Genomic DNA, 51,207 nt, shown 5'->3' on the forward strand with positions numbered 1-51,207 from the left:
CTTATAAGAGAGAAACAATGCGGTAAGACGTGCATCCAAATGAGAAAGAGAGAGACCGCTAAGCTAGACGTTTCTTCTTATATTAACTAACGTACTCTACGATTAGCTCAGTGAATAATAAAAAAAAAAAAACATAGACCCGGCTAGAGCAAGCGGAGTGATACAAAACTGTGAAAGGGCATTCCAGTAGCGATACCAGTACAATATTTCACGGTTCTCAACCAATCCGATTTGAGAACCAGAACGAATTGTTGTATAAATATATATATATATATATATATATATATATATATATATATATATATATATATATATATATTTTGCGATCGTGCAGATATTTGAAAAAAAAAACAGAACTCTTGTTTGTGTGATAGGCTAAGTCATATATCATAGGCATAGCTATGTTATAAAAACAGAAACTAATTAAATTCCAAATTTTTTTTTTTTTTTTTTTTTTTTTTTTTTTTTTTTTTTAATAATTTTGATATTTCTTCCCCACTATATGTAATGGCAGTAAGACGAGAGAGAGCGCTCAAAACTCATCAGATGATCGCATAATTTAGTGGAACATTAATATAGTAATATAGAATCATCCTCTGTAAAGAAATTAGATGTGAACATTTGAGAAATTATCATTGTCTTTCTAAATGTGCGCTCTTTGGGGCTAAAGGCTTAATGGAGCTGTTTAAAGTAGCCATGTGATAACAAACCAATCGGTGCAGACACGATTCAATACGTGTGTCCTTCTATGTGAAATAATCATAAATACCAGTTTATGCTGTTTGATTGTGGCCTCGAAGTTCGTAGTTGTAAGCTGTAGCCCCGGCTGGCCCATTTAGATCTTGCGTGCGCAGTGGAAATGTGGCTAATAATTTCTGAATTCTGACTGGCATATAACGATCAAATCAAACAAACGTAAACGGGAAAAAGGCGGGCCCCCCCTACAAGGCTGCAGCCCACTCAAGCTTGAAGTGCAGTGTTAAGTTTCCACAGTCTGTGATGATTTGGGGTGCAATGTCATCTGCTGGTGTTGGTCCATTGTGTTTTTTGAAAACCAACGTCACTGCACCCGTTTACCAAGACATTTTGGAGCACTTCATGCTTCCTTCTGCTGACCAGCTTTTTGAAGATGCTGATTTCATTTTTCCAGCAGGATTTGGCACCTGCCCACACTGCCAAAAGCACCAAAAGTTGGTTAAATGACCATGGTGTTGGTGTGCTTGACTGGCCAGCAAACTCACCAGACCTGAACCCCATAGAGAATCTATGGGGTATTGTCAAGAGGAAAATGAGAAACAAGAGACCAAAAAATGCAGATGAGCTGAAGGCCTCTGTCAAAGAAACCTGGGCTTCCATACCACCTCAGCAGTGCCACAAACTGATCACCTTCATGCCATGCCAAATTGAGGCAGTAATTAAAGCAAAAGGAGCCTCTACCAAGTATTGAGTGCATGTACAGTAAATGAACATACTTTCCAGAAGGCCAACAATTCACTAAAAAAATTTTTTTATTGGTCTTATGAAGTATTCTAATTTGTTGAGATAGTGAATTGGTGGGTTTTTGTTAAATGTGAGACAAAATCATCACAATTAAAAGAACCAAAGACTTAAACTACTTCAGTCTGTGTGCACTGAATTTATTTAATACACGAGTTTCACAATTTGAGTTGAATTACAGAAATAAATGAACTTTTCCATGACATTCTAATTTATTGAGATGCACCTGTTCATTTGCGATCGTGCAGATATTTGAAAAAAAAAACAGAACTCTTGTTTGTGTGATAGGCTAAGTCATATATCATAGGCATAGCTATGTTATAAAAACAGAAACTAATTAAATTCCAAATTTTTTATTTATTTTTTAATAATTTTGATATTTCTTCCCCACTATATGTAATGGCAGTAAGACGAGAGAGAGCGCTCAAAACTCATCAGATGATCGCATAATTTAGTGGAACATTAATATAGTAATATAGAATCATCCTCTGTAAAGAAATTAGATGTGAACATTTGAGAAATTATCATTGTCTTTCTAAATGTGCGCTCTTTGGGGCTAAAGGCTTAATGGAGCTGTTTAAAGTAGCCATGTGATAACAAACCAATCGGTGCAGACACGATTCAATACGTGTGTCCTTCTATGTGAAATAATCATAAATACCAGTTTATGCTGTTTGATTGTGGCCTCGAAGTTCGTAGTTGTAAGCTGTAGCCCCGGCTGGCCCATTTAGATCTTGCGTGCGCAGTGGAAATGTGGCTAATAATTTCTGAATTCTGACTGGCATATAACGATCAAATCAAACAAACGTAAACGGGAAAAAGGCGGGCCCCCCCTACAAGGCTGCAGCCCACTCAAACCCAATGGTAAGTCCGGCCATGTGTGTATATATATATATATATATATATATATATATATATATATAATAATATATTTCCGGCCATGTGTGTATATATATATATATATATATATATATATATATATAAATTAAATTAAATTTATGCATTTAGCAGACGCTTTTATCCAAAGCGACTTACAGTGCATTCAGGCTATACATTTTTTATCAGTATGCATGTTCCCTGGGAATTGAACCCACGACCTTTGCGCTGCTACTATATATAATAATATAGTATTTCTTAAATTAATATTGGTGTACATTTACTCAGAATTGTATATACAGAGAGGAAATATGCACTCTGAAATTCTAATTTTGTGTGGTGCTCAATATTGGCAGTGTCGGTGTATTTTTCCATGTCCATATAGTGTCAGTTTTTCTGAGAGCCAAATTTTTTATTTTTTTTTTCTTGTTAGGTATTGTTTGTGTTTCGTGTTCTTCATAAAACATGTTGCTCCTTGTACTTATATTTGATCTCCATATAAATCACATTTGAACAATGAAAGCAACCGTTTCGATGGAAATCTTTAGTTAAGTTAAGTTTTCCTAGAGTATTGGATTCCACACGGGAAAACTTGGGTTACACAGTTTAGGCTCAGATTATTTATAAGTGATGACTAAATTAAATAATAGAGTGAAGTGGATATTTATGAGTAGTAATGTAATCTCAAAGGCTTTAAGACAGTCAATGGAGATGATATGTAAGAAAAAAAAACTATTATAAATGCAAATATAAAGATGTTTGACTTGAGATAAGGGAACACTTTAATGTGTCTTTATTTGTTGACTCTCTCATTCAGTCGTTTGTTCTTGTTTTTATTGGAACAGATGTCAAGCAGTATGAAGAACAGCTGCAGGACAGCTGAGTGTGTCGTGACGTCAAACCATAGTGTGTCTTGGAGAGTCTAAGATGTCTTAACGTATGCATTAACGTTTCATTTCAATTAGCCGATTAAAGTGAAGGATGCTTAGTTTAATAAGTTATTATAACCCAAGTAATACAAGTGAGTGATCGTATAATTCTAATCAGATTTGGGTTCCATTCTGTCTAAATTAATTACCATAATTTTAATTTAGCAGACATTTTTTATCCAAAGCGACTTGCAAATGAGGAAAATAAATGTGTTCTCCTCTGGGTGTAAATTAGATTTTCTGACAATCTAGTATATACTAATTCTCATTGGTCTTCTGGGTGGTTGCTAGGGCATTCCGAGTTGTTCCTATTGTGGTTGCTAGGATATGGGTTGTTGCTCGTGATTGTTACAGTTTTTTGGTAGTTGCTAAGGTGTTCTGGAATGTTTTTAAGTGTTTGTTAAGGCATTATGGTGGTTGCTAGGGTATGTGGGCTGTTGCTGGTGTTTAAGGTGTTCTGGGTGGTTGGTTGGGTGTTTAGTTTGTTGCTAGGGCATTGTGGGTGATTGATATGGTGTTCTGGATGGTTACTTGGGTGTTTTGGGTTCTTGCTAGGTTGTTGTTATGGTGTTTTAAGTGGTTGCAATGGTGTTATGGATTGTTACAGTTTTCGGGTAGTTGCTAGGGTGTTCTGGAATGTTTTAGGTGTTTAAGATGTTCTGGGTGGTTGCTAAGGTGTTCTAAGTTGTTGCTGATGCATTCAGGGTGATTGATAGAGTGTTCTGGTTGGTTATTTGAGGTGTTCTGGGTTGTTGCTACAGTGTTTTAGGTGGTTGCTAGGTTGTTCTGGAATATTTTTAGGTGTTTTGGGAGGTTGCTAAAAATTCATTCAATTTCATGTGATTGAAAGGGTGTTCTGGATGGTTGGAAAGGTGTTTAGTTTGTTGTTTGGGCATTCTGGGTGGCTGATACGGTGTTCTGGGTGATCGATAGGATGTTTTGGGCGGTTACTTGGGTGTTCTGGGTTCTAGCTAGGTTGTTGCTATGGTGTTGTAGGTGTTATGCTGCAGTGTTTGGGTGGTTGCTATGTTGTTCTGGACCATTACGATGTTTTGGGTTGTTGCTAGGGTGTTCTGGGTGGTTGCTAAGGTGTTCTAAATTGTTACTAATGCATTCAGGGTGATTGAAAGGGTGTTTTGAGTGGTGGCTAGGACGCTCTGAGTGATTGATGGGGGTTCTGGGTGGTTGGTAGGGTGATTAGTTTGTTGCTAGGTGATTTATAGGACATTCTGGGTGATTGATATGATGTTGTAGGAGGCTGCTAAGGTGTAAAGTGGTAGGTAATTTATAGCGCGTTCTTAATGGTTACCTAGGTGTGCTGGGTTGTTATTACAGTGTTTTGGATGGTTGCTAAGATGTTGTTGGTTGTTGGGGTGTTCAGAGTGTTCAGAACCACCCATTATTCACTGATTTATTTGATCACATTTACTGATTGTATGTTCTTTGTTTCTCTCTTCATTCTATGCATGTCTTCTTTCACTATTTCTTTCTCACTGTCTCCGATAATGAATTTTTTATCAGTCCATTGTGAGGTCTGTCTGTCTTTCTGGCCTCTCTGTCTCACAAATCAAATGGAATTAGTCTTGCCTGTGTTGGATTTGGTGTTACTACTTCCTGCCTGCTGCTGAACTTTACAGATGCATTACTGGAAAATCAATTTTCCTATCTAATGCACACATAGTCAAGGCTCCATATTATGTTTACTTCCTGTTAAGTGGTCCATCTTTTCTATCCCACTGATCGTAATGTTACAAACAGGAAAGTGTGTCTGTTCAGACCACAATCTAATCAGTCAAGACCACTGAAAACATGGCCGTTGAACTCAGAAAACGTCATTATCCAACATGAGATCAATGCTGGAGGGATGAATCTCACCAAATGTCAAAAATATGCATGGCTTGTTTCAACTCGAAATTTATTACATAAAATGACAAAAAATTAATTGCAATAAATTGTGTGTATCAATATTAAGCACAAAATCCCCCAGAAATAAAGACATTACATCACTATGGGAGATGACAAAAATCATTAAATAGTAGGGATGTAACGATTAACTGCGAGCCGGTTGAAAATTGATACATGTGACGATTCAAATCGCTTGAGATGCTTAACAAATTGCGATTCATTTAGGGGTAGGAGTTTATATGATTGTATGTCTGAGGGGAACTTACTGTCTTTAGAAAAGTTTAGATGGTATTTTTTCTTTTCATCTTGCCTCTGTATAACGCATATTAAAGTTCATAAGTGCAGCGCTGCTTTGTTTACAGCGGAAACCAAAGAAACGATTTATCTGCGTCTCGTTCAGCTCGTCTGCTGTTTCATGCAGATATTTTTTATGTATAGTTTCACAAAACTGAAGTCAAACCATTCATGTCCAAGCAATAATAACAGGACACATTTAATTTATAATTTGTCTTAAATCTCATTTTGTTAAAAAAATAATAATAATCGTGAATCGAATCAAATCGTGAGTTGAGTGAATCGTTACATCCCTATTAAATAGATAATAAAGTTCAAAATAGTTTAATAATTTAAAATTATATATATTAAACATTTTCCTCAATTTCTTTTAAAAAACTATATTAAAACAATACATTATTTTGTATTGTATTGGAAGTAAATTTGAGGTCTTTTACACTATTTGTATGTCTAATATGTCAAAAATGTCATTCTCTCCTCGTCACATGCGGTTAAGAATTACATGAATCACGCAAATGCTAATATATTTTCAATTCAAAATGTCCAAATTTGAGAAAAAAACATATAAAACAAGTAGTTTGCATCATTTGCATCGTAAAAAAAACAGTTGTCAAATATTAAATGTTTCTCTAATTCCGTCTTACCTCGTTCTCTTTCAACTTTAAACTGACGCCTCGTGATGGAATTCGCGCTCTGCTTCTGTGAACGGTAAACCATACCTACTTTGATTTGATTGGCCACCTCAATCATTTTGAGCTCCATAAGATGAGGCAGGTTACATTGGAGCATTCTCTTGCCATTTACTGTTGCTGTCAGGAACTATTTTTTTGGTGGAAGAACAGCATTTAACCCCCGAGGCAGATCAGCCTAAAAATGTCAACTTTTAAACAAAGTTTAAGCGTAGAGCGCTGCGTAATGGAGTGCAGCAGTGCAAGAATGTCAAATATTGGTGCCGACAATTTGCTCAGAATGAATCAATGTCTATGGCGGTTTCGGCACTGCATTGTTGTAGTACTTTTTGATTTATAGTGAATTAAATAAATGAACAATGAGAATTTTGGTAAAATAATTTCACAGCTTAATGGCCTTAAAAGTAACATTTTCTGTATGGAAAATGTAATTTCTTATTTTTGATGTAGATATTTCTTCACCGTGTGATCCTGATGGTATGCTGCTGCGTCTTTGCTATAGTTTAAAATGTGTATTATGTATCTGGTATCTGAATAAGCTGTCTGAAATATGATGATGATTGATCACGTCACATGCCCGTCTCATGGTTTTTCTGTAAATGTGAAAAACTTTTACAGCGACTGACTAATTATACTCTTATTCTTTTTAGAAACAACAAAAGGGATAAATGGGTTAACCGCTAATTAGAGTGACTAAACCAGTTCTAAACATGCCGAGTGTGTTTATGATATTCTGTACCTTCTTTTCACCTTCCTGGCAGCCAATCGCATAGAAAATGAAAAAAAGAGAAGCTTTCAGCAGGATAAGCCTATCGCCAGAGGAGCATCCAACTTCCTGTAACAGCATCCAAGTTTCTTATCGCGGTCAGGCCAACGGAGACGGTCGTGGGCCTGCGGAACAAAGCTGAGGATTGTGGTTTCGGAGGGCCTTTCAGCCCCTGCAACAGAGCGCCTCTGTAACACAACACACTTGGGCAATAATCACAACAAGTACTTTCATTATCCCACAACCTTCCAAACGCCTGGCACTCTGCTCCTGCTTTGTTTCTCTTGAACCACGACCACCCTCGCTCAGAGGAAGCAGATAGATGTAAAAACATAGAAGGGTGAAGGTGTTTTCAGTGTCACGCATGTGATTTGATGCCGTTTTATTGTTGACGCCGCTTTTGTGTACGTTTTAGTCATAAAACTTAATATTGGCCTGTTTTGCATGAGTGTGCTGTGTAAAATAGACCTGCTAGAGGAAACTAATACAGGTAAAAGTAAAAACTGAGCTAACATATTGATGTTTATACCTATTGTTTGTGATTTTAGGTTTGGTTTATGCTTCGAAATCACAAATTGTGAATATGTTTGTACATTAAATGATACAGTTTATACAAAACTGTTCTGTTGTGTCATACTACAAAATATAACAAAAAAAGGTAATTTAAAAATCTATAAAACAAGCCTTTTATGTATATTGGTTATATAAAACATTATTTTTTTTAATATAATATTTTGCAGAAGATGAGAAGTCCTACTGTGTGTCATGTCTTTTCCTAGTCAGCCTGAACATCTGCGCAAATGAAGCCCAACAGTGCTGAAATCTCAAGTGAACTTACGTCTGTAATGCTTCTATTTCAGGTTCGTTAATCCTCTTTCTTTTATTTGTTCTCTTATTTCACATACCTTCCTTATCTGTTTGTCTCAAATATCTGTTTGTGAGGCGTGAGTTCCAGAAGTACTTGGAAAAGCATTTGAATAAATGGTAAATGAATGTAATGAAGATATGTCTATAAAACAAGCCTTTTATGTATATTGGTTATATAAAACATAATTTTTTTTAATATAATATTTTGCAGAAGATGAGAAGTCCTACTGTGTGTCATGTCTTTTCCTAGTCAGCCTGAACATCTGCGCAAATGAAGCCCAACAGTGCTGAAATCTCAAGTGAACTTACGTCTGTAATGCTTCTATTTCAGGTTCGTTAATCCTCTTTCTTTTATTTGTTCTCTTATTTCACATACCTTCCTTATCTGTTTGTCTCAAATATCTGTTTGTGAGGCGTGAGTTCCAGAAGTACTTGGAAAAGCATTTGAATAAATGGTAAATGAATGTAATGAAGATATGACGGTACTAATAATAACTGGCTTGTTTGAGTATAAGATCAAAGGTCAATAATGACAAAGAGTATAATTTCCTGAATAAAATGTGTGATTGTGTAAAATTCATGGTTCATATGTTGGGTTATAAAACATGCAAAAAGTCCAACTGGCCATGAACCATGACATGGGCCAATAAGCAACTGCATAAAAATGTACAACCAGCCAAAACACTTATTATCACCCACCAGCCCTAACAACAGTATTGCATTGTGCAAAAATGGATAAACACATTATAACATCAACCTAGCAATGCCCTCGCAACCACTATCAGCCACTAAGCAATAGCACAGTAACCATTCAGAACACCTTAGCAAACACCTAGAAACCATAAACATTACTTACACTATGAGAAAAAAAAACAATTCTATTTTTAGATATATTTTTACATTAACAATATAATCAATGTTGTATTTATTAAAGCCATGTATGAATCTCATTAAGTTTGTGTTTTTAAGCATTTTACATTTATTCCAAAATAATAACTCAAGGCAGTAACAATTTAAACAATATAAAAAAAATTTGTAAACTTATATTTTATAACATATTTTATTTGTGAACAGCTATACTTTTTAATAGTTAACTTTTAATAGTTAACTATTTTTGAATTTTTCAAATCATCAGTCATCAAAGCTCTGCAAATATTAGTCGCGGAAGCGGAGATTTACTTTAAATTTCACCAAGCTAAAAACTCCCACAGATCATGTTTTCATGCTATTTAAGTCTTATATTGACGTAACAAAGTGGTTATATTTAAGGCCCTGTGCGTTTTAGTGTTTACACTAAAACCCTCGTCTACACTGACATTTTCACTGCATTTCAGAAACGATTTCCATCCACACGACACAACCAGAAATGCATGTCACATGACCAATCATGCAGGTACAACTATAGATATGTATAGGTAGATTACTTATTATTTAGATGGCAGATGCGTCACATGGGGCATCTACCTATACATATCTATGGGTACAACAATGAGCATGATGTTATTGTTTACACGGTCGTCAAGGATACGCAAAGCGAATGATGGCAGCCATGCCATCATTTTCAAAAATCTCAGTTTTGGTCCGTTTACACCAGAACGCAACCCCGGAGTTTTCAACCTAAAACGTCTCCATTTTCGAAGGTTGAAAATGCTGGCGTAGTGTAAAAGACAGGCATAACCGTAGCAAGAGTTATGCGCTTTAAAACTAAAATGCACTAGTGTAAATGTAGCCTAAGTGTGTGAGTTGTTTACTTTTTATTAATCTTCCCATTAACACCATTAAATTGTTTTTGGGATTTATCGCATGAACCAATCACAGCCGAACATAACCAGTCATATCGCGATGAAAACATTGACTCCTCTCACTTTCCCCCATTCAAGTTATGCGCTTTAAAACTAAAATGCACTAGTGTAAATGTAAGTGTGTGAGTTGTTTACTTTTTATTAATCTTCCCATTAACACCATTAAATTGTTTTTGGGATTTATCGCATGAACCAATCACAGCCGAACATAACCAGTCATATCGCGATGAAAACATTGACTCCTCTCACTTTCCCCCATTCATTCTCAATTACCCCCTACTAAACTCACCGCACGCTTTAAGGGGGTCTTAAAACTCAATGGGCTCAGGGGAGGCGAATGAGCTGTTGACTCCCGCTGAAACTTTACCTGCTGGTGCCACTGTTGGACAATATTTCTTTAGAAAAATGAGTGATTTATACACTTTTTAATTGATATATTTTGTAATGTTGGCGTTGTTTTATTTTTGAACTACTTTTTTTGCACTGCCTCCCTTGCCTCCTCAGAGGAAACACCCCTGCTGCATAGCAATGTTATAACAACCATCCAGAACACCCTAACAATGCCCTACCAACAGTATCCCAACATTAGCAACCACCCAGAAGACCCTAGCAACTGCAATGCAGTGCCCTGACAACCACCAGCTACACCCATCGTGGCAGTGCATTTCAAAGTAAAGCCCACTCGCATTTTCTCCAGTAAATGTAGTTTAACTAAAGTGACTAATGTGTTTTATTTGGCTCTGACGACAGCACTGTTTCTCCAGCTTCCTGGATGGTGCACTACAACAACGGGACACAAAAACAGCCCTGCAAAATAGGAATTATTTAATCTAACTTCAGCTGCATCCCACAGTCCTCTCTTCCTTTCGTTCTCTCTCCATATCCTGCTTTATTCTAGCTGTCATGGTCTGTCCATGTGCATCCTGTGCTTCAGGGGGATTTTTCCTGTCCCCCCCACCCTTGGCCTGAAAGTGGACCATATTTGCACCATAAGTCCCTCTGTTTCTGTCGCCTAAAACAACACCTCCTTTGCAACCAGCTCTTGGCAGACGTAAGTGTGCCCTACAGATTATGTCGTCCAATCGGCCCCTTGGGAATGAGGAAGTCCAAAGGAAACCATCAAAGAGCAAGTTATTTGTTGTTAACGATGGATAAAGCTGGGCTTGTCTTAGCAGATCCCAAAGCAAGGTTGCAGAGTTACTAGATCCGGAGATTTCGAGTTAGTTAAAGCATGGCAGTGTCCTTCTAGCGGAAACGGTCCTGCTTACGGAACGCTGTGCTCTTTGGAACAGAATTCCTGGTGAGGTTAGACGTGTCCACGGGGGACGAGCTCTCGGGACATGTTTTTATGTCTCAAGCTGAGCTGTTTTGAGCTCGGTATGATGGAGTACCAAACATCTGAATCCTCAGCTGTGTTGTACCTTGCATTTGCAGATTTCCTGCAGGCCTTGGCATTGTGACAACCCTGCGGACAAGCACTCAAAAAACGAAGTAGATGAATCCATGTTCAACCTTTAGTTCAGAGCGTTTATGTAAAACTTTATATAACTATTAATGTCACCTCATATCAGATTCATTTAAAAAAATCATCTTATACTAAGAGTGGAATCGCACCTTGTGTTGTTTACCCAGTAGTTTCGGGCCTTGATATTTAATGCTCAATAAAGCATTTCAGTCATATTAAAATACACAGTACAGCAATAGCTATCATGTGAAACTCATATTACTTGTTTTATACACGGTTTGTATATTTGTGGTTAAAAAGTATATACATTTTTTTTTTCTTAGAAAATGATCAATCGTTTCGCAACATAAGACCCTTATTCCTCAGCTGGGATCATGTAGAGCCCTTTGAAGCTGCATTGAAACTGCAATTTGGACCTTCAACCCGTTGGTCCCTGCTGAAGTCCACTATATGGAGAAAAATCCTGGAATGTTTTCCTTAATTTCTTTTTGACTGAAGAAAGAAAGACATTGACATCTTGGATGACATCGGGGTGAGTAAATTACCAGGAAATTTTTATTCTGGAAGTGAACTAATCCTTTAATATGCAACCAAAGTATACTTCCTGTGTCCGTGTTCCGCTCCACCTTAGCCTGTGTAATGCAAATTCTCACATCAACACACAGGGGGCCTGTCCAAATACCAACTCTTGTGGTCTCGGGCACTTAAGAGCGTCCTCAACAGGAAGTGCGTGCACAAAATTGTCCCAGGTTTAAAAAAATGCCAAAACGCCACAACTCAGGACCCTTAACACACACTGGATCCACACTTCGGACCAGTATCCGAGGCTAAGCGTATACTATCATGCATCATGTTCAGGCACTCACATGCCCTGAAATCGCAAGGTGTCAAGGAAACATTCCATTGTATGTAAATTCGATATTCCATATAATTTGGTAGCAAAATGCAAAGTGTTCTAGTTTTGTAGTGTTTTATTGGTGCAAAGGTGAGTATGTTTATTTTGAACACCATTTACAACTGCTTTTTATCAGTTAATTAGAAGCACCACAATTACTAAATTGTGTTGTCTGTTATTGGGACTACTGAATAGACATTTAGAAGTTTTTGGAAAGTGCAAATTAGAAAATGTGTAAATAAAGCTCTGTGTTTACTTACATTTTTACAACACTATATTGTAAGTGTGTCCCATTAGATAGATGTTCTACACATACACGGCTTGCGGTCTTCACATCCACTTGAACACTTGAGCTAACTACAGGAAATATGTCAAGTAAGCAGTCAAATGCTCAAGAGCAAAGACCACAAGTGTGGGTTTTGAGACCGGCAGTATCAAATAAAGCTCTGTGTTTCAAATAAAGCTCTGAATAGACACAAATAAAGCTCTGTGTTTACTTACATTTTTACAACACTATATTGTAAGTGTGTCCCATTAGATAGATGTTCTACACATACACGGCTTGCGGTCTTCACATCCACTTGAACACTTGAGCTAACTACAGGAAATATGTCAAGTAAGCAGTCAAATGCTCAAGAGCAAAGACCACAAGTGTGGGTTTTGAGACCGGCAGTTCGTTGAATGCGTCAGTTCACTCTCACGGTCGAATGGTTTACACCAAGGATCTCCAGCCCTGCTCCTGGAGATCTACCTTCCTACAGACTTCAGTTCCAACCCTGCTGAAGCACTGAAAGCTCCAGGACTAGGTTTCCAGGAGCAGTGTTGTAGACCCCATGGTTTACGCACTAAACTGTAAACTTCCCATGTCCATGTTCCACTCAGGCTCAGTCAGTCTAAAGCAGGGGTGTCAAACTCAATTCCTGGAGGGCCGGAGCCCTGCAGAGTTTAGATTCAACCCCAATTAAACACACCTGATCCAGCTAATTAAGTCCTTCAGGCTTATTTGAAAACTACATGGTATGCATGTTGGAGCAGAGTTGGAACTAAACTCTGCAGGGCTCCGGCCCTCCAGGAATTGCGTTTGATACCCCTGGTCTAATGCAAATTTTGGCATCAAGAAAGTCCCCAGATGTCAGTGCACAATGTCTGCATGAAGCCTGAATTTTGTATCCTCATGGACAACAGTGCATGCACAGGTGGTTTGAATGTTGAAAGGTCAACTGGATAATGCACATGTGCCAAATATTTCAGCCTGCACTCAAGTTTCTCATGTTCGTCTTCCATTCCAACTAGCAGACAGTCCACATGATTCAATTTTATCATCATCACAGTCGGTTGATGTCCATGCACAACGTTTGCATGCATCCCTATTTTTACTTGCATACATGAATATTTTGAGTGTTGGCAAACAAAGGTCCACGAGGTAGTGTGCACATGCAAAACATGTCAATTGTGCATTGTATGAAGTGAAACAGAAAATTTGCAAAAATATACTTCCCATGTCTACTCCAGCTCATAGACGGTTCTTGCGGCACAAATTCTGTCATCAGTACAGTCCACTGATGTCCTGAATTTGGTATGGTCGCAGACAAGAGCACGAGTGAGTGACTTGAGTGTTTGAAAACATAAGGGCGTATGCGCTGAATGCATCAGTCTTCTCTCATGATCAGTGGACTGTACTTTGCTTGCATACTTAGCTGTGCACTACATGTAGTGGAACATGAAAAACATACAAATGTTTACTTCCTATGTTCGTGTTCCATTCTGGCTGATTTCCATGCACACCGTAGCCCATATTTTCGGTCCTCTCGGACAACAGTGCATGCACAGGTGATTTGAGTGTTCGAAAGCTCAGCTAGGTGGAGCACTTGCAACAAATGCATCGGTCTGCACTCACGGTCAGTGGAGGGTGCTTTGAATGGCTTGCACACTTGACTGTGCACTAAATTGAGCAGAACACAGAAAATGAAGTGTACCTGCACCATGAGGCAGCACTTAAACTGAAACTGATTTGGAGCATTTTAGATGACTCTTTATGTCATAAAAACAGTGCTCCTTACATGAAGTGGCTTGACTCCAATTGGGTTTATTGTTAGCATATTGCTAATCTAACAAGAAGGTACTAACAGGAACATAAAATAAATATTATAACTGATACATTCTGGTGTTCAATCAAACTTTTCTTGAAAATTTTCTCTCAGCTCAACAATTTTCAGGGGGTTAATCACAGTGTATTCTGGGAAATAAATGCAATTCTGCTTTAGATTTTGCAGAAAACAATTTAGGCTTAATGCTGCTTCCTAACATGACATCTCTCTAAAAATGTGTGTGTGTGTTTATATGCTTACGTCAGCCAGAGACCGCTCAGGAAGGACCAGAGGAAAGCAACCATGTTGTATTTGCGCAAAAGCCAAATATGTTATCTTCTTCCTTTGTGGAACACAGACCAAAGGCAACTAGGTAGCCCAGATGTGCTCACAAAACTTGACTGTGTATGCAATTTGTCCACAGATTCTCTCTTAGAAGATGGTCACCTCTGCATCTGTATGATTGAAGAAAGTTTAACAGTTAACTTGAAAGCCAGTCATATACAGTAATGCCTCCAACACACCCTCAATTGGCAATTTGTAACTCTTACATTTTGGTGAATTTGTAAATTTTTATACAATGTGCTTATGCCCTGTTGACGGTTAGGTTTAGGGGTGGGACTTCATGTCTACTTTTTCTTACGTTTTCATTCAAATCACATCATATAAATTCATAAGAAATTTTGATATTTTTTGAACAAAATGGATGACTACGTCGGGGCACTGATAGCCTAGTGGGCAGTGCACCGACATATAACGCTATTGCATTACGGGCGTTCCGAGTTTGAATCCAGATCCCACCCCCGCTCTCTCCCACTTCACTTCCTGTCTGCTATACACTGTCCTGTCCTAATAAAAGGTAAAAACACCAAAGATTAAAAAAAAAAAGACTACTTTGTCTTGCTAGGAATAATTTCATACCATTCTGTCTACCATAAATGCACAATTAAATAATATTTTCACACTTTAATGGACATCATATAACAACAAGTAAACATACAAATCATCCGAGGGCCATTAAAGCACCCAAAGAAGCACTCATAAATCACGCATCTCTTCCAGAAAGTGGATCTATGTTGGGACAGCAGGATACGGGAAGTGCTGGCTCTACATGGCAGCATCTGTTATCAGTAAAGCACACCGCCGTCTCCAGATAAACACGGCTGATGGAGTGTCCGCGAGCCCATTGACATTGAGGGCCCTTCACTGAGACATGATCTCAAACTTGCCTCTGTACTTCAAAAGCTACACTTCAATGAAAACACAATGACTTTTGATATATAAATGGATTAAAAACAGATTATTGCTGCATGTTGTGCTCTGCTGCTGACTCTCACTGGTCTTGATTGTCTTCATGACACTTGTTTCTAGTCCTCGTTTCTTTCCGCTACCATGCCAGGCAACTCTAAGACCACCTGGACAGTGACTCATTATGTCACGTGCAGCTGGTTTCCTCATACTGTCCTTTGACTTCATGTCTGTGACGGGTGAATCAGTGAGCAACACAGCTAAACACACTCGATGCACTAGGGAGGGAAATATTTCTTGCATAAGCCAAGCTATTAGATGCACCTTAGCTTTTTACAATTACTGATGTTTGCAAGCATTACTATAAGGATAGCTACTATAAAAGGCACATTTAGGAAAATTTTGATTTTTTTTTTTTGTTAAAATATTTGATGATCAAAAAATTTATTTGTGACCCTGCAGCACAAAAGCAGTCTTAAGTCGCTGGGGTATATTTGTAGCAATAGCCAAAAATACATTGTATGGGTCAAAATTAAAGATTTTTCTTACCGTAAATATATCAAAACTTCATTTTTGATTAGTAATATGCATTGCTAAGAACTTCATTTGGACAACTTTAAAGGTGATTTTCTCAATATTCAGATTTTTTTGCACCCTCAGATTCCAGATTTTCAAATAGTTGTATCTCGGCCAATTATTGTCCTATCCTAACAAAGCTTATTTATTTATTCAGTTTTCAAATGATGTATACATCTCAATTTAAAAAAAAATATCCTTATGACTGGTTTTGTGGTCCAGGGTCACATATGTATGTATTTTATATAACAATACGTTTTTTCATAAAATATATAAATAATAATAAAATCCTGTTTTACTTTACTTTATTATAAGGTAAATCTAAACCTGAAAATGTACCATGAAATGACGCAGGTTTTTGCATCAGAGTAAGTCGATCCTAATTCTTTGTGTTGATTCAAACATTTGCAACTGCAGGCACAATAAAGTATGCTTACACAATCCACTGGAGGAGGAGTGTTTGACGCACAAACTCTTGGTAATTGATCGACATATGTCAATTCATAAATCCTGGCCAAAGTATACTGGATTTTAGAGAAATGTTCATAGTTTTAAATCAGACCACTGAAGTCAAATTTGCATAGGTTTGGATTAAATAGCATAAACAAATATTATATTAAAAATAATATTTAGCAATAAGTATTAGTTATTATTTTAGCATTACTAAATTTTAGATGAAACACACACACATGTATATAATCTATCTATCAATCTATATGTAGATCGATAGATAGACACAGACAGACAGATAGATAGACACAGACAGACAGACAGACAGACACAGATAGATAGACAGACACAGACAGATAGACAGAAAGATATAGACAGATAGACAGACAGATAGATAGACAGACACAGACAGATAGATAGACACAGACAGACAGACAGACAGACACAGATAGATAGACAGACACAGACAGATAGATAGACACAGATAGACAGACACAGACAGATAGATAGACACAGACAGACAGACAGACACAGACAGATAGATAGACAGACAGATAGACAGACACAGACAGATAGACACAGACAGATAGACAGACACAGACAGATAGACAGACACAGACAGATAGATAGACACAGACAGATAGACAGATATAGACACAGATAGACAGACAGACAGATAGATGATAGATAGATAGACAGAGATAGATAGACACAGACAGATAGATAGACAGACAGATAGATAGACACAGACAGATAGATAGATAGACAGACACAGATAGATAGACACAGACAGACAGATATAGATAGACAGACAGACAGACAGATATAGACACAGATAGATAGATAGACAGATAGACAGACAGATAGATAGACACAGACAGATAGATGATAGATAGATAGATAGATAGATAGATAGATAGATAGATAGATAGATAGATAGATAGACACAGACAGATAGATAGACAGACAGACAGATAGATAGACAGACAGATAGACAGACAGATATAGATAGACAGACAGATAGAAAGACAGATAGACAGATATAGACACAGATAGATAGATAGACAGACAGATAGATAGACAGACAGACAGATAGACAGACACAGACAGATAGACAGACAGACAGACAGATATATAGACAGACAGACAGATAGATAGATAGACAGACACAGACAGATAGATATAGATAGACAGATAGATATAGACACAGATAGATAAATAGACAGACAGATAGATAGACACAGGCAGACAGATAGATAGATAGATAGACACAGGCAGACAGATAGATAGATAGATAGATAGATAGATAGATAGATAGATAGATAGATAGATAGATAGATAGATAGATAGACAGACACAGGCAGACAGATAGATAGACAGACAGACAGATAGATAGATAGATAATGCTATTACATATACCTATAATATTGTTATTATCATTGTATAAAATTAAGCTCTATGGTTCCATTATGCCAGTTCAGTTGTGGCTGCTGTGAAAGCTGTATTTTAAATGTTAAATGTAACATCTTGTAAAACACATTGGGTGTTAGAATGTGCGTGCGGTGGGCGGGGTCATCACGCTTATTTGCATACGAGTCACGCACACTTTAAAAGAAGCTGACGGACGTTTCTGGGATGTCTTATTTTCACATCTTCAAGAGAACTCCGTGCTTCGGGGGTTTTATCGTCTTTTGTCGCGTTTCTGTTCATATTTTTTTTCTGGTGCAGTTACGCATAGGATTGTCTAAAGAGATCCTTTCATTCATTTGAAGAGCAGAAGACTGGTTTCACAACTTATTTCAAATAAAACAGACAAGGCACTCTCTCAAAATGTGAGTATGAGTTTTGTGCTTGTTTGGTTATGTTCTATTTTCTAGAGAAAGTTCTTCTAGAAATCTATATATTTTGACGATTTTATTAGTCTTTATATTACCTAAAACAAGCTTGGAGACTGTTCACAATTTAAAAAAATAAATAATAATAATTATATATAACAATATTAATATTTAAAAAAACTAATGTACCGGAATAGACTAAGGGTTAGCAACAGCATCTGTGGTTTTGTAATATTTAAATCCTCAGCTCATTCAGTTGTAAAATAATATAACAGGCCACATAAGTGCACTTCATAATGCTCTCATGTTAATTTAACTTAATAATTGATAGGCCTAATAATAATATTCTTAATAATAATAATAATATTCAAATAACTGCTTCGTATGTAAACATATAATGTTACATCGACTATACAAATACGTAGCCTAATACTTTTTTTATTAAACTTTGGATTCATCATGTTTTGAGCATTTTTATAATCACAAAATAGTCACATTTTACCACAAACTTTGGAATACTTTTAGTGATATTTTGACAACTGAATAGACAAAAATTATGTGGTCAGATCAAATGTATTTGTAGTACGAATGCAACCCGTTAAAATGTAATAGTATTTGTAGTGCTTTAAAAAAAAACAACTTTGAAATCAAACAAAATTCTGCTATAATGCAGCCCATTTGATTATCCAAAGTTTTTTGGCAAATATGAGATACAAAACTTCGGCAAATAAAACCACATTTGAATGGAGTTCATTACGATTTGTTTCAAGGTTTTGGTCACACTTTAGTTTGGCGACCAGTTCTCACTATTAACTATTAATTTTCCCTCAAACTCCTAATTTGCTGCTTATTAATAATAAGGTAGTAGTTAAGTTCAGGTATAAAATAGGATTAAGGGATCTAAAATATGGTCATGCAGAATAAGGCATTAATATGCGCTTCATTAGTACTAATTAACAGCCGATATCTTAGTAATATGCTTGCTAATAAGCAACTAGTTTATAGTGAGAATTGGCCTCTAAACTAAAGTGTTGCCAAGGTTAATTAATAAATTAATTTAGCTGAAGTTCACATTTGTGACCCTGGACCACAAAATCCGTCATAAGGGTCAATTTCTCGAAATTGAGATTTATACATAACTAAATATTGAGAAAATCAGCTTTAAAGTTGTCCAAATGAAGTTCTTAACCATGCATATTACTAATCAAAAATTTAGTTTTGATATATTTACAATAGGACATTTACAAAATATCTTCATGGAACATGATCTTTACTTAATATCCTAATGATTTTTGGCATAAAAGAAAAATCTATAATTTTGACCCATACAATGTATTGTTGGCTATTGCTACAAATATACCCCAGCGACTTAAGACTGCTTTTGTGCTCCAGGGTCACATTTCTCGCTTCTCTCGTTTTTTGCCTATAGGATGACCGCCAGAGAACGATGGCGAGTTTACAAGCGCATCAGCTTCATGTTCTTCCTGGCTGTAGTCACGCTTACTGTGGTCCAGAGAGGAAACATCATGTCGATGCAAGACTTCCAGAGCGGCAGAACCGAGAGACAGCCACGGATGGAGCTCATGGCGGAAGGTGACAAAAAAGACTCGATTAGCGTCAACTTCTGGAAGAGCGTTCAAAGAGTGGAGTCCACCACAGAAGGGGCGAGATTAACCCAAAAGCAAGGCCCCACGACGTGGGACATCACCAGCTCAAACTGCAGCGTCAACCTCAACTTCTCTTCCTTGGAGTGGTTCACGGGTCTGGAAGCCAACTTCAAGCAATTCCTGCTCTACAGGCACTGCAGATACTTCCCCATCCTCATGAATCACCCAGAGAAGTGCGCCGGAGATGTAGACTTACTGATGGTCATCAAGTCGGTAATAACACAGTACGATCGAAGGGAGGTCATACGGCAAACCTGGGGCAAAGAACAAGTGATCGACGGGAAAAGAATCAAGACCCTTTTCCTTCTCGGAACGTCTTCCAATGAGGAAGAGCGGGCGAACCATCAGAAGCTTCTGGAATATGAGGATTACATCTACGGAGACATCCTGCAATGGGACTTCATGGATAGCTTCTTCAACCTGACCCTCAAGGAGATCCACTTCCTCAAATGGTTCTCCATCTACTGTGGAAACACCCGCTACATCTTCAAAGGCGACGACGACGTGTTCGTCAGCGTTCCCAACATCTTGGAGTATCTGGAAGTCAGCAAAGACTTGAAGGACCTCTTTGTCGGCGACGTTCTCTTCAAAGCCAAGCCCATTCGCAAAAAGCAGAACAAGTATTACATCCCACAAGCCTTGTATAACAAGACCCTCTACCCGCCGTACGCCGGCGGAGGCGGTTTCCTGATGGATGGACCTCTGGCTCAGAAACTCTACGGAGCTTGCGAAACTCTCAAACTCTACCCCATCGACGATGTGTTTTTGGGAATGTGTCTGGAGGTGCTTCAGGTGACCCCAATAAGGCACAACGCTTTCAAAACCTTTGGGCTGGTGAAGAATAAAACCAGTCGACTCAACAGGGAGCCGTGTTTCTTTAAGAGCATGCTAGTGGTACATAAACTGCTCCCGCCGGATTTGATAGAAATGTGGAAACTGGTCAACAGTGACTTGATCTGTTCACAGAAAATGGACTTCTTATAGTCCCAGACTTTCTGAATCTGAAAGAGGTCAGAATTTGTTCGTAAATGACGCAAACGAAATGAAGGGTAACTTTGAGAATGAACTTTGAGAACTTGCTCGAAGACAATACGTTCTCCTTTTTTGAGGAGATTTCTGGACAATGTTTCAACTTAATTTATGTACCAAATGACATGGTATGCAATTTGGATAATGTGAATAATATGTAAAGGGTTCATTTTTCACTAGTTTTTGATTTTATTTTGAACATCAAGGCTACAAAACAAAAAATATCACCCCCAAATGAAAATAATTGAATCCTCATCATGTTGTTCTATGAATTTCTTTCTTCTGTGGAAGCATTTTATTTATTTATTTTGGTCAATGCAGTAAAAGTCAAAGTGGTCTTGTTTTGGACCCCATTGACTTCAACTGTATAGACAAAAAAGTTTGCAAAAGACATGTTTAAATTATGGCAGAATTTTTATTTTTGAGTGAACTATGACTGTCCCAAACAGAAGGAAATGAGTCTCTACCTCACCATTTTTGTTTTAGTCTGCCCCTTTGTGGACAAATATTACCTTAACAGGTTTTCAAAGTAGATTCATTAAACAAGACCGTGTTATTTCTGCTGCAATGATGTACATTTCTGAAATTACAGTATATATTTGAATGATTGTAGCTCATCGAGATGCTTCATCCCTTAAGAGCTTTTATTTTTTGATTTGCCCATAGACTTGAGATGCATTTGGTAGAGAGTTTACTTTAAACTGTGAAACAGCACAGTCTGGTACATTTTGAATTAATTTATGAAATACCTCCTGGGATCAGAGGAGGCGGAGTCTGGTGTAGGATATTTAATTCTACTTGAAGGTTACGCAAAACACGGGCATTTGCAAACTGCACGGTCTGATTGTGTAAAAAAATAACTGGAATGAACAAACTAAAGTGAAAATGGATTAGTATTTGTAAATAAATGTTTCTTCAAAAAGACCAAAGCGTTTGATTATTCCTTTATATCCTTAAAAAAAACTTCCATTTGTAGTCTGCTAACAAGAATTCAAGTAAAAGATCAAAAAGAGAGATAAAAAACATTGTATTGCATTTCTACAGCTCTATTTTCAAAGTTTCACAATGTATATATTTTAACATATACTTCAAATATAATATATAACAGGTTTATACAATATTGAATATAAAATACACAAAAAAAATTCTAAATTTGACACTGTATATCAATACATTAGCACATAACTGATGTCTCAGGAATGTCCCGCGTAATGTATATATTTTATTAATTCAAATATACATATACACACACATATACATATATATATATATATAATATGCAACAAGTTTGTATAATATTCCAGACAAAATATACAGTATTTTATTACAGGTTTGATTTTTTTTTTTTAAAGTTTAAATTTAATGTATAAATGTATGCATATATATATATATATATATATATATGCATAAACAAAATATATATTAGAAACATGTTAAGTAGACATGTAATTCACATATAAAATACTTTGTCTCGGCTTTGATTTTGTGAATTTCAAAGTATATATATTTCAATGATTCAAATATCTTTGAAATATATTAATATATGACATATATGATGTCAAATATATTTAATATGTATACAAAACACTTGCACCTTCTGAAACAAATCACACAATCTTCCGTGTTATTCATTTGCATTTTTTTTTTCTTCTTTTATATTTCAATAGGCATTCATGGCTGCACTAAACCAAGTAACTAAATAGCACAGTGTTAAAGTAGATTCAAATCAAATACTGTTGTCTTGAATATATGTTAATATCATATACACTGTCTTGAGTACTAAGAGCCCTGATAATGTATGTGTATGCGTTTGTGATACAAACGGTAGGCTATATGATTTCTTGTCCATTGTACTTTCTTTGTTTAAAGTAAAAATGCTGCTGAAAAACAAACGCGCAAACAGGGTAAATTAAACAACAGGAACAAACCAGTGTGAACTGTTATTCTAAAAACTGCAATAGAGAAAGATAGGCATCTTGACATTTGACACCAGGGTTCAGCAATCCTTTATTTGACTACAGTAGACTTGTATATAGCCTCTATGAATGGCAGTTCCGTAAACAGAGATCAAGTTATGCACGACAGCTTCAAACCACATGTCCACGTGACTGTGCATTCATAAGCACATTGAATGAAGCCGTGCAAGTTTATCAGTTAGCCTAGATCTCAAGAGATATAATCAGCCGTGCTACTCTACTGTAAAGCTAATTATCAGGTCTAGTCTAGAAAATTCATGTTTAAATGGCCGTGACATTCTTGAGAAACATGCTTTCACATTTCTGTCAACATTTTGAAGAGGGCCCAAAGTGATGCTCATTAAAAAATACAAATTTGGAAAAAAAAAAATTTAAAGGAATTATTAGCTTGCACGAAAAACTCAGACCTTAACATTCTTGAGATGACTTACAAGTTCCAACATGTAGTCGAAAACCTTTCCAAAATCCAAGATGCTGTTAAGAAGGAGCATTTGCTTATTATTACTGATGGTTTTGAAATTATTTAATAAAATATGGGTGTGGGCTTCACATACTTTTGGCCATATGTGCCGAAATATGCAGACTTGACATTTTGATGAGTCCGAGTAGGAAAAAAAATTAAATAAATGCAAGCCTTATACAACACAAAGCAAACAGAAAACCAAGTCTGTAAATATCTGATGTCCAAAAAAGTCCCTGTATTATTATTATTAGTAGTATTATTACCAATGAAAAGATTACAGAATCAATGGCTGCTCCGTTTTTGATAGAGACATCTATATTATTTTTTTATTTTATTTTGTATTTATTTATTTTTAATTATTTTATTTTGCAGTCCATTTCTATTAATCTGATTCATCTTTTTTTAATTCATATATTTATTCATATAGTTCAATTAAACTTACCGATCACCCTGAGTGATGTTGAGTGGTGAGCGAATTGTGATTTACACAAACTAAGCAAAACTATAGAAACAAAAATCATATATTATAAAACTTTATATATTATTACAATTTAAAATAAGTTTTCTATGTGAATATATGTTAAACTGTAATTTATTCCTGTGATCAAAGCTGAATTTTCAGCATCATTACGGCAGTCTTCAGTGTCACATGATCTTCAGAAATCATTCTAATATGCTGATTTGCTGCTCAAGAAACATTTATATCATTATCAAATATTGTGCTACTTAATTTGTAGTTTTTTTTGTGGAAACCATGACAAAATTCATTTCATATGACTTCATGAGAACAGCATTTATTTGAAACTGAAAGCTTTTGTAATGTTTAATGTCTTTACTGTCACTTTTGATCTATTCAATGCACCCTTGCTGATTTAAAGTAGGCTATTATTTCTTTAAAAACATCTTACTGATTCTAAACTTTTGAACCGTACTATATCTTTTATTTATCAGATAGCCTATTTCACATCGTTAATTTTAATGACTGTGTGAAGCAGATTTTTGAAGCTACAACAGTCAGCAAGAAAGATCTGGATGGATCTTGTGTTGAAAAAAAAAACAGCAGTTCAAAGGCTTTGATACCCAGCTGTGATCACCGAATGTTTATTATTGAGAGCAAATGAAGAGAGCTGGGGCCCGTTCTTCGTACCTCGCTTAATACATCTGAGATGATTTGAAAGATGCCAGATCTTCTAATCGTGATAACTGATCTCTGGCTAATTAGGTTCTTCAAAAGAATTTGCGGATTTGATTCAAATATCTGGATTAAGTTGTCTGAGATTACTGCGCATTCTCGGGTTTCCCGTAAAGGGCAGATGCATCGATACTTGAAACCTCGGTCAGCAATGCAGCGATTGGCTGGCGGCAAGACAGCAATGTAATAACTTCATATAATTAACCCTCTATTGCTCCTCATTTGGGAGTCACACTTGTGATCTTCACGGTCAAAAGACCGGACACCTGAAATGTAACGTTTTGTCACCCCAGTAAAATCAATGTAATATATTTTTGTTCAATAATATTTTTTTCTTTTGTATTTTGAGATAATTTCATGGCACTAATTAATATTTATGCAATAATTATGATGAATTTCTGCCCATTGAAAAAAATATATATATATATATATATATATATATATATATATATATATATATATATATATATATATATATATATATATATATATATATATATATATATATATATATATATATATATATATATATATATATATATATATATATATATATATATATATATATATATATATATATATATATATATATATATATATATATATATGTTTATATTATTTTTCAATGAATGCAGTATTTCATGTTAAAATAGAGTCAATGCCTTTAAAATCCCATTTTTGAAGCCAGATTAGTGCCATCTGGTGGGATTAAAAGAAGAAAAACATCTGCAATTCCATGGTTTAGCCCATAGATTCCTATATAGCTCTATATAAAAGGCCTATAAATTCTCTAATTGTTTTTAGACATAAACACTTATTTTTAAGTTGTGGGTTTGGATATATATTTAGACATTCTCAAAGACAACTTTTTGTAAAGGTTTAGATTTTTTTTCTTTTTTTTTTTTAAATGTTGATTTGAAGCGTCAGTTTTTGAATTATTATTGGTCAAACCTAAACACAAAGAAAACATTTTGTTACACAAAACATAAAAATTCTATAAAAATGTAACAAAAATGAACAGAAATGTTTTATCAGAGCTTAATCCTCCTGGGTTTGATCTGATTTCAACCTCTTATTTCAGTTTTCTGACTCGTTTTGGCTATATGTTAATAGCCATACCGATTCATTTGAGTGTGTATAATTATGTATGTTTGTGTGTGTGTCTGTGAGTGTGTGTTTGAGAGAGTGTGTCTGTTTTGCACTCTTGATGTTTTAGAGTGTAACCCCTTCCTTGCTGTCCACTTTTTTACTGCATTGTTGAATTATTGCATGTGTTTTACATATTTGCTGTTACAGTCACACCAGTTCATAGTGTGTGTGTACGCGTGTGTGTGTGTGTGTGTGTGTGTGTGGATGTGTTGGTTTTGCACTCTTGACATTTCAGAGTTTCACCCTGTCATTGCCGTGTGCTTTTTTTCTGCATTGTGTCAGATTTGTAGATTGTACACACAAAAATTCTCAGAATACGACCACTAAGTCTGCTCGAATCATGCCCTCAATTTTTATTTGTGTGCTCACATTTCCAAATGCCATAAAAGTCACTAAGTTTCGCACCATTCCGATGAAGCTGTGATTTAAAAAAATTCAAAACAGAAACTTTTTCAGTCAAAAGTGACCGAAGAGCACCAGAGGGTTAAAAAAAAAAAAACACCTGACGGAAAAAAAAAACTTGACATATTTCTGGACATTTATAAGGAAACAGCCAAGTGAACAAAACTACGTAAATGTTATAATAGATCAATGAAATGTGCATTAAGTAAAGTTTCTTAAGGGTCAAGATCAAGTTATCTGCGTCTCCTGCGCTCCATCAAGCCACTCCCAGAATATCTGTCAGCACTCAAATTAATGCACGACTCTACATTAACTGTACAGCATGTGTGTACTCCAATACAATTATAAAGTTATTATTTTACCACAAAAAAATATTTCAGTGAGTAAAACTGGCTGTGTCTATAGTATTTTAGATTACACAACATTATAATATTATTTTCAATTACATTTTTTAATTTTAATTTATAATGATTATCCCCGGATTAGTAGGGTACTCTTGTAATAGAGTAGCAGTGGCTAGGACAGATTTTAAATAAAATGTCCACTTAAAAGATGCAATCGAATTCTGTTTACATGAAATAAGCCGCTCCCGAGCAGGTTTAAGTTTATGGACCTGTTGCCATGACAGCAAGTCCAGGATGAGCTTCGAAGATACTCAGACACTTGAGAAGGTTTGAACGCTATTGTTTTTGATTAAAAAGTATAAAATATGTATTTATTTAAAGAAAATTGGCACCATCTCACAAGTGTTCAGTGTTTAAAAACTCTAGCATCGTTTTTCTTTATTTGAGGATGCCACATGCAACATCACAACGGTTTGTTTGGGTTAATAAACGTGTAAGCTGTGTGGAAATCAGTTCCTTTACCTTTCAGACCACGTGCTGAGATCGTAACAAGCCCTCTTTATCTTACACGTGTTGTTTTTGACTCAGGAGGCACTCCAGTCTTCTTTCTTGAGGAGTCTGCCATCATCCGTTCATCTACTGACATTACCGCAGGTGCTTATGGGTAAGAAGACCATTACAATCTTACTAAGACACCGCAGTTATCTTCTGGTTGTCATGTTTCATCTTATTACTCAGAGCAACAAAATAAAAAAAATAAATAAACTAAAGAAAAGTGCTAGCATAATGCTGATATCCTTCCGTGCTTCGATCAACAGAAGCATTAGCGCCATCTGTCAGGATGTATACAGTATAGTGAGTACACCCCTCACTTTTCAGCAACCATTTTAGTATATCTTCTCAAGAGACAATACTATAGAAATGAAACGCGGATATACTTTAGAGTAGTCAATGTGCGGCTTGTATAGCAGTACAGGTTTACTGTCTTCTAAAAATAACTCAACATACAGCCATTGTTGTCTAAATAACTGGCAACAAAAGTAAGTACACCCCTAAGTGATAACTATGTCGTTTAACCATGCAAAGCCACGTCCTATTCATCATGTTCATGTTTTTGTCTGCTTGACAGGACCATACAAATTTGTGTATCTTGTAATAGAGCAGTTAAAATTTGGTACCTCGTGGCTAAGAACTCTGAGGATTTGATCTCCACAAACCCTGTTGAAAAAAACAGCATTTGCTGGTTAGGTATGGTTTGACGCTGGGATGCTGGTTTAACATCCTGCAGCTCCGTGATGACATTATGGCGGAGTGGAAGAGGATCCCAGCAACAACCTGTGCAGCTCTGGTCAACTCCATGTCCAGGAGGATTAATGCAGTGCTAGATAACAATGGTGCACACAAAATATTGACACTTCGGACACAGTTTCGACATTCACTTAGGGGTGTACTCACTTTTGTTGCCAGTTTAGACAATAATGGTTGTATGTGGAGTTATTTTTAGATGACCGAAAATCTGTACTGCTATACAAGCTGCACAGACTACTCTAAAGTATATCCAATTTTCATTTCTATAGTATCGTCTCTTGACAACATAAAACAATTGCTGAAATGTGAGGGGCGTACTCACGTTTGTGAGATACTGTATATATATATAATTTAGCTAAATAAAAATGTAATTCTGAAGCTCGCTTTTGTCATTCACAGTCGACACTGAATATCCTATAGCCATAAATTAGCCTACAATTTAATCAGCTACTTTAAACCCACATTAACTAGCAAACATTAACTTATTTAAGCTTTATCTAGGTGACGCCATCGGTCAATGATATCAGGGTCCACGATGAAGAAATGGGAAAATCATTTTAACAAGTCACACAATAATAAAAAAAAAAAATTAATTGCATTGCTCTTACAAATTGTACTGTATGGTTTCATTACATTTTTAGCCAAAGTTTGAATTCATTGACTTAATTTGATGAATACATTTCATGTGGTGTAAACAAGTAAAAAGTTATTTCCTGGTTTAATAAAGTTTGTACTTTTTTTTTCTTAGACTTGGTTTTAGTTTAGCCTTTAGGCGAAGTCACAATCTTAATTTAAAATGAGAAATCCGTACGACTGGGAATTAAACCAAAACAGCTGAAAGAAAACGACCACAAATGGCGATATAATTTTTAATTTCCCCCACAATATCTATTTCATCTTCTACATCACGTGTGGAGCTCCACCAAACAACTTTAGACACCACACTGCTCTGGCTACTGCGGTGATAGAGGAGTTGACCGTTACTTTAACTGGAATGAATCCATGAATTAGTAAAAGATTCTACTCAATTTAGGAAAAGCGATTAAACGTCTAAGGAGTTTAACGAAAAAAAGATTTAAAATGTTGCACTTGAATAAAATTAGATTCAAGCCATTTAAGTAATACTACAGGTATATCAAATAGATTTAGACTATATAGACTTCGATAAATGTTAATAAACCGATAAAAAAATAATTTAGATGGCAAAATAAGCGTTACTTTTATAGAAAACAAAAGTTCAAGTAGCCATACAGTAATAATAAATTACATAGTTAAAATATTAGATATTATAGAAATAGAATTGTATTTTTTGTATGTCTATTTGAATCTTATTTAGATTTACTTAGGACTTCTCAAATTCCTACATAGATTTAGTTGTCAATAAAATTAGGTGACAAATCTGAATAGACAATACAATACCAAAATATTTAGATTCAAGTAGATGTACAATAAATACATTTCTACCATTACTATTAATACTACTAAAAATTACAGTACAGTATTGTGCGCTAGTATTCGATCATGTACTTGGTCTACAAATGCATCACTAGATTGATTGACACCCACCGCCTCTTCCTCCTCTGAAGCCGCCGCCGCCTCTTCCTCCTCGTCCTCCCCTGAAGCCACCGCCCCTGCCGCCCCCTCGGCCGCCGAAACCACCTCGTCCACCACCGCGTCCTCCGAAACCTCCTCCGAAACCTCCCCCGAAGCCACCTCTGCCGCCCCCTCGGCCACCCTCGCCTTTGGGCTTCGCGTGAACTAAAGTTCGGTTTTGTTTTTTTACAATAAACATTTTAAATCTTGATTCAACAACAGGCATTTAGGACAAATGTTACAAAATGTATTTTATTAGCAACAGTAATGTGTAGAATCTAATTTTTATGTAGAAAAGAGGTGCATGTGTGTGTGTGTGTATATATATATATATATATACACACACACACACACACACACACACACACACACACGTACTCTTAATAAATGTGCCATTATTCTTCTCTAGTCTTGTATGAAATTGACCAACAACTTAAGCAATTGTGTGATTTAGTCGCAAATTCAAAGCACTGACTTTACACACCCACAAAAAAATATATATAATTTAGCCATTTTATTATTTCAAAAAATAAAAGCATAAATGACTAAGCCTACAAGTGCTCCTCTGCTGCCATCTACAGGTTATGGTGATTTGATGTATTTATTATTTTTTTACATTTTACACAAGCGTTTGTTCACCAGTCTATTTTGGTCATCCCATTAAAAACAACAACTCAAATTGGATCATTTGAGCTTTAAAGTGCTGGAAACAGTTGTGTCAAATGCTTGCAAGTAATTGAAAATTGCTTGAATTCCTCTCAAAATGCTGTACAAACCCGGAAACGAATAATGTAATAACATTCGACTTTCTGCCACAACAACATGGTTACAGTTGGCGTTAACACAACTGGTTTTCTGCGTCAGCGCTGTTTGATCCGTTTATAACAGAATTCTGTGCAGAATTTGAAAGCTTCTCAGATCTCACAGCAACCTTTATTCATTCTGCGGCGAATTAAAACCCTTCTCACTGGATCACGCGGCTCAAACGAGTAGCGGAATTTTATGCTTTCGTTTGATGTTTTTTAAAAATTCCCACACCAGCAGAAAAAAAAAAAAAAGCTTGCAGGCTGGAGCCCTGTATTAAATTATCAAATTAATAAAAACCTAATAAACAATTCATGTCTACACATCTTTAAATGCACTGAATCAACTGCTGTACCCCTTTGGTCTGCCGTTGTTCTGTGGTACTCTGATGGACACGGCCTTCTCAAACACACTCTGGAGGGAGTCTTCATTTGCAGTGAACGCTAGGTTGTTTACAACCAGTACTTTGCTTGCAACAGCTAAAAGGAGTAGAAAACAAGAGCGCGGTTAACATTCATCTACACCAGATCTAATCCAGAGCCAAACCGGACCTAGACAGCACTGTTTACACACCTCTGCCACCCTTCTGACTCTTTTCTCCTGTGAAGTCTATGATGATAGACCGGCCCTGAACATCTGACCCTTGCGCCTCCTCCATTGCCTTCTCGGCGATTGCCTCCGACTTGAACTCGAGGTAGGCGATTCTGTACCCCAAGAGGAGGATGTCAGTCAAGGATTCGCTTAAAAGATGCATTTTTAATAACGTGAACAGCCGTGGCTTAGTCTTACCCTCTGCTAGAACCGCTGTCGCCCATCGGTATCCTGATATCAACAGCCTGGTCAAAGATTTCCCTCAGTTCCTCCTGCGTTACGGAGTACGGCAGGTTCTTTACGAACAAAGTGCGTGAATCTCTCTCTGAGGAAAAGAAAAGTGCTAAAACGTTAGCGTCTGCGAGCAATGTTTGATGTACCACATTAGCAATGGTTCGAGATCAGCACTTGACTATCTTAAGCCCACACGAGAGTTCAGGAAAGTGAAAAAGTGTCATCATTTCTGGTTGGATTTACACTCAAAGCGGCAGCTGCGGGAATTTTACCTTTTTTGTTTTCCTGGGAGTTTTCTTTGCTTCTGGCTTTGTCGAGTTTCACCGGTTGGCCCATCAGCTTCTTGCCATTGAGCCCCAAAGCCTTCTGCTGCTCTTCCTCTGACGCGAAGTCAACGTAGCCAAATTTCCTTCAAAGCAAATTATGACGCCCGATTTAGAAGCTAACTCCTTTGCAAAGACAATTTACTTGAATAGGATATCCAACAACAACTTTCTCCTTACTTGGTCCCGCCAATTCGGACGTCCTGAATTTCAAGGCCTTCCTTTGAGAAGAACTTCGCGATAGCGGACTTGATTTCATCAAAGTCTTTATTGTGGTTTAAGTTGCCCAAGTAGAGACTAAAACCTGAGAATTCAAAGCAAATTTAGTCCACCATACCAAAACAAAGAAACGGACTTCTCCCCCTTACACCAGCATCAGAATTAATATAAAAGGTGACATCACATTTCAGTATTAAGTCCCTTTTAATCATCATATGTAGTTTAATGCACACAAACTGAAGTGTATTGAATTTAAGTCTCACCTTCACCATCAGTTTTAGCTTTCTTAGCCGGCGGCGTTCCCTTCTCTTTTTTGGTCTCAGCTTTCCTTTTTGCTTGAGTGACCGGGGTTTCTTAAGAGCAAATCCAAGACAAAGTGAATAAGAGAAACTATTTGGAAGTGACCAATGCGGTCAAGCGTTAATACATAAATAAAAAAGTAACGATCATAAATCGGGAAAACACCACATTGTGCTGAGAACAGTATAATGCTATATCTCGTAAATGTATTAAATGTAGCATGAAACGTGGGCACTGATAGCCCTGTAAGCAGTGCACCGACATGTAGCACCATTGCGCTGCGGGCGTCCCGAGTTCGAATCCCAGCTGGACTTTTCCCGATCCCGCCCCCCTCTCTCTCCCACTACACTATCTAAATAGAAGATGAAAATGCCAAGGAAAAGAAAAAACCTGTAGCATGAAAGAAAAGCATTACTTTACATTAGTATTGGCTTACTTGGAGCATGGAAGATGTGGGTGGGTGGGTATGTGTATGTATGCATGCATGTATACACACACATACATACACACACACACTAAAGAACTGACATTTTGGGACTTAAATATTAATTTCTAACAAATTCAGAGTGTATTTTATCAGTACCTGTATATCTAAACTACAATTGCCTTCACATCAAATGTACAGCTATCATTATATTGCAATTTTTTCTCTCTATTTCTCACTTTATAAAACATTTTCTTATCTCTGATAAAGCGTTTCTAAATCTGAACGCTTTTCACATTCTGGGTCTGTTTGGAGCTGAAGAATCAGTCACCAACTTAATATTTTTAACAAACCAAATGCATCCGATCAGCAGAACATCAAAACAATCTAAAAAGAACTTCACTATCACACCTTCATCATCATCATCATCATCATCCTCTTCGTCGTCATCCTCATCCTCTTCAGATTCCTCCTTTGCCTTCACCATTCCTGCCTTTTTGGGCACTGGAGTCGTGTCCATTTCCTCTTCTTCTGAATCAGGACAAAATATTTAAAAAAGCAAACACTTTCAGTATTAAATCCCTTATGCATCACATGTGCAGCTCTTAGAGCGCAATAAAATGTGAAAAATGCAACTTTTCTAAATGACAGTGCGACTTTTTCAGAAAATATGATAAGTTAATGTCATGGAATTGTTTTAATTTCAATATTTTACACAAATTTTTTTTTTTAAACACTATTGCAGTCATTCCATTAAAAAGCAAACAGAATTAAACCTCTAAGCGCCAAAGTCTCAATTGCGACAAGACGTCATACTTAATCAAATAGACTGTAGTTCCTAATATGGTGTAATATCTCATTTGTATTCCCTAACACTAGATGGCAGACATGTAGTACTTCGATTCTAGACCAAAATTCGAATGGGTTGTTCAGTTTATTATATCATTACGGAGCGCAATAAAATGTGAAAAATGCAACTTTTCTAAATGACAGTGCGACTTTTTCAGAAAATATGATAAGTTAGTGTCATGGAATTGTTTTAATTTCAATATTTTACACATACATTTTTTTTTTTTAAACACTATTGCAGTCATTCCATTAAAAAGCAAACAGAATTAACCCTCTAAGCGCCAAAGTCTCAATTGCGACAAGACGTCATATTTAATCAAATAGACTGTAGTTCCTAATATGGTGTAATATCTCATTTGTATTCCCTAACACTAGATGGCAGACATGTAGTACTTCGATTCTAGACCAAAATTACGTCACGTTCCTATTCAAAGTGTTCGAGCTAATAGCAGAGCAATTGAGCTATCGTGTCATTGATGCAGAAGCAGTTCGGTTCATAGCGTGCGAGCAAGCTGAGAGAGAAATTGCCAAATGGCTAATAAAAAAAAAAAAGTTGTACCGTACGGATGTTGCAAATGTTATTTGCCGATTCTGACTCTGAAGGGGAATATTTGCCTTTAGGAAATGACGGTCAGTTGTGTAATAATCGTGCTTCTCCCGGTACATCTTTGAAGCACAATGGTGCCGCCATGCAAGGCGCGAGTGTTCACGAAGCACAAACAAGTGATAATTTCGACCCTTTGCCCAACGGGGATCGGGGTGGCAGGGCAATATCTATTATTATTTTCATCATTTCTGATAAACTGATCAAAAAGTACTGTTCACATGCGTTTTACTGCTATATAGTATAGCAATAATTTAGTACTTTTTCCTGTTTTATTGTCGTTTCCTCTTTTCTGATCATTTGGAATGAGGATAAAAAGACAAAACATGCAAATAAGTTCAAACGTCAATTCAATATCTATTATTTCCTGAATATTATGACATTCAGGAGGGCCGCCCCCGATGACGACATACTATGCAAATTAGATGAGAATATTTACACCCACTGGCGATGGTGGATGGCAAATAAATACAAAGTGTGACATGTCTCGTTTTAAAGTAGCCTACAAGTAAATCTCTGAAACAATAACTCTAAAAGTTACTGATGTCGTGAAAATAGTATCAAATATGACCCATTATCTTATCTAGATTGAGAATAGGACATGTAGCATTAAAGGGGTCATATGATGTGATTTCAAGTTTTCCTTTCTCTTTGGAGTGTTACAAGCTTATGTATAGTGTATGAAAGGGAAAGACATCAGATGTTCCAAGAACTGGAACTGATAGGAATTACCGTAATAGTATATCTCTAAAGACACTATTAGGTTATGGGCTAATGCAATCAAGAATATATGGAGAATTGTTTAAGTGTTTAAAAAAGACAAGATTAATGGAAAGAGTTTCAAGTTTTGAGTTTTGTATTTATGTAAAAAATTTTGGTTTATTTTATTATTATTATTATTATTTATTTTTTAAAAATCTATAACAGTTGAATAATTCATAGCTGAACCGTGTACGTTTCACACTCCAGACCAGTAGGTGGCGGACATGCACCTTTAATGTTGGTTTGCCAATCCGCCAAAAAACTCGAGAGAAGAAGAAGAAATATGACCCATCCCATGATATATTTTTCTTTTCTTTTTAAAATGTTCTGTCCTCCTGCTGAGCCGGTTCAATTGAGTGAATAATAAAAAAATAAACAAAAACATACAGTACAACCAGGGGTGCAACAGCACATTTGCCGAGGGGTATGCAAGATCAGTGTCGGTGCCCCCTGTATTCTAGTAGCCTCTAACACTAACTTGCGCAGAAGTTGACTCTGCAAGTCAATGGCCAAAAGCCCATTACTAGCTTGTGCATGGAAGGATACAAACTCATCAGGAGTGAAGGAGTGACAAAGGTTCGAACCCCCTTCCTCCTTTTTTTAATACCATAGGGAAAAAAAATGAAAAGTAAAAACAAGAAAAGAAAAAAAAAAGAAAAGTGTGTCACGTAACATCCCCTTTAACTCCTGATGGCAGACCCCAGACAGTAGAACACATTTTTTTATTCATTTTTATTTTCGAACACATGTACTATTGCACACTTTTTAGTTACGTAATTTGAATATATTTATAATTTGCCTCAAAATATATATTTATATAATATATATAAATATTTGTGCACATTTTTATATAGTAAAATATATTTTAATGAACATGTGAATTTTTTTTTTCTTTTTCCATTTTTACTTATAGAGATAATTCATGGAAAATGTGCCATGCTAAGTGAAAGATTTCTGCCAAGATTTCACCTGGTAGAAAAACTAATACTATTAAAATGAATGTCATGATTCCCACTATGGCCACTAATGGCAGCAGAGGATCATTTATTGTCTCCTTTACCATTTCCACTCTGTAATATAGTTCTTTTCACATGTTTTGCTAATGGATTTATATTTAGACATTATAAAATCACTATTATAACATTTAAAAATCTCTTTTTTTGTCAAAGTTCAGCATTGTTTTGTATTGAAGTATGAAGTAGCAAGAGTTTCCAACTCATTGAATCTACTTGAATTACACAGACGGCCTATTTTTAATTTACAACGACAATTAGCAGTGAAAAGTGGCTAGTTTATATCCTTGTTTACAATCTTAGTTTGTCTCAAATGTAAATCAAATGCCCATTCACAAACATATGTTTCCACCATTGCACCATTGCTTGTTCTCCATCATTTCATAGGCCCACTCATGATTGAGACATGCAGATAAGTATAGTCAACCTTCACTGAATTTTATAGTCAATGAACTCTGAAAAAGTTATCAGTCAGTGTTTAACATTGTATTAGTTGTCAAAATGAATTCATTGCAGCACTTTTGTCATAGCTAAATCGAGCTCTGAACAAAGGAAAATAATGTAAGGATGTAAAATAAGTTTTTTTTCATGCATTTAAATATGGTTTCATTTTTTTTTCATTTTCGTACTTTACAAATTAATTAAAAATTAGCGCATATTTTCTAGTACATTTAACTGCACTGTGCTCACATTTGGTCTACGTGTGCATTAAATTATAAATAAAATTAAAAAAATACATAGCCTATCATCTTGCGCACTATTGTGATCTCGAATTGCAGAATATTTCAGTAGGCTGTATGCATCTGAGAGACATTCTTAAATTTAATGCACATACATGCATGCACAGTTTTGCCGTTTTAATCACCATTTTGGTAATTTCGTGACTTAACTGACGATGTATGCTCGCAGTTTCTAGTGCGGTTTATTTATTACTGTAATCATAAATACCGTACATACCGTAACCGTGAGGTAATATTTATAAGTGCTCCTCATTTTCACCTACAGTTGAAGAGAGTAAAACGGCTGACAGGACAGGAAAGTTTTTTTACTGTCATATAACAATATCTCATCAGACTGCAGTTCCCTGTTGTTCTACTGAAGCTCATTTGGCACATGTACCTTTTCCGAACTCGTTTGACTCGCTCGCTGAGGGCAAGCTAGCTGGAAGTTTCCCGTTTGTTGTGGTCGCAAAGAGATACGGCGGTTCCGCATCTTAAAGGGGTCATATGATGTTGCTAAAAATAACATTATTTTGTGTATTTGGTGTAATGAAATGTACATATGCGTTTTAAGGTTCAAAAAACACATTATTTTCCCCATACTGTACATTATTGTTTCTTCTGTATGCCGCACCTTTCTGAAATGCGTCAATTTTTACAAAGCTCATCGGTCTGTAAAAGCGAGGTGTGCTCTGATTGGCCAGCTATCCAGTGCGTTGTGATTGGCTGAATACCTCAAGCGTGTGACGGAAATGTTACGCCCCTCACATACTGTGATGATGCCCTGTCCGGCCGGAGCGACGACACAAACATTAATACCCATTACAAATGAGGCATTTGTTGCATCCAGTGGGGACATAATTACTGATTATAATGACTTACACTGTCTTTTTACGCATTGCGTTGCATCGCGCCGCGTAAACATAAAACCCTGTCTGCGTTTGTGATCGGAGAAATGACAAACAACAAGTGCTACTCTACACTGCCCAAAACTCAAGTTTGAATCATCAGTTGCAAATCTATTAAATGAAAATGTACTTACAGTCTGTGAGTCAGAACTGCCAGCATTGTAGTCTACTCTCCCAGGATCAGGAAACAGTTCTCCATAAAATGTGCTGCACACATCTGAATTTTTGGGTTGAACAGTGTTGTCAATACAACTTAACCACTGATTTGTATTCGTGTCCTCTTTTGGAAGGCCAAACAAAGTAGTTTCGCTTTCACAACGAAAAGCGGCCTAGCGTGAGCAGAGGCAGCGGGGTCGAGAACGGCGCGGCCGGCGGATCCGACGAAGGAGCGGCAACCACAACGCCTTCTTTCTTTGCGTGAACATTTGGACAGCGTTATGCAAATCTTCCCACATAGTGAGGTAGATATGTGGGGTCGTGTTAGAACGAGCCGTTTTAGGTAGGCGTGGCTGACTCTTAACTTTTATAAAGAATATCTCTTTGGTTTTGAGACTTTAGTCTTTGCAACTTTACAGATCTTCTTTATGCACCAAGAGCTTGTAACACTCCAAAGAGAAAGGAAAAATTGAAATCGCATCAAATGACCCCTTTTAATAAGTTTTTAATAAATACGTTTTTAAACTCATTAAAACGCTAAAAAACATTTAATAAAAAATGTTGCATTAATTATTTTTAATAACTAAGCTTTTGATTATTTATAAAGTTTTATTAAAGAAGATTTTCACAGAATGATTTTGGCAAAATGGCGCCCCTATGCACTGCATATACAGCACACCCTGTTTTTGCGCCACTGCAACAATCAACTCCTCTGAACTGGATCTTTGTGCTGAATCAAAATATTTATGAATCATTTTGAATGATTACTGAATACGGACTTATTCGTCAGATGAAAATGAATTACGAATGAAAATGAACTACGAAGATGTTTCATGTTGTGCCTATGATTGATCGAAACACTGTTGTCCCAATTACAATTTTAACCATGCTTTGTTGTTTATTTAGCACAAATCATCATAAAAAGTGTGTGTCCCGTACTTTTCCCCGCTATTTAGAATATTCAGTTTCAGTTTCCTTTTTAAAATTGTAAATCAGTATTGCCAAAACACAGTAAAAAAAAAAAATGAATGTTTGAATATGAATTAGCAATGGCCAATTGGAAAATTATTTATTTAATGAATTTTATGCTTTATTGTTAAATTATTATTATTATTATTATTATTATTATTGTACTACGACTACGACTACTACTACTACTTACTTTTTATTAGGGTGAACTCAGGTAAAGTGGGCCACTTTTTGTAAAATGTGTAATTTAGATTCCTAGATGTTTTTTTTCCTTTACTGTTTTATTACTTTTGTTAACTTTAAGGTCCAGCTATAATATTAAATACAGTTTATATAAAGTGTTATTTGCCAGATATATACCAATTAACATTTTTAGGTCATGTGCGCCAGACAAATTTATTTTCAGGTAAAGTGGGCCATCCTTTATTTATCCAAAAATATTTCGCATCGTAATTAAAAACATTACTTGAATTTTGTGACTGCATTCTCTTTTCTGTTTTCTACAATAGTTTATTACATGTCAACTAGGGATGCGCGATATATAAAAAATGTACTGTATATCTCGAAATTGACCATTTTTTTACGGTATTCGATATATATCTCGATATGTTTGCATTTGCTTTTAAATAATAAAACATTATTTTCTTTTGCCCCCATTAAAAAAACAACAAAAACAATTTAGATAGAACAGCTATTGTTACAAAGTAAATATAAAATGTTTAGGTCAAATTTAAGCAGTTAAAATAAATCTAGACCAAGTGATCACTTACTGCTTTTTATTGTACAAGTAAATATATACATATACATGTATAAGTAACTGAAGTAGTGCAAAACAAGTACTGAAAGTCCATTCTGTCAACTTTTTTAGTGCATGCAATTCACAATTTACACTGTGTAACTGGGAGAAATAAATAAGCTGGGATTTTTTTAGCTAAGAACACAAGTCTGTCAACTGTCTCTGAGAAGCTCTGTGGCATGAAACTATGTTCCCACTGGCACTAAAAACCCTCTCAGATGGGGAGCTAGTTGTTGGAACACAAAAAGTGTTTCTTAGCTAATTTTGTAAATTTGGGGAAATGTGCCTCATGGATGCTCCACCATCATGAGCACCAATCAATAGAATGTGGACTCATACATGGTTTATTTTACCTCATCTAGTGTACTGATTCATTATAGGCTTATATATTTAAATTAAATTAAATTAAATTAAATTAAATTAAATTAAATATATATATATATATATATATATATATATATATATATATATATATATATATATATATATATCACATATATATATGTCCTTCTCCCAGTGGTTCAGATCTGTCATCAGAAGCACTCTCAGCGTGAATGACGGTGCTTTGGTCCGGCTCCAGAGGATATTGTGGTTTTTATGGGCTTCTGTGTGTTTGACTTTCTCCTCATAGGTGCTAGGGCCATTTTTGATGTGTGTTATTTTCCACTATTCTTCTTCTCTCAGTCTCTGGCTTATCTGTTTCTCCTGTCAGTGTTTTCAGATAATTGTCGGCGGCACTTCCGCAATGAGGCAGTAGCCCCTCACTGAAGAACACAAGATCCAGGGGGCGTGGTTGGATCCACATCTAAGGGGTGGAGATTGGTAGGTTTAGGGGTGGAGATGGGTGGGTTTAGGGATCAGGGGGTGGAGATTGATAGGGTTAGGGGTAGAGATGGGTGGGTTTAGGGATCAGGGGGTGGAGATTGATAGGGTTAGGGGTAGAGATGGGTGGGTTTAGGGATCAGGGGGTGGAGATTGATAGGGTTAGGGGTAGAGATGGGTGGGTTTAGGGATCAGGGGGTGGAGATTGATAGGTTTAGTTGTGGATGTGGTTGGGTTTAGGGATTAGGGGGTGGAGATTGATAGGTTTAGTGGTGGAGATGGGATGGTTTAGGTATATGTAAGGTGGGAGGATTTGGATCTGGATCCAACCTCGCCCCCTGAATCTTGTGTTCTGCAGTGAGGACCATCTCCAATGAGGTGCGAGCGTGTGCGCATGGTTGCCAGATTGCTTAAAATAAGCAAAACACCGGGCAGAAAATGTATCCTTGTAACGGCGTAGCTCTGATCCGGGGATTATAACTCTTGATATCTGGCAACTGCACTCATGAAGACTCATGTAGTAGAGGCGAGAGGTTTTTGGTAAAGTTTTAATTTTTTTTAATACATTTTAGTCTCGTTTTTTTTCCTCAACAAAATTTCGTGTTGATATAGTCATAGTTTTCGTTTATTGACCTTATTGTCGTCTCATCTTTGTCTCGTCTTAGTCATGGGAAAAAAGCTCATCAACGAGCATTTTTCATCATAGTTTTCGTTAACGAAATTAACACTAGTCTCCATTTTGCTAATGTGTTAAAAAAAAAAAGATCCTCCCCCACCTCATATCTCTTGCGTGGTAATGATGTAATATTGGACGTTCAGCACGTTCTTTTGGGAAAGTATGCTTGAATTTGAAATATTCGATATTCACTATATTTTCAAATTTTACATCGTCGTCAAAATTATTGCGATATTATCGTTAATACTCGATATATCACCCAGCCCTAATGTCAACTATAAAATAACGAGTGAATGTCAATCTATTTAATGAATCTGGGTATAATTACTGAAGGTTAAAAGTCGGCCCACTTTATCTAACACCTTCAGCCAAAGTGGGCCAGCAATATTTAAACACCTTACAAGAAAACCCACCAGTGTCATATTGCATCAACCAAAACTATTTTATCATTTAGAGAAACAATGTTCCTTTAATTACATTTACATTTAATCATTTTGCAGACGCTTTTATCCAAAGCGACTTACAATTGGATAATACATAAAGCGATTCTTCTTAAAGAGGCAAACAGACACAGGAAGTGCTAGTAATACCAAGTTTCAGGCATTGTTCAAAAAAGTACAAGCTAGAACGAAAAGGAATAAATAAAAAGAAAGACAATTTTTTTTTCTTTCTTTAATTTAGGATGAAGTCAATTAGTGTCGAAATAGATGAGTTTTCAGCTGTCGGGGTGGAGATTGATAGGTTTAGTTGTGGATGTGGGTGGGTTTAGGGATTAGGGGGTGGAGATTGATAGGTTTAGTGGTGGAGATGGGATGGTTTAGGTATATGTAAGGTGGGAGGATTTGGACCTGGATCCAACCTCGCCCCCTGAATCTTGTGTTCTGCAGTGAGGACCATCTCCAATGAGGTGCGAGCGTGTGCGCATGGTTGCCAGATTGCTTAAAATAAGCAAAACACCGGGCAGAAAATGTATCCTTGTAACGGCGAAGCTCTGATCCGGGGATTATAACTCTTGATATCTGGCAACTGCACTCATGAACACTCATGTAGTAGAGGCGAGAGGTTTTTGGTAAAGTTTTAATTTTTTTTAATACATTTTAGTCTCGTTTTTTTTCCTCAACAAAATTTCGTGTTGATATAGTCATAGTTTTCGTTTATTGACCTTATTGTCGTCTCATCTTTGTCTCGTCTTAGTCATGGGAAAAAAGCTCATCAACGAGCATTTTTCATCATAGTTTTCGTTAACGAAATTAACACTAGTCTCCATTTTGCTAATGTGTTAAAAAAAAAAAGATCCTCCCCCACCTCATATCTCTTGCGTGGTAATGATGTAATATTGGACGTTCAGCACGTTCTTTTGGGAAAGTATGCTTGAATTTGAAATATTCGATATTCACTATATTTTCAAATTTTACATCGTCGTCAAAATTATTGCGATATTATCGTTAATACTCGATATATCACCCAGCCCTAATGTCAACTATAAAATAACGAGTGAATGTCAATCTATTTAATGAATCTGGGTATAATTACTGAAGGTTAAAAGTCGGCCCACTTTATCTAACACCTTCAGCCAAAGTGGGCCAGCAATATTTAAACACCTTACAAGAAAACCCACCAGTGTCATATTGCATCAACCAAAACTATTTTATCATTTAGAGAAACAATGTTCCTTTAATTACATTTACATTTAATCATTTTGCAGACGCTTTTATCCAAAGCGACTTACAATTGGATAATACATAAAGCGATTCTTCTTAAAGAGGCAAACAGACACAGGAAGTGCTAGTAATACCAAGTTTCAGGCATTGTTCAAAAAAGTACAAGCTAGAACGAAAAGGAATAAATAAAAAGAAAGACAATTTTTTTTTCTTTCTTTAATTTAGGATGAAGTCAATTAGTGTCGAAATAGATGAGTTTTCAGCTGTCGCTTGAAAATTGTCAGGGATTCAGCATTCCAGATAGGGGTGGGAAGATCACTCCACCAGCTAGGAATGGTGAACGAGAATGTTCTGGAAAGTGATTTTGAGCCTCTCTGTGATGGTACCACGTGGCGTCGCTCACTAGCGGATCTCAGACTTCTGGAGGGGATGTAGATGTCATCAGCATAGCAAGGGTAGGAGAAGCCATGTGCCTTTATGATGGAACCCAGCGATGTAGTGTATATGGAGAAGAGGAGGGGTTCAAGAACTGATCCCTGAGGAACCCCAGTAACCAGTTGATGAGCTTTGGATACCTCCCCTCCCCAGGCCACCCTGAAAGACCTACCAGTGAGACAGTTTGTTGTTCTGTGAAAGAAACAATACCTGGTTGAAAACAACTGGTTTGAGGGTTTTCACTATGAATGGAAGGAGAGAGACAGAGAATTAATAACCATTGGTATGCTCTGAAAGTGTAATCCCTTTGAGCACAGTAATCAAGCTTAAACAGCCCACTTTACCTGAATTCACCCAATTATGTACATGTTTTAATGCACAGTAGCTGACTATGTTTAGTGCAAGTTGTACCCTGTATAACTGTGTACACGACAAATGAAAATCCTGCATATTGATTAAGTCTTTTGAGTTGGTTCTATTCAGTGAATTATCAAGCTTGTTAGCAAACGGTTCATAGGTTTGTGATTGAGTGAGTTTATATCTTATAATTCTAATTGTATACCTTGTAATTCTGAGTTTATATCTCACAATAAATCTTTTAATTCTGAGTTTATCTCACCATAGATCTGTTAATTCTGAGTTTCTCACAATTCTGAGTTTATATCTCATCATTCTAATTTTATACCTTGTAATTCTGAATCAAGAATGAGCTTTATTGCCAGGTATGTTTACACATACGAGGAATTTGTTTTCGTGACAGAAGCTTCCACAGTGTAACAGAATGACAGTGACAGAACAAAAAACACAGATAATAAAAATAAAAAAGTAAATAAGGAATAAAAATATATAAATTGACAATTGTGTGTGCAGGTATATTACAATAGACAGTTTTTTTTGTATGTACAGGTACTGTATATTATGTACTTCTAGTTCTTGCAGTACAGGTACTGTATATTCTGAGTTTATATCTCACAAGAAATATTTTAATTCTGAGTTTTTCCTCACAATTCTGAGTTTATATCTCACAATTCTATTTTTATACCTTGTAATTCTGAGTTTATATCTCACAATTCTGAGTTTATATCTCACAATTCTGCTTAAATCTTTTAATTCTGAGTTTATATCTCACAATTCTGTTTAAATCTTTTAATTCTGAGTTTACGTATATCTCACAATTCTGTTTAAATCTTTTAATTCTGAGTTTATATCTCACAATTCTGAGTTTATTTCTTGTAATTCTGAGTTCATATCTCATAATTCTGAATGAATTCTGAACTTATATCTTGTATTTCTGAGTTTATCTTGCAGTTCTAAGTTTATATTCCATAATTTTCTCCTGAAAATTCTAAGTGTACATCTTGCAATTCTGTCTTTTTGTTTCCGACACAACAACAACAACAAAAAAAGTTAACCACGACAATCTCACAATTCTGATATGTTTTTATAATTCATAATTATATATGTCACAAACGTCTGAATTGTGATGTTAAATTCACAAATACTTTTAAAAAATGGCAGAAACAAGCCCTATGTCACACACCTGTAGGAATTAAAGGTTTGGCCACTAATAAGACTAATAAGACTAAATAACTTCCTTCATGTTCCACAGAAGAAAGAAAGTCATACAGTTTTGGAACAATATGAGGATGAGTAAATGATGACCTCTTCATTTTTGGGTAAACTATCCTTTTAAGAGGTTAAGTAAGGTGTAACAAATCCTACTTTAATAAGATGACACTTTTGGCAGCTACTGTTGAATCATCTGCTTGAAATGAGAGATAGAGCTGTGTGTCATCAGCATAGCAAGGGTAGGAGAAGCCATGTGCCTTTATGATGGAACCCAGCGATGTAGTGTATATGGAGAAGAGGAGGGGTTCAAGAACTGATCCCTGAGGAACCCCAGTAACCAGTTGATGAGCTTTGGATACCTCCCCTCCCCAGGCCACCCTGAAAGACCTACCAGTGAGACAGTTTGTTGTTCTGTGAAAGAAACAATACCTGGTTGAAAACAACTGGTTTGAGGGTTTTCACTATGAATGGAAGGAGAGAGACAGAGAATTAATAACCATTGGTATGCTCTGAAAGTGTAATCCCTTTGAGCACAGTAATCAAGCTTAAACAGCCCACTTTACCTGAATTCACCCAATTATGTACATGTTTTAATGCACAGTAGCTGACTATGTTTAGTGCAAGTTGTACCCTGTATAACTGTGTACACGACAAATGAAAATCCTGCATATTGATTAAGTCTTTTGAGTTGGTTCTATTCAGTGAATTATCAAGCTTGTTAGCAAACGGTTCATAGGTTTGTGATTGAGTGAGTTTATATCTTATAATTCTAATTGTATACCTTGTAATTCTGAGTTTATATCTCACAATAAATCTTTTAATTCTGAGTTTATCTCACCATAGATCTGTTAATTCTGAGTTTCTCACAATTCTGAGTTTATATCTCATCATTCTAATTTTATACCTTGTAATTCTGAATCAAGAATGAGCTTTATTGCCAGGTATGTTTACACATACGAGGAATTTGTTTTCGTGACAGAAGCTTCCACAGTGTAACAGAATGACAGTGACAGAACAAAAAACACAGATAATAAAAATAAAAAAGTAAATAAGGAATAAAAATATATAAATTGACAATTGTGTGTGCAGGTATATTACAATAGACAGTTTTTTTTGTATGTACAGGTACTGTATATTATGTACTTCTAGTTCTTGCAGTACAGGTACTGTATATTCTGAGTTTATATCTCACAAGAAATATTTTAATTCTGAGTTTTTCCTCACAATTCTGAGTTTATATCTCACAATTCTATTTTTATACCTTGTAATTCTGAGTTTATATCTCACAATTCTGAGTTTATATCTTGTAATTCTGAGTTTATATCTCACAATTCTATTTTTATACCTTGTAATTCTGAGTTTATATCTCACAATTCTATTTTTATACCTTGTAATTCTGAGTTTATATCTCACAATTCTGCTTAAATCTTTTAATTCTGAGTTTATATCTCACAATTCTGTTTAAATCTTTTAATTCTGAGTTTAACAGCCCACTTTACCTGAATTCACCCAATTATGTACATGTTTTAATGCACAGTAGCTGACTATGTTTAGTGCAAGTTGTACCCTGTATAACTGTGTACACGACAAATGAAAATCCTGCATATTGATTAAGTCTTTTGAGTTGGTTCTATTCAGTGAATTATCAAGCTTGTTAGCAAACGGTTCATAGGTTTGTGATTGAGTGAGTTTATATCTTATAATTCTAATTGTATACCTTGTAATTCTGAGTTTATATCTCACAATAAATCTTTTAATTCTGAGTTTATCTCACCATAGATCTGTTAATTCTGAGTTTCTCACAATTCTGAGTTTATATCTCACAATAAATCTTTGAATTCTGAGTTTTTCTCACAATTCTGAGTTTATATCTCATCGTTCTAATTTTATACCTTGTAATTCTGAATCAAGAATGAGCTTTATTGCCAGGTATGTTTACACATACGAGGAATTTGTTTTCGTGACAGAAGCTTCCACAGTGTAACAGAATGACAGTGACAGAACAAAAAACACAGATAATAAAAATAAAAAAGTAAATAAGGAATAAAAATATATAAATTGACAATTGTGTGTGCAGGTATATTACAATAGACAGTTTTTTTTGTATGTACAGGTACTGTATATTATGTACTTCTAGTTCTTGCAGTACAGGTACTGTATATTCTGAGTTTATATCTCACAAGAAATATTTTAATTCTGAGTTTTTCTCACAATTCTGAGTTTATATCTCACAATTCTATTTTTATACCTTGTAATTCTGAGTTTATATCTCACAATTCTGTTTAAATCTTTTAATTCTGAGTTTACGTATATCTCACAATTCTGTTTAAATCTTTTAATTCTGAGTTTATATCTCACAATTCTGAGTTTATTTCTTGTAATTCTGAGTTCATATCTCATAATTCTGAATGAATTCTGAACTTATATCTTGTATTTCTGAGTTTATCTTGCAGCTCTAAGTTTATATTCCATTATTTTTTTCTGAAAATTCTAAGTGTACATCTTGCAATTCTGTCTTTTTGTTTCCGACACAACAACAACAACAAAAAAAGTTAACCACAACAATCTCACAATTCTGATATGTTTTTATAATTCATAATTATATATGTCACAAACGTCTGAATTGTGATGTTAAATTCACAAATACTTTAAAAAAATGGCAGAAACAAGCCCTATGTCACACACCTGTAGGAATTAAAGGTTTGGCCACTAATAAGACTAATAAGACTAAATAACTTCCTTCATGTTCCACAGAAGAAAGAAAGTCATACAGTTTTGGAACAATATGAGGATGAGTAAATGATGACCTCTTCATTTTTGGGTAAACTATCCTTTTAAGAGGTTAAGTAAGGTGTAACAAATCCTACTTTAATAAGATGACACTTTTGTCCAGTGAATTAATTTGACAACTCTGGCCTATGAGGCAATAAATGCAATTATACGTTACTAACACAATTAAGACAAAGACAAGACGTAAGAGAACACATGGTTTTTAAGTCTTATTCTGCGTAATCTGTAACCACAGAGCATGTAAGATGTTCACTCAGAAGTCTAACTCATCTCATCCATGCCTTCACTTCTCCCATCTTCTCCAGTCAGCAAGTGTATTCTGTTGGGATTTTAAATGGCGAGGTTGTAAAAATGATCCTGTGTTGTTATGAACATAAATAGTTGAACATATGAACATAAATAGTTTTTATATCATTATAAATAGCTAATTATATAGTTATAATAGCTGTTTTGTGTGCTTGACGTCTAGACAAGCTCTTGTTCTCCCAGTTTCTCAAGTAAGTTCAGTGATCAGAGATCACGTTTCTCTTCGTTTGTTGAACTGGAGTGAGGTTATCTGTCAAAGAGTCTCTTCTTTGCGATATATAGACCCAAACGAGCCAGCGTGAGCTCCTTTAAAAGCACACTACAGATATATACAGCACTAATTCATTAATAAATCTGCTGTTTTGCCCACTTAGTGGGTCCAACTTAATTGTAGTAAGCAATGTTCTTGGACTCCTTTCTGCCATTTCAGTTAAAATTCTGCTAAATGCTTGTCTAATGTTTGAGAGATTCATCTGGACGTGTGTCAGAGTCTCAGTTCTGCCCCCTCGTGCTCCTGCTTATTCATTATAGCAGGTTTATTAATGAAATATTCAGTATAGAGGCCTTAGGCTTTTTACTCGCTCGCTTTTCTGAGAGAAAATCTCCCTTTTTGTCCTGAATTCTATTCAAACATCCTCAAAACAAGATAGATTTAATGTATTCATTTCTAAAGAAAATGTATTTTATTTATTGATTTCAGAGAATATGTTAAATTAGTATTTTTTTAATATATATAACTTAATATAATGCAGGAAAAAATATATATTATTTTACACAATACACAATCTTGCTTCTCAGATCAATTTATTTTGTTTTAAGGATTTTTTTAATATATATATATTTTTATATGTGTCATATATGTATAATTATTTACACAAAATTAAATGGTATAAACTGTTTTCTTGTTTGCATTTGTGCATTTTTTAATGACTTTTAAAACATTTACAACTATTAGAGACAAAATAGTTACAAACAGAATTGACCTGCAGTTGGCATTCGTTTCAAAATGTTACATAAATAAAACTCATATTTATAAATATCTCTTTTATAAACATATAAATAGTTTTTCAACATAAATACATTTATGCAAGAATGAAATACATGAATGTACAGCAGCAGCAGCAGCAACAATATACAGCTTGTATCCACATCATCTGCCATGTGTTTCTTTTACTTTGTACACATTTTTTAATCTAAATATTTGATTTCTTTCAGTTGTACGTTTCATTGTCCCCACAAATGGTTCTCGTAGTGGCTTCGTACCATTAGGCTTTTCCTCAGAAGAGGAGCAACTGAGTCTGTTCTGTCCCAAATCTATGACGTCCGTGATTGGCTCTGGAAAGAAAGAGGAGATTCAGTCAGATGGATGGATGTAAACGTGTGTGAGATCTCTGACAACAGTTCTGCATCACACAGTCAGACGTTGTTCTCGTCAGTTTGGCACATGACGCACTCAGACGAAAGCTATCTGTCCCATAGTTAGACACTCCAAATCTATTAAACCCACTATTACAGAAGTAAAAAATAAAGTTTGACACAAAATAGCTTCCTGAAGTCATACAGCACCTGTTGTAATAAAGCATTAAATAGTGGTTTATTATAACATTATTATATTATAAGCATTAAATAAATAAATAAATAAAGCAGGTAAAGCATTTTGAATCAAGAAACTACAGTCAGGAATTTAGTGATTGACAAATATAATATACATAGGGGCACAAAAAGGTGTTTTTATATATATAATTTTATGCATATTAAAAATAAATAAATGAAATTAATTTTTAAAAAGCATAGCTACAAATATCAAAGATTTAGTTTGCTACAGAAATAAATAAATAATAATAATAATATATTAAATATTAATTAATAAATTAACATGAAATTCCCCAAAATAAAATATTTATAAATACTGTATCTATTATTTAGACTATACAGACACTAATAATAATAATGATTTTGATTGCTACAGAAACAATATATGTGATAAATATTTTTTTGATACACACACACACACGCACACACACAGACACACACATACACACACACACACACACACACACACACACACATATATACATAAAAAAACATATATTAAATCATTTAAATGATTTGTCTGCGAAAATGTATATCTACAAATACTTAGATTAACACACCCCAAAAATAAAATGTACATACATTTACATTATATATAATAATTCATTTTATATTAACATAAGTTAAAACTAATTTGCTTTTTTATTTAAAAAAATTGTAATTCCCAAAGGGTTTACCCACAAATAATAATAATAATAATAATAAAATCATGATTTAGATCTCTACAGATACTCAATGAATAAATAAATGAATAAATATTTTTTTTTATAAAGATTATGCCTACAAATATTTAAGATGTAGGTCTTTACAGTTACCAGCCGATCGATCAATCAATCAATCAATATTTGTAAAAAATAAATAAAAAAATACATGGACTTTCAAAAAGCTGTATATCTACAAACATCTAAGACTGAGACGTGTTGATTCTGAGATTCTCACCAGGAGAGATTATTTGCAGACGGGTACTGAGACGGCTGACAGCCCATCCCGCTCATGGTTCCTATCCTGTCCATCTTGTGTCCGAAGCATCCGCTCCTGGCCGTCGAGCCTCCCTTCTTAGATCCAGCTTTGAGTCTGCGTGAGCCGGGCTGCTCGTTCAGGATCCGTGCCCAGGGGCCCTTGGCCCGAGTGTCCAAGCGCAGGTCCCTCAGCAGACGAACCCTGTTCTCCATCCTCCTCTGACTCTCATCAGACGCCAGGAGCTCAGACAGCTCCTCGCCCAACAGCATGCGCAGGGACTGCGGGACACACCGATGCAGAAACACTCTCAATACTCAGACAAACAGCATTCAGAGCTCAGAACGCACTATTAATACTCACAAGTTCTTGTCTACATCCACACTTGAAAACTCTGAACTGTTCTCTAAAAGTAACGCGTGACTCAGGTCTTCAGTAACGGAGTGGTTCTAGACTAGTAGTTTATCTTTATAATGCATTTGTTTTATGTTACAAGCTATTATGTTGATTGCTATTTCTAGGAGATCTGATGGAATCCTCATTTACCTTTAATATAAATAATCGTTTAGATGTTTCTCCTGAAATAAAAAAACGCCGCGGATGCACCACCAGTCTCAGATGATTTCACCTCGAATGATTTTGATGATCATTTTGAGATCTTGCGAACGTCTTTGCGGTTTCCCCTGAAACCTTTCTCCGAAAAGAGAACAAAAAAGTTTCCGTTTGCTCAGAAATGGATGTCTAAAGATACGCGCAGCGCGTCTTAAAAGCGCGTTTTCTATTTTTCACGTCTGCGAACGAGAACCTGATGATATATATATATATATATATAAGCCACAAAAATGAATGAACCTACAGTTTTGCTCAAGAAGTCTTGCGTCCGGACAAGTGTCCGAGTCTCCTGTGCGCTCCTGCGATCTAATGATGCTCAGAACGCTTTTGCATAATGATGAGGAGGAGGAGAAGGACTCGCAGATGAAATTAAAAGTAGTCTATTTTGAACTTGAGATGATGTAAAACTCGTAGTGTTATGCATATATTGCGCGTAACTGCATATCCAAGCTTTAGCGCATCTTCTACCCAACCTTATATTAACTTTCATATATCAAACCAGACTCTTAACTTCTATTGCAGACTACATGACACACAGACTGTATGATTTATTATACGCAAGTCTAAATATCGCACTCACCCGCTGTTCTTCCAGCGTTAGTGGTTTGGTTTCAGTGCTGACCGACAGGAGAGTCAGGATAAGTCCACAAGCCACCAAATGCGAGAGGATCATCGTGATGCTGCTTCAGATGTCAATGCTTGAATGCTTTACTCCCAGAGGTGTCGAGCTGAACTCTTACTCAATGCAATCTCGGCTCAGGGTTTTATAGCCGGTATGACATCACTCAGGTGACGTCACGACCCCCCCCCC

General features: G+C 35.8%; 3 protein-coding genes across 3 annotated transcripts; 1 reads left to right on the top strand and 2 right to left on the bottom strand.

Moving 5' to 3' along the window:
* The first annotated feature begins 18,004 nt into the window (after nt 1-18,004).
* Nucleotides 18,005-21,078, top strand: LOC107574760 (UDP-GlcNAc:betaGal beta-1,3-N-acetylglucosaminyltransferase 7-like). The gene is made up of 2 exons (XM_016261201.1): nt 18,005-18,178; nt 19,611-21,078. Coding segments are annotated over exons 1-2 (1,224 nt in total). The 5' UTR covers nt 18,005-18,176; the 3' UTR covers nt 20,833-21,078.
* A 9,263-nt stretch (nt 21,079-30,341) lies between these two features.
* Nucleotides 30,342-32,750, bottom strand: LOC107574761 (nucleolin-like). Its single transcript, XM_016261202.1, has 7 exons — nt 32,611-32,750; nt 31,739-31,828; nt 31,437-31,560; nt 31,206-31,342; nt 30,898-31,024; nt 30,682-30,812; nt 30,342-30,587 (listed from the first exon to the last, which is right to left on the bottom strand). The coding sequence occupies exons 1-7, from the start codon at nt 32,717-32,719 to the stop codon at nt 30,451-30,453; spliced, it is 855 nt and encodes a 284-aa protein (XP_016116688.1). The 5' UTR covers nt 32,720-32,750; the 3' UTR covers nt 30,342-30,450.
* Nucleotides 32,751-48,273: 15,523 nt separating this feature from the next.
* Nucleotides 48,274-51,117, bottom strand: LOC107574759 (C-type natriuretic peptide 4-like). Its single transcript, XM_016261200.1, has 3 exons — nt 50,977-51,117; nt 49,767-50,065; nt 48,274-48,569 (listed from the first exon to the last, which is right to left on the bottom strand). Coding segments are annotated over exons 1-3 (393 nt in total). The 5' UTR covers nt 51,070-51,117; the 3' UTR covers nt 48,274-48,568.
* Between the last annotated feature and the right edge of the window lie 90 nt (nt 51,118-51,207).

Source organism: Sinocyclocheilus grahami, unplaced genomic scaffold (assembly GCF_001515645.1).
Source record: "Sinocyclocheilus grahami isolate Dianchi unplaced genomic scaffold, SAMN03320097.WGS_v1.1 scaffold2329.1, whole genome shotgun sequence".
Taxonomy (NCBI): Eukaryota; Metazoa; Chordata; class Actinopteri; order Cypriniformes; family Cyprinidae; genus Sinocyclocheilus; species Sinocyclocheilus grahami.

Bases quoted from the DNA above. Each gene is read 5' to 3' on its own strand.
- LOC107574761 (XM_016261202.1), bottom strand. From the start codon at position 32,719: ATGGACACGACTCCAGTGCCCAAAAAGGCAGGAATGGTGAAGGCAAAG. The intron at 31,829-32,610 runs GTGTGATAGTGA...TTTGCTCTTAAG, and splicing joins TGATGATGATGATGATGAAG to AAACCCCGGTCACTCAAGCA. The intron at 31,343-31,436 runs GTAAGGAGAAAG...TTTGCTTTGAAG, and splicing joins GTCCGAATTGGCGGGACCAA to GAAATTTGGCTACGTTGACT.
- LOC107574759 (XM_016261200.1), bottom strand. From the start codon at position 51,069: ATGATCCTCTCGCATTTGGTGGCTTGTGGACTTATCCTGACTCTCCTG. The intron at 50,066-50,976 runs GTGAGTGCGATA...TGTGTCCCGCAG, and splicing joins TAACGCTGGAAGAACAGCGG to TCCCTGCGCATGCTGTTGGG.